The sequence below is a fragment of the Sminthopsis crassicaudata genome, chromosome 4 (genome assembly GCF_048593235.1).
Source record: "Sminthopsis crassicaudata isolate SCR6 chromosome 4, ASM4859323v1, whole genome shotgun sequence".
In the NCBI taxonomy this organism is placed as follows: Eukaryota; Metazoa; Chordata; class Mammalia; order Dasyuromorphia; family Dasyuridae; genus Sminthopsis; species Sminthopsis crassicaudata.
Window position 1 is genome coordinate 346,430,876 of NC_133620.1, and position 72,089 is coordinate 346,502,964.

Sequence of the window (72,089 nt, forward strand, 5' to 3'; positions counted from 1 at the left end):
TCAAATGTGTCCTTAAACATGTACTAAATGGGTGACCCTGGGAAAGTCACTTAATACTGAATGCCTCAAAAATATATATATTGTGACAGAGAAGTGGGGCTGAAAGCAGTATCCTGCTTTCAATAGAAATGCCAGAGAAAAATGGAATATGGAGTAAGAAAAGTGCCAGTGGAGATCATCTCTAGTAGAAGTCCTCTCCAAGGAAGGCAAAGGTGGGGATCAGGTTGTAGTACAGAAAAGTAGGAGATACCTTGGAGGGAAAAGCAGGAGAAAATTGAAAGGGGAGGTCTGGAAACATTGGGAAAGTATAGTCTCCATCTCTGTTAAATTCACCATATGCTAAAATGACTTTTTAAAAGAAATACTGAGGTTACACTCTGTGTGATCTGAGGGTGGGAATAACAATGTAGTTATTATTTATGTAGCTCATTGTAAATATTTCTGTGCCATGTGATAGCAATTATTTGGGGAGAATAGGCAGAGTTACATTAATTTGGGAAAGGAAAACCACCAGAAGTTAGTAGATGGAGCCTGAATATCCCAGGAGGTCTTGGAATGTGCATTGGTGGAGGGGAGGGCAGATATTCTGGAGCTCAGAATTCATCTGGGATGGCCTGGAAGAAGGAAGACTCGTCTCCACTGGGGACAGTGACTACTTCCCTTCTTCCTTTCCTCTCAGGTCCTAGGTAGATCCAGAACCCATCTAGGACAATCAGGAGCTGGGAAGACTCCCCATTACGAGACACTCATCAGCCCTCCTTTATTCTCTTTTGCTAAGACTATTTGAGTATTATTCACAGGGCTTGAATGAAATAGGAGTCAACAATTGAATTCCTTCTGACGAAACGGAGGACCCTAAAGCATTTCCATTTGCTCAGTCTCTGAACACTGCAGGCTCCCAGCACTGATTCTGATCTACTGACATCTATGAAATCCTAGATCTCTGGACATTTTAAAGTATAAGTATACTAGATTATCATGTATATCATGATAGTTCCCAAATTCAACATTTCTATAATTACACATAAGATCATATGCTTATATTTTTATCTTTTTTCCCTGAAAAAGAAGAAAATCCCTTTTAGCCGTTGGGGTCCCTTCTCTGATATGTGGATCCCCTAATAAAGTTATGCAATATTGAGGATACTCCATGGCTCAAACTTTGGCTCACAAACTCCATCAGTGCATTTTTATTTACCTGTTTGCCAGAGAGTGCATTAGTTTAAGCAAGACACTTAAACAAAGAACATGGCAAATAAAGAGATAAAACTCCTAGATGCACATGGGATATACTCTCCCACAGATTATCACACTTCCAGTGGGGAAGAAAATATATATAGGCAACACAAATGCCTGAGGACCACACATGAAGGAAACATAGAGAGCAGATATGGTCAGGGAACATGTGAAAAAGGACACATGTTGTAGGTCCATGTATTCAGGAAGTATATGTGGAAGGAATTTACCCAGAGAATGCATGTGGTCTGGATATCCATGTCCCGATTCATTCACATCTCTGACCCTGCAGAGTAGCTAAGTCTACTGTTGCTATCTCTTCTCCCTACTTTGTAAATTGCCTCCATTTGATATTTCCCTCTGGTCATTGCTGGGCTGCTCCACTTGGTGGAGTTTCTACTTTTGTCTTTTTTCAGGGCTGGTCTGGTCATGTCATTATCATCTTTTATGGTGAAATGAGTTTTCATTTTTAGGAATGAAATTTTTTTTTTTTAATTTTAGGAATTTAAATTAATTTAAATTTAGGAAGAAATGAGAAAGTTTCTTCCTAATAAGAATAGGTTGGTATCTCTTTAGTCATGGCCAGAAGCCATGAGCAGCCAAAAATAGCCAGGCAGAAGGTACCTAGACTAAGTTTGTCTCTTCTTTCCCCCTATCCTGATAGATGCTACACTTTGAGGCTGTTGTATAGAGAGATATAGAGACCTAGATTCAAGTTCTGCTTCTGACACTGGTTGGTTGATTTTTTAAAAATTAATTTTATAATTATAATTTTTTGACAGTATATATGCATGAGTTATTTTTTTTTACAACATTATCCCTTGTATTCATTTTTCCAAATTATCCCCTCCCTCCCTCTACTCCCTCCCCTAGATGACAGGCAATCCCATACATATTAAATGTGTTACAGTATATTGATTGGTTGATTTTGAGCAAAGCACTAAACCTCTCATAGCCCTTGGCAATTGTCTGTGACCATAAGTTGAAAAGAAGATGCTGACCTGCATTAATGTCCACAAGTTTCCTATACAAATGAAATCAGGATGATTTCAAGTCAGTACTTCCTCTTCAATTTATGGTCATATGTGTGTGAGTACATATGGAAAAATGCACATACAAACATATGTTAACAAGAAAAAAAAAACAAAAAACAAATAGATCCAAGAAGAGCATCTGATTTAGGAATGGATTTCACCCAGCCAAATGCCTCACTGTCTCTGACTCCATTTTGAAAAGTCACTTCAAATGAGATGAGCTGGTTGCAATAAAAGAGAGGGAAAGCAGGAATGAAACACCCTCAAGAACTTTTCTAGGAAACAGACATGCAGTGCTAAGGTCAGAGCAAACTAGAGAGAATGGTACAGTGTGTTGTAATTGGGAGCTGCCTTTTGATTTGTTCTTTTTTCCAGGAAAAGCTAGTAAGCATTCTCTCACAGCAAGTTTTTTAATGGAGACATTTGTGCCATCGAAAAGCTCCACCCCTACCAGTCACCATTGTGTATGGGTAGGAGTGGGATTGAAAGGAAGTAAAGAGGAAGCATTCCTGGGGTCATTCCATAGGGAGTAGATCAGGACCAGGGAGGCGTCTCAACCCTAGATATCAAAAGGATTCCATAGGGAATATTTTGGGAAAGAGCTGAAGGAAAGATTGCAGGGAAAGGGAATCTGGGATTAAGATGTGCTGGAAGACAGCAGAACAGGGCTGGACTGGGTACACTTTGAGTGGGTGGGGGGTGGGACCTGGAATGTTCCTATATGTAATTCTCTAATGGAATCATTTGGACATTCTTTTGGCCTCAGCTCCAGATGGGATTATGTAGGGAGGCTGCAGGGGGAAGAGGTTAGGGTTTAGGAATGGAGATCATTAGAGGAAACCACATATTGGGGCTGTGGAAGAGCCTTGACAGGACAGAAGAATAATTCCCCTTTTTGGAGGAATAGAAAGGTCTGCAGAAGGAGAAAGAAGAATCAAGAAGTTTCACAGATGTTTTGCCTTCAGTTTTCACCTTGAATAAAGATACTAAACAGTAATGCTGATAATAATAGTGTCTGAAACTTTCATAGCACTTTAAGGGTTAGAAGATGCTTTACACATATTATCTCATTTAAGTCTCATAGCAGCTCTATGAGACAGTTATACAGGTATTATTATTCCCATTTTATAGATGAGATAATGAAGGCTCAGAAAGGTTAAATAACTTTCCCATAATCACATAAATAGTAGTTATAGGAAGATTCAAACCTAGAACTCTTGCTATAAATTCAGAGTTCTTTTTAGTACACTAGTATAACACCCCTTCCAAAACCCCTTTCCCTACTCCCACTCACATTGGTTGGTTCCCCAGAGGATTGTTACTTTTCCTCCTTCTCAGAGTTCTAGGGGTGACACTGAAGAGTTCATTTTAAAGAATATATTCACCCATAAGCCCCCACTGCTGTGCTTCCCATTGGTTATGGCCAGTGCTAATTAGCCATAATAAAGGTGTATTTGCTAAGAGTTACAAAATATAATAAAAATTACTGAGGTATAGCAAGGACAGTTATTATAGAAATATTTCCCCAAACTGAGGGTATACTCTTCCCTTCCACACACAAGATCCTTAGGGACAGCAGGCTCCAACTTAAGGAGCACACGTATGTGACTGAAGGGTAAATTCAGACTCTCTGAAAGTCTTCCTTTGTCCCTTTCATCAAGTACTCATGACATTCACCTTAGGGATTAGCTGGACTCTGGAGTAGGTTGCTTTTTAGAATATTAAGTTGCCTTTCCTCAGGGCACCTAGTTTGTCCTGGATGTTCTTATCAGTTATTGACACAGATGCTACTATCAGTCACTGGTGCTTCTGGGAGACTGACTGATAGCCAATGAGAACATTTTCAAAGTGAAGATCATCATCTAGTGAATGGGGAGAGAAGGGAAGAGTAAATTAACTACATCTCAAGATTAAGCCTTTTTCATGAATCCTTTACCTCTGACCATCACTCAACTCACATACTGTTATGTTTTAATCCAACTATCTGTAAGCCCAGGGGTATGTATAATTCTTTCAGCCAATCACAAGACATTTTCTCTCTGTCATCATCTGTCTTCATCCAATGATGAAAGTATTTCACTCTACCCAAAATGATGAATTAACTAGTTTGAACTAAATTTATATCCTTAAATGTTCAGCTATCTAAACATTCTGTGATTACATTAATTGGGGGGAGGATAGAGGGATGGGGAAAGTATTTACATCAGTCAGCCTCTGTAGTAAACAATCTATTTGATAATTTAATGTCCAACATGAAATCTCCTTGAGGGCAAAGCCTTAGTTGGGTTGCAGCAAGAGGTTGAGAAGAAGGAGACAGATGGTCCATGCCTTCCAGTAGTCCCCAAGTTTTATGTCAGCAGCAGATACAAAGCTTTATATTAAAGATTCTATCTAACTGTGCAGAGCATCCTGGGAAGATAGAAAAAAAAATGAGAGGAATAGGAGGATTTGTCTAAGAGAGTCCCAAGAAACAAGGAGGAAAATATGATGGAAGATCAAGACTAGTCTTACACCAAGCAGAAGAATAAGATGGCTACTTGAGTCACAAAAATTGAATGGTAAACCTGCAAAGCCCCTTCTTAAGTGGAAATAGCTCCCTAGGCGGGTCTGCCCTACAGTGGCTACAATTCTTACATAAGCATACCCTTATAGAGCCCTAGAAGGGCAGACGTAGAAGAGACCTGAGAGAATATCTAACATGCCATATTTTAGACAGAATAGAAGCAAGAACACTGAATGGGGAAACATGGGTTTGAATTCAAGGTGGGCAACTTGCCTCTTGTGTCCCTTTAGTTCCTTCATCTTAAAATGAGAGAATTGAATTCAATGAAGCTCTAATCTGTGAACTCTACTGCCAATGGGAAATACGACACAGGAAGTCATTATTAGCTCTTCATACCTCATGGATTTAGACAGACTAGGAGTAAGAGCTTTAATGGAAACAGGAAAACTTTAAGGCCTGGGACACTTCAGGAAAGGGGGTAGTCTCAGGAGAGGTGAAAAAATATAGGAACTCTTAGGAGGGATACTGAGAGTATGAGGGGGAACAGCAGGAAAGTACTGGAATCCTGAGAAGAGAAGAAAGAACTGCAGGAAGAGCAGGGGAAAGAGCAATGGGAGTAATTCTTGGCTATTATCTTCTAAGACCCAATTTCTGGGTCTCAAACATTGCTGTACCCAGACAGCTTGGGGCCCAAACCCCTTGGCAATCAGCCCACCAGCTGAGAGAGAGAGAGAGAGAGAGAGAGAGAGAGAGAGAGAGAGAGAGAGAGAGAGGAATCTGCTTTGTATTACTAAGAAGCTGCCTCCCCACCGACATATGGTCAGCAGACCCTACCCCCACCTCCACCCCAGGGCATTTTGGGAAATGTCTTTTCCTGAGTCCAATCCTAACCCTGGTTTCTCCTCTCCAAAGAAGAGCCCCTAAAAGTGACCAAGTCCCTGAATTCAAATGATTTGTCTCTCTTCCCATCTCCATCCCAAATTGAGGAGCCAGATTACTGAAGAAGGATTAAAAGTCTAAGTTTCTCTTTTTTCCACTTCCCAAACTCTAAGGGTAAGAAAGAGGGACTGTGATTCAGGAATGTGATCAATGGAAGAGTTGGAGTGACAAAATCACGTATTTTAGATCTTTCAAAAGTGTATGACTTGGAGGAGAGGCAGGAGGATGTCCCCTATAATCTGATCATACTGAGGTCATAATGAGAGTAGATGGGCCAAGGCCACATTGAGAACTAGGATCAGAAGGATTCCCTAGTTGTGTCAAACATGAATTCCCAGAGCTTGTCATTGAGGTAAAGCCAAATGGAAGGAGCTACAATAGGAGTTAAGATTAGATATGAGGAAAGGAGAAACGTCTTCTTTCTTTCCAATCCCCTCATCCCCCAGCCCTGAAGAGGTTTCCCAGAATGAAAATTAAATTACAAAACCCACAAGCTATATATTAGTGTATGGGTAATTACTCCCTGTCTGTCTCTTTTTGTCTCTATCTCTCTGTCTCTTTCTATCTCTGTCTCTCTCTGACTCTCTTGTCATCTCTCTGTCTGTCTCTGCTTCTCTCTGTCTCTGTCTCTCTTTCAGTCCTTATCTCTCTGTTTCTCACTCTGTCTCTCACTGTCATCTCTCTGTTTCTTTTTGTCTCTGTCTTCTCTCTGTCTCTCCATCTCTCTGTCTCTCTCTGTCTCTCTCTGTCTCTCCATCTCTCTGTCTCTCTCTGAAAACTCTTTGAGGACAAGAATGATGTCCCTTTCTTCTGAATCTCCTCCTAATACCCAGATCAGGACTCAGCCCACAGGTTGCACTTGTCTTGGTGGATTGACTGGCCAGAGACTGACTAAGAGGGTGTCTTCCCAGACGGGAATTGAGAATTCTTTCCCAAGAAGTAGAACCCTCTGATTCTGGTCCCTAGCTGGGATTCTGAATTGGTTCCATCAATATGATAGCATTTTTTCCTCTGACAGGCACAGCCCTCTGAAATATGTCTCTAGCCCCTGCCTCTCAGGAAAGAGTGTACACCAGGAGGAAAGCAGAGGGGTAGGGCTTGAGACATCTAGGTTTCAGGGGTCTGAGTGACAGAGTATTTTTTTTTAATTTTAATTTTATTTTATAATTATAACATTTTTGACAGTACATATTCATGGGCAATTTTTTACAACATTATCCCTTGCACTTACTTCTATTCAGATTTTTCCCTTCCTCCCCCAACCCCCTCCCCCAGATGGCAAGCAGTCTTATATATGTTAAATATATTACAGTATATTCTAGATACAATATATGTGTGTAGAAGCGAATTTTTTGTTGCACAGGAAGAATTGGATTGAGAAGGTAAAAATAACAGTTTACATTCATTTCCCAGTGTTCCTTTTCTGGATGTAGCTGGTTCTGTCCATCATTAATCAATTGGAATTGGATTAGCTCTTCTCTATGTTGAAGAAATCCACTTCCATCAGCATACATCCTCGTACAGTATCATTGTTGAAGTGTATAATGATCTTCTGGTTCTGCTCGTTTCACTCAGCATCAGTTGATGTAAGTCTCTCCAAGCCTCTCTGTATTTCTCCTGTTAGTCATTTCTTATAGAACAATAATATTCCATAACATTCATATACCATAGTTTACCCAACCATTCTCCAATTGATGGACATCCATTCATCTTCCAGCTTCTAGCCACTATGAAAAGGGCTGCCACAAACATTTTGGCACATACAGGTCCCTTTCCCTTCTTTAGTAGTTCCTTGGGGTATAAGCCCAGTAGTAGTATGGCTGGGTCAAAGGGTATGCACATTTTGATAACTTTTTGGGCATAATTCCAGATTGCTCTCCAGAATGGTTGGATTCTTTCACAACTCCACCAACAATGCATCAGTGTCCCAGTTTTCCCACAGCCCCTCCAACATTCACCATTATTTGTTCCTGTCATCTTAGCCAATCTGACAGGTGTGTAATGATACCTCAGAGTTGTCTTAATTTGCATTTCTCTGATCAATAGTGATTTGGAACACTCTTTCATATGAGTGGAAATAGTTTTAATTTCATCATCTGAAAATTGTCTGTTCATATCCTTTGACCATTTATCAATTGGAGAATGGCTTGATTTCTTATAAATTAAAGTCAATTCTCTGTATATTTTGGAGATGAGGCCTTTATCAGAACCTTTAACTGTAAAAATGTTTTCCCAATTTGTTACTTCCCTTCTAATCTTGTTTGCATTAGTTTTGTTTGTGCAGAAACTTTTTAATTTGGTGTAATCAAAATGTTCTATTTTGTGATCAATAATGGTCTCTAGTTCTCCCTTGGACACAAACTCCTTCCTCCTCCACAAGTCTGAGAGGTAAATCATCCCCTGTTCCTCCAATTTATTTATGATCTCATTCTTTATGCCTAAATCTTGGACCCATTTTGATCTAATCTTAGTATGTGGTGTTAATTGTGGGTCCATGCCTAGTTTCTGCCATACTAATTTCCAGTTTTCCCAGCAGTTTTTGTCAAATAATGAATTCTTATCCCAAAATTTGGGATCTTTGGGTTTGTCAAAGATTAGATTGCTATTTTTATTCACTATCTTGCCCTGTGAACCTAACCTATGCCACTGATCAACTAGTCTATTTCTTAGCCAATACCAAATGGTTTTGGTGACTGTTGCTTTATAATATAGCTTTAAATCAGGTACACTTAGACCACCTTCCTCTGACTTTTTTTTCATTAGTTCCCTTGCAATTCTCGACCTTTTATTCTTCCATATGAATTTTGTTGTTATTTTTTCTAGGTCATTAAAATAGTTTCTTGGGAGTCTGATTGGTATAGCACTAAATAAATAGATTAGTTTGGGGAGTATTGTCATCTTTATTATATTCGCTCGGCCTATCCAAGAACACTGAATGTCTTTCCAATTATTTAAATCTGACTTTATTTTTGTGGCAAGTATTTTGTAATTTTGCTCATATAATTCCTGACTCTCCTTTGGTAGATATATTCCCAAATATTTTATACTATCGACTGTTATTTTGAATGGAATTTCTCTTTGTATCTCTTGCTGTTGGATTGTGTTGGTAATGTATAAAAATCCTGAGGATTTATGTGGATTTATTTTGTATCCTGCAACTTTGCTAAAATTCTGAATTATTTCTAATAGCTTTTTAGCAGAGTCTTTGGGGTTCTCTAAGTATACCATCATGTCATCTGCGAAAAGTGACAATTTGATTTCTTCATTTCCTACTCTAATTCCTTGAATCTCTTTCTCGGCTCTTATTGCCGAGGCTAGCGTTTCTAGTACTATATTGAAAAGTAATGGTGATAGTGGGCAACCTTGTTTCACTCCTGATCTTACAGGGAAAGGTTCTAGTCTATCACCATTACATATGATGTTTACTGAAGGTTTTAAATATATGCTCCTTATTATTTTAAGGAATAGTCTATTTATTCCTATACTCTCAAGCGTTTTTAGTAGGAATGGATGTTGGATTTTATCAAATGCTTTTTCTGCATAGAGTATCTTTAACTCTTCAGTTTTCTTTTTCTTCTCCCCTTGCTAGATTCTTCCCAAAACAATGGCATTATCTAAATTCTGGTCCCTCTCTTCCACATACCTTGATAACATTATAGGGACGATCAACTTCTCAGGAGGCTGAGTGGGAAGTCTTTGAAACTAGAAATCTGGGTTTGAATTGCAGTTCCAGGAGCATTGATTTAGAGCTAGAGGAGACCCCAGAGACCTCCTAGTTCAACTATCCAACTTTACAGATGAGGAAACTGAGGCTGAAAGGTTAAATTACTTGCCTAAAGTCACATAGATGGTGAGAGTGCCAACTCAGGTCCTCTGACTCCAGACACTCTACTTTGAATTGCTATTTACTTACTACCTGTGTGATCTTATGCTCTCTGGCCCTCAGTTTCTGCATCTGTGAAAGGAGCAGCTGGTCTTGGAGATCTCCAAGTTCCAGCTAGGTGGCGCAGTGGATAGAATACCCTTCTTTAGTTCAAATCTGACTTCAGACACTAGCTTTGTAAGCCTGGGCAAGTCACTTAACTCTGCTTGTCTCAGTTTCCTCATCTGTAAAATGAGCCAGAGGAGGAAATGGCAGATCGCTTCAGGATCTCTACTAAGAGAATCCTAAATGAGGTCATGAAGAGTCAGGCATGACTGAAAAATAGCCAAGCAAACACAAGTTCCATTTCTGGAAGTCCCTTCAACGTGCAATGCAATATTTCCTTGATTATCTTCTCTGGATCCTCACTGCTCCTTTCCCTCTCCCTTCTTGGGATTCATTTTTATGTTAATCCTTTTACTGGCTTACATATTGCTCTGTTCGGAATGTGTGCCCTCCCTTCCTCCAGAGAGACCAGGGGCTCTCCTCTCTGAGGTGGCCACAAATACTTTGTTTTATGTATAAGACCTTTCCTTTGGCCTTTGGTCCTTCTCATGGCAAATATTAACACCGAAGATAGGTTAGTGCCTTTTCCTGCCACATCCCAAATACTTTTCAGAATAACTGGATCAATTCATGGTTAGTTTCGCAGGCAAACTCTTCCCCTCTTGTATTGGAAACTCTTCCTAGGACATTTAGGCTATTGGCAGAATATATTCAGTGTGTGAGACTAAAGGGTAAGGAAAGAGTGGGGAGCCTAGAGACCCCTCCTCCTCCTCGTTCTCTCAATGATCTCCAATCCCCCAAGCTGTCCAGGCTTCTGGCTGAAGCAATTTTGGCATCTCTCCTTGGGCTCCAGAGACCGATGTTTGTTTTTCCTTTGGAGGATAGAGTCTGATGCTCATCCCTCAATCTTCCCAGCCTACCACAGAGCCAGAACCTCCAGTGGATAGAGCCAGGTGGCTGTAGAGGGCTGAAGAACTCTGTGAAGACTCCCAGACCCAGCAGGAGGAGGAGGAAGAGGAGGAGGGGAAGAGGAGAAGAAGAGGAGGAAGAAAAAGGGGAGGAAGAGGAGCAGCAAGAGAAAGAGGAAGAGGAGGAAGAGAAGGAGGAGGAGAAAGAAAAGGAAGAGGAAGAGGAGGAAGAGGAAGAAAAGGGGAAGGAAGAGGAGGAGGAGAAAGAAGAGGAGGAAAAAGAGAAGGAGGAGGAAAAGAAGGAGGAGGAAGAGAAGGAGGAGGAGGAAAGAAAGGAGGAGGAGGAGGAGTAAGAGAAGGGGGAGGACTGACTATGGGAGAGGAGGGCCGGGAACAAGAGTGCAGCAGAGAACAGCGTTGGATGAACTGTGAGAGCCTTGCCAAGAGCGGGCACCAGCTGGGTCAGGATCAAAGCTGGCCCAGGCTGGCAGAAGCCAAGGAAGGATTCAGGGGATTTGGGAATTTTGGCCCGGGCTTTTCCCTGGAGACCTGGGAGAGGTCGCCTCCTGCTTGGCTTCGGGCTGAGGTCCTGACGGACATCTGGAATCGGACTCCTTAGGAGGGGGGCTGGTCCCCGGCCAGAGCATCTGAGCGGCTGTAGGTGTTGGGGAGTGAGTGAGCTCCTTTCATCAGATCCATTGTTCCCCCGCGATCAGTTTCACTTATGACATACGGGTCAAGTTCACTGCTGGTCATTTTCATGCCTAGTCAATTCCACTTTCCCTCTCTAGCCCCAAAGGTGGGGGTGGAAGCGAGAACGGTTCCCTCCTGCCCTCCAACTTTCCTCGTGAGCTTGAAAATTTAACCTCTTCGTGACTGCAAAATTTTACTTGATTTTGCCTAAAATTTTCCCCTATTGAGGGGTGAGGGAAAACGATCTTGAAGTCAGGATTAGTTGCCTGGTTCCCCTTCCTTTTCATTTTTACTTCTTCCCCAATATTTATTCCCCCCAAAAAAAATTGTACTTTTTTTTTTTGCTATTTAATTATCATCCTTTATGTTTTATGTGTTGGTTTCAAGAAGGTTCGAGAGACAATTACACGGGATGCAAGGGGACGGGGAATTGGGGACTGGAGGAGGGGCAAACAGAAGGGCAGATTTGGAGACAGAGGACAAGGGCCCCCTCCCCTTCCCATGGGAAAAAGGGGGAATGTCACCTCCAGTCTAACGAGGGTGGGGTAAACAAGGCGATTCTGGGGTCAGAGGGGCCAAGCACCCATACACATGCTAAAACATACTTGCAAAATCTTCTCCCAAGTGGAGCAGCTCCCACCCCCACCCCCATGCCGACTCCCTCCTTCTCAAAGGAAGGGAGAAATAAATAAAACTCTACTTCTTCAGGGAGTGACCACAAGGACAAGCCTCTCATTCCCTCAAACAGAACCAAGTCAAAGAGACGGCTTTATGTACAGTTAGTTTCCGGGTCTCCGCAGTTTCCTTCATGATCCCGCCCTGCCTCTGTGCCAAAAAAAAAAAAAAAAAAAAAAAAAAAAAAAAAAAAAAAATGTTCTTGCTTTTTTACGCAGAGCCTGGAGAGCCCCTCCCAAGCCAAGAGAAAGGGGCTCCTGGCAGCCCTGCCCCGGGCCTGGGTCTCTTCTTCCCTCCAGGACAAGCAGAAAGGGGATCCCAGTTATTGCAACATCACTTTTCCAGGCCTGAGGAAAGCAGAATGGGAGTAGAGGGTGGGAGAAATTCCTTTGATAAAAATGAGTCATTCCCCTCTGTCCTTCATCTGCCTGATTCATGATTAAGAGGGAGAAGGGGCTCCTATCAGGTCCCCAAACCCTGTCAGGGAGCCTCCTATGTCCGCCTCTCTGATCCAGAAGTTTAGTTCTCAAACTGGTCCTCCTCTGCCCCGCCCCCAGCCTAGATCTGATCAGCCTTCATCCTTCATCCCAGACCTAACTGGGCTCGCAACCACAGTGAGAGTAATTGTTACCCCTCCCCCGTGCCAGGAGTGGGGGGGAGGGGCATGGGGAGAAAAAGGCTTCTTGGGTGGGGTGATGGGAGGGAGGGACCTCTGGCTTGGTCCAGGGCCGGAGGCGCCAAATCCAGGGTGAAGAAACTAAAGAGGGAGGATAAATTCCAAATTCCCTCAGAATCTTCTCTGGCAGCTTCCCGAGACAGGATCCTGTCCCAGCCCAAGAAACAAAAAGTGGTTGTGGAAGAGAGGAAAGTATATGTGAAAGACAGAGACAGAGAGAGACAGACAGAGCAATAGAGAGACAGAGAGACAGAAACAGAGACAGAGACAGAGCAATAGAGAGACAGAGAAAGAGACAGAGACAGAGAAAAGCGGGGGGACCTTGCAAAAGTAATAGCCACCAGAAAGATTACCTAGTCATACATTGATCAAAATAGCCTTGTCTCACAGCCCTGGTCCCTTTGGTAAAGGAAGAGAGATATCTAGAAGTCTAGGGTAGGGGTGAGCCTGTATCTTCCCCCCTTTCCTACTTTCCTTATAGGGAGAAATCTATCATCCCCAATGGGTGTTTGTGAGATCTCGGGCAAGTAATTCCCCCTTCTTGGGCCCTCAATGTCCTTATCTGTAAAAGGAGGAGACTAGATGGTTGCTTAGGTCCCTGCCAAGTCTGATCAGGTAAGTCTACAATATTTTACTGTCTGGAGTTCTGACCAGAGGGTAGGGTTGAAATAATAGAATAGTTGAGAATAAAAGTTCACCAGAGAACAGTATGTCACTCCCAGGGTTCACAGTGTCAGTCCATGTGGCTCCATCTTCCTGCCTCTCACTGCGTCCCCATTCTATCATGGAGCTTGTGGTCATGGGGGGAAGAGGTTGTCTTCTCCCCTTACCCTCCACCGCAAGCTCCTTCTCCATAACCAGATACCCAGTGCACCATTAGGCAGGAAGGGAGAAGGTGGAAGGAGAGAGCGGGGAGCCACACAGAGAGGAAGGTGGATATGAGGGTGGAGTGGACGCTATCATAGGAGAAAATCAGGATGATCAGGAGAGGGAAAGTAGGGAAAAGACCTGGAAGCCCACTCCCTGACTTTGGCCTCCACTCTCTGGAGAGAAGGGGGGCTTGCTCTCCAGTGGAGCTCCTGGGGATTTGGCTCGAGTGTCAGATAGTCTGAAAGGGGGCCTGAGGACCTGCTGAGGGAGTGAGGGAGAAGACACCCCAGTGGGTAACCATTAGCCAAGAGGTGAACGTCCACTTGGGTAGAAGGACTTTTCTCCTCCCTCTCCAGTTTCCTTCACATCTGAAGGGCTCCACCCCGTGGGATGCTGAGGGGAAGGGGTGGAGGGGAGGGAGGGGAGCCCCGGTGGCTGCTCAGACTGGGGAGGTGGCAGTGGACTCGCTGTAGAGGTTCTCCACAATGTCTCCCCTCTGGATCCGGCGCAAGGCAGCATAGAGGGCATCCAGGGTGGCGCTGTCCTGGGCGGCCCAGCTGTCGAGCAGAGCCCGGACAGGGCAGTCCTCTCCGTTGAGGGAGTCTATATGCTCAGGCAAGTAGCCCAGCTCCCCAGCCAGGTGTCGCCAGGTGTCTCCCGATGAGCTGTTAAGCAACTTTTCCACTTCTTCCCGTTTGGCTGCTGGAGGCTGCTGTAGAGACCTCCATCCCCCTTGAGAGCTGCAAGAGAAAAGGAGGCTAGTCAGGGAGGAGAGAGATGCACCCCTTACAAGGGGAGAGCAGGAGACTTCCCCTTTTGAGGAACAAAGTGACCTTGAAACAGCAGAATTTGAAGATTAGAGACTCATAGGAGGAAGAGCCTAGAGAAAGGGCTCAATCGGTTGTGTCAAGACAGCTAGATAGATAGCTAGATAGACTTGGAGTCAGGAAGGTCTGAGTTCAAATGTGACCTCTGGCCCTTACTAGCTATATGACCAAGTCACTTAATCTCTGTTTGCCTTAATCCACTGGAGAAGGAAATTACAAACTATTCCAATATCTTTGCCAGGAAAACCATGGACGTGTGCTCCATAAAGTATTGAACACAGCTGAATCTACTGAACAACGACAATGGTTGTGTCATCTTTCCAAAAGTGGTTCGTAGACTTAGAGCTAAAAGTATTAAGACTACTGAGGCATTCATTTTTGGCCTCTAAAAATGACTTTTCTCATCTAGATCAAGTGAGGGATTTGATTAGATCAGCAGTTCTTGAACTTGAATTCATGGATTCAAGGGGTCCAAGAATATATTGCTGAGGTTCTGGGAATTTAAGAAAATAATTACATATTTATTTCAATATAATTGGTTTCCCTTGGAAACATATATTTTCTATTATCCATTTAAAAAACATTATTGTGAGAAGGCGTTCATAGGTTTCCCTATGATCTGGAACACACACAAAAGGTTCATAATCACTGGTCGGGATGATCCCAAAGGCCCCTTCAGTTTCAAATCCTGTGAACTGAGAAAAAAGCTCAGGGAGAGAATGTGACCCCTCCTAGTTGGGGGGATGGCCAAGACAAGTTCTGCAGTTTTTGTTCCCAGGTCTGCTCCTTCCCTCTCTAGCCAAGCAATGATGGGAGGAAGGGAAATGGGGAAATGGCATGTGAGACAGAACTTCTCAGTCTGATAGTCTATAGGAAGGTACAAGTGCCTAGTGGGTGAACTGAAACCAGGCTATGGGTGGTTAATTAGGGACATAATTAACCACTTGTCCATGGGAAGTCTGGAGCAGGAGGCTAATTGCAGCCATTTTCTGGGGTAATTAGCTCTAGGGGGGCAATTAGCTTGATAAATCTGGAAGTTCTGGTTTAGAAAAGACCTCCCAGCTCTGTCTGGAAAGGGCTTCCAAGGTCATCCCATCCATTTATCAGAGTCCAGGCTGACCACTCTCCTCCCTGGCTCTAGATGCTTGACTTAAAGTCTGGAATATTTGAGTTCAAATCCCTATTTCAGACATTTACTAGAACCTTCTGTACCTCAGTTTCCTCATCTGTAAAATTGGGACAATAACACCGTCTACTTTACAAGATTATTATAAAGATCAAATGTAATGTGGTTTGTAAACCTTAAGATGTTACACAAATGTTAGCTACTTTGTTATTATTGTTGTTGCTGTATTACAGAAGTTTCTCCCATTCTTTCAGATCATTCGTTGGAAGAAGATAATACCATCTGCTTGCCTGGGTTACTTGCCTCCTCTTGAAGAATAATTTCTATTCCGACTGTAACAGCCTGTTTTACCAGGACCCAGGGGAGGGAGCTCCAGCCACAGTCCCAGGCTGTCTGGGGAGCTCTTCCCTGACTCCTTCCCACAGGAGAACCAGCCCCATACCTTGGACTTGAGCTGTCTGAGTCTGAGGCTGCTGGTCATGGAGACTCTGGCTGTCCACAGAGATGCCACTGTCGCTATGCAACTTCTCCCCTTCTGGTGATGGAGTCTGGTTCACAGGCCGATTGTTGGCGCCCTGCTTATTTTGCTTACAGCTGTTCCACCTGTGATCAGAGAGGGACCAGATCAGCACCTAAGGTGCTGCCAGGCCCCATTTGTCTAGTCTTTAGATAATTGTTGGGGGTGGAGGAATGAGGGAAGGAGAGAGAGACAGAGATAGATACAGAAACAGAGGGAGAGAGAGGGGAGACAGACAGACCAAGACAGACAGAGGGAGAGAGAGACAGGCAGACCAAGACAGACAGAGGGAGAGAGAAACAGATAGACCAAGACAGACAGAGACAGACAGATAGACAGAGATACAGAAACAGAGGAGGGAAAGAGAGGGGAGACAGAAAGACAGAGGGAGAGAGACACAGACAGACCAAGACAGACAGAGACTGAGATATAGAAACAGGAGGGAGAGAGATACACACATACACAGATAGAGAAGGGAGACAGACAGGACAGAGGAGAGAGACAGACAGACAGAGATAGAGAAACAAAGGAGGGAGAGAGAGATACAGAGATAGAGAGAGGGGAGGACAGATAGACAGAGGGAGAGAGAGAAACAGACAGACCAAGACAGACAAGAGACAGAGACAGAGATTAAAAAATATCAAGAGATCCTTCCTTCCTCCTTCCTATATTCCCTTTCTCCCTCTTTTCCTCCCTTTCTACCTCTCTCCACATAAATTCACTTTCTTCTACCAGCAAGTGATTGGGAAGCTGATGGGAAAATTGACTTTAATTCTCAACTAAAGTGGAAAAATTATGTGTATTGTAGAGTTCAGGCCATGAGTCAAAGACTCAATGTTCAGAATCAAAAGCCAAATACCCAAAACCGCACAATTATGATTTTCCAAAACTGGAGATTACCACAGGAGAAATACTTGTGGGACATGTTAAATAGTAGATCCCTGCTCAGGTATAGACTGGACAAATGTTTTTGAGACATTTCTAACTCAAGAGATTTAACACTCCAACCTCCTAAATGGTTAGAAAAAGGAATTTAGTTGCAATTAAGAAGAAAGAAATCGCAGTTTCCTCCTCTGAAAATGGACCCTATAATTTTTAAGATCCCTCCAAACTCTGCTTCTTTACAATTCTCTCATTCTGTATTCTAAGGTTCCATCTAGTTCCAACATCTTTTGTTCTAAGGTTCCATTGTGATTAAATATCTTGTGATTTTGTGATTCTGGGTCAAAGGTCAAGAGAACAAATTACATTGATCCAGAGGCATTCCATTTCCCTCACTGCAGAAAAATCTAGACCCAAAGGTAAAAGTCAGATATCTGAGCTGAAAGGCTTCAAGCCCTTTTGCTTACCTCTTGAAGACAATGTAGGCCAGCAGACCCACAACCACTGCAGCCAGGATAGAGCAGTAGACAGGGATGAGATTGTCAGTGGTACCCCGGGTCACTACAGGTTGGGAGCTGCCCATCACAGTGGTCACCACATCAGCCACTGTGCTGGCCTCGGCTTCAGGCTCTGGGGGCTCAGGAGGGTCCTGGGTGATTGGGGGTGGGCTGTCAGAGCCCAGTAAAGGTGTGGTCCGAGTTGTCCATCGGGCTGGGATCTCTGCCCAAGAATCAGAAGACAAAGGAGGTAGGTAAGTCCTCCCCATCCTGAACTTTGCATTCTCTCCTTCCACTACCTCAGACTTCTTATCTTACACTTTCCCTTTGCAAAGGTCCTGGCCCAACTTAAAAGCCTCTCTCACCTTGAGACTTCCCCATTGCATAATTCAGAGGCATAGGGTAACAGGAATGGAAAGGATATGTGAAGAAAGATGTCCTGGCTAGTGGAAGAGCCCAAAGTTGCCATCTGACCTGGGAGAACAGACTGTGGTATTTACTAGCTGTGTGACCTTGAGAAAATCATCAAACCTCTCTGAAAGTATTTCTTCATCTGTAAAAGGAAGGTTTCAGAGCCTCGTAAAAGTTTGTTCTGGAGAGCAAATAAGATAATGTATGTGAAAGGCTTTGCAAAATGGAAAACTCTATAGGACTGTCACCAATTATTGTTTTCTCTATTTGAATAGGTGTGTTATAGATGTGTTCAAATGCCAGGAGTGAAGGGCCAAGGCCAAGAACATAGGAAATGGACAACAGCAATGGCTGTGAATCAACCCTCAATCCCAGCAGTAAACCTCAGTGCCATTTGATTCTGAAAAACAAGCTCTCTTCCCTAGGTTTTGCTCAGCCCATTCAGCCCCCAGCAAGCCTTAGCCTGAAGGATAGGAGACACTTTCTCAAGTTTAGACAGGAGACAGAACTTCAACAAGGAGCTGGCTTCTATCCCTGTCCCTCAGTTCAGTCTCCTCTCCCCTCCTCACGCCACCAAGACTTCTTGGGAATTGAAAGACTTGGCTGGGTCTCTCTCCTTGGCCAGTGACTAGGCAAAGCCCAACATCTGTTTCTGAACTGGCAAGGGTCCTGCCTGGCACAAGCCCTACAATGTGTCTGGTCTTGCCACCCAAAGAAAAGCCGTAGGGCAGACTTAACCCTTTATAGGGAGGAAGCAACACCCCACACCCTGGGAACCAAAGGAAGGTTGTAGCGAGCTGAGCCAAGAAAGCAAACAATGCCCACTGGTGCGAGAAGGGAAGGGATGGATCCCTGCTTTGTGTGGCTGAGCTAGATCGGGCATCTCCTGGCAAGAGCAGGTGGGATTTTCCATTTCACCACCCAGCTATTGTAGCCTCTAGATGCCCTGGAGAATCTGTCTGGGCATGGAATCCCTACCCTTACCCAAGTCAGCGCTGAGGGGAGCGAAGAGACAGGATGTTTTACAGGCAGGCACCTCTCCTTTCCCACCCCCGCTACTCCAACGCATCCCCTGGTTCACCCACCCAAGCAGGAGCTACCTATTTGCCTTCCTGAATTTTCTTGACTTGAGGATAAAGGCACTTCAAAGCATCTATATTTCAGTTCCCGCTGAGAGATGTGTCTTCCAGATGTGTATCTGGAGTCCATCTGGTTGGGAGGGATGGTGGGGAGGGGTATACCATCTGCCACAACCCAATCATCCCACCCCTGGGGTGAGACACCAGCCGAGTCATCTGGCAGCATCAGAGAAGGCATCAGGGCTTCCTGAACTTTTGCCATGACCATGCTGTATGACTTTTGGGTAAACTTTTTTCCTTGTGGGCCCCCAGAACCACCATTTACATTCTGAAGGATGTCCCCATAGCCTCTGCCTCTTCCCTCCCAAATACTGTCCTTCAGACTTGGTCATGCCCTCTTCTCAGATGTAGCAAACATCCCTAATTAGGCTGAAGGGACTGAATACCAACAGACTAGATCAATTTGCAAGGAAGCAGTGGCTAGTCAGGTCATTATGGTAATTACCAGAGAGGTCCAGAGTATAGGAGGAAGGGAACAGGAGAGGGACTTTCTAAGGCCAGAATCTGGATGGAATTTGGGTCAAGACCAACAATGAGTTTTATCCCCACCCCCAACTCCCTTTTCCTCTCCATCTTCCCAATTCCCTCTAATTTGGGGGGGGGGGTAGGGAGGTGGGAAATGAGATCCAGATGTGGCCACGTCCCCTAGCATCCCAACCTGCCAAACCCTTGGCCTGTCTGGATAACTGTTTCCTGCTAGAAGTTGGCTCTGGGTGGCAAAGAAGGAGGGAAAAGCTTGGGGTGGTAGACAAACAAATCTAATTTTACATCTCCCCCTACCCTGCTTTTCATTTTAAATCTAAACTGATGGTTATCTCAGGTGGAAAGGTGTCATTTCACTCTAGAGGCAAGTCACCCTATTAGCATCTTATACATCCAGGAAACTTATGTTATCATAGGGATGCAGGACAATCAAATTAAGGTTCCATTTCCCAGAACCCTATGAGTCTATGAAAGTTGTTGTTCACCCTTTGACATTCTTGGAGGAAGAGGTTCAGAAGGAGCCAGACTGTGGGAACTAGCAAGATGTTTACAAATGTCCCCCAATGGCAAACCATCCACCCCTCCTCCAAACATCTCCTTCCTCTGTTTCTAAACTCTCACCTGGCCTTTGCCCAAACCTGGGCTGTTCCAGCTTGCCTAAGGAGAGACGCTCAGGTAGGGAAGCCCTTCCCTTCCTTGCTTTGCCCAGAAGCAATGAGTTTCCATGCTTTTATTTTTTTCTCCTTCTCCCCACCAATCACCTACTCTAATATCTTCTACCAGGGCACAGCAACCCTACTCTGGACACACACACACACACACACACACACACATACACACACATATGCAAATATACAAGTAACACACACACACCCTAGTTTGATCCTAGATGAAGGAAAAAAATAAAACTTCCCCACCCACTTCTTTGTGGTTGCCTTGCTTCAGAGAGATCTTAGGTCGGGTGAGGAGCTATCTTAGAGCATCCAGAGGCCAGGAACTATATATAGGTCAGACTGGAAATCACCTGAGGGTGGGCTTAAGTTTTGACTTCCCACCATCCACTTTCAGCAAGAGAACTAAAGATATTGAATGTGGATCAAAGCACAGTATTTTCATTTGTTTTTGTTTGTTTTTCTCACAATTTTTTCCCCTTTTGGTCTGATTTTTCTTTCACAACATGATAAACATGGATGTATGTTTAAAAAGATTTGTACATATTTAACCTATATCAGATTTCTTGCTATCTTGGGGAGGGGAATGGGAAGGAAGGGAAGGAAAAAAATTTGTAACATAAAGTCATACAAAAATGAACATTGAAAACTATCTTTACATGTATTTGGAAAAAATAAAATACTATTGAAAAAAATTTTTAATTGCAACTAAGTTTCCTCTTTCCCACTGCCTACAACAAAAGCTCTGTTCACAGTGAGTGCTTAGCACTAAGGGTCAACTAAGAATAATAGGTTGTCTAATTCTTTGTAACACTACCACTAGAAACCCTTGAAACTCCCAGCCAAGTTACTACCTTGAGGTTAGGATTGTCCCTAAGAGAGCACAGCTCTCATTTGCCCACTTCCCTCTTCCCCTTTCCATGGTGTGGGACTTCTTCACTGATTTCAGGTTGGAACTGACCCCTTTCTCTCAGGCAACCATCATATTCCTGGAAACAGAAATAATAAAAGCAAGGACCAAAAATAACTTTGAATTTCCTTTTGAGCTTTACTCCTTTTTTTCCTTCCTGGTCTTCATGTCTCTAACATTCTTACATCGGATTACCACTACCATTTCCCTAGTTTCATCCGTGTAGGAACTCTTGTTGCCTAGTGGGCAACTCCTACTCCATGTTTTCTGCCTCTATTCATGACTGAGATACCTGGAGAGTTCTATTCACAGTTTTATTTCTGAGTTCCATGAGCAAAGGCTCCTTTTCAAGTTCTAAGTCCGCTCAAACTCTATGACCCCTGTTGTCCACAGCTATACTTGCCCCTTCCTTTTCTTTTAAGGATTTGTGAGGAAAGCACAGTTCTCAGAGTCTAGATACATGTGTTAGGACTAACTGTAATATTCCAAAAACCATTTCCCTTCCCTAGAGCCCAATTTCTTCTCTGTAAAGCATTCATTTTAGAAGGACTCCTTGCTCAGTTATTCTGATTTTTTATTTATCTTTAATTCTGATGATTTATGATTCTGATTCTAGGATTCAAACCTCTATTCACATCTTGTTCTCCATTCCTTGTCCTTAAGCCTTGCCTTATGGAAAGAGTTCAAATCCATATTTAATGGATTTAGATACTTACTAGCTGTGTGCTCCTGAACAAGTCATTTTACTTCAGTTTCCTCAAAAACAGGGTAATCATAGCACCTATCGTGAGAATCACATAAGATAATATCTATAATGCTAATCATAGTTCCTGCTGTACAGTAGATGTATATGGGAGAATCTTTTCCCCTTCCCTTTCAATAAGAAGAAACTTATTTTACTATTATTCTCAGTGTACATTCCATTCTTAGACTTAGTCTTTACTTTACTATTCTCTTGCCTAACCCTTTCATTTTACTGAGGGGGGAAAAACTGTCACACAGAATTTACTATTATTCTCAGGGTACACTGCATTTCTAGGTTTAGTCTTTACTTCAATATTCTCTTGCCTAACCCCTTTTTGGGGAAGGGAAAAAACTATCACATAGAAAAGTGATTTGACTAAGGTCACACAGTGGATTAATGGTCCCCAGTCCGGGGTTCTTCTACACCATACCCCAGCACCAGAAAGGGATTCAGAAACCATGTCTAATTTATAACTGCACAAGAATTATCTTTACAGAATAAATTCCTGCCTTTACTTGTGTAAATCTTAGGTGATTTTTAAGGGGGATTCCACTAGTTCTTAAAACAACTTCTTCCACTTTGGCACCATTCTTATAGATGGAATGATTTTGTGGTTAACAAGCCTAGCTTTTCCTCTTTGGATCTTCCATTCAATGCTTCTAATTCTGAGGAGAAACTCTCTGGGATCATGATGAACAAGTCTATTCCCCTTTCCACGTGGCAACCTTCCAATACTTGAAAATGGCCCTTGTTTCTTTTTAAGTTTTCTTATCTCCCGGCTAAGCTACCGCATTTACTGAAAATAATCATGAGCCAAAAACCCTTTGAGATCCTGCTTGCCCTTCCTCTGCATGATCTCCAGTTTATCAGTAACCTTTTGAAAAAGTAGCACTTATAACAGAACACAATATTGCAGATATGGTCTGACCAGAGCAGAATTCTAAGAAACTTCCCTAATCTCAGATATTATGTTCCTTTTAGGCAACCCAAGATTATTAGATTTGTTGGTCACCATAGTATATTTAGTACTATGTTTTCAGTCTTCTGAGACCCTCAGATCTTTTTCACACAAACCATCTAGCCATGTTTCACTTATTTTGTACTTGTGAAGTTTATTTTTTGAATCCAAGTCTAAGACTTTACATTGGTTTGTATTAAATTTCATCTCTTTTGATTTCTCCCAACATCCCACTATCTACGTCTTTGGAACTGACTATTTTTTGTGCATTGGGCCTAGGGTCGAGAAGTCCTGAGTTGATACCCCTATTTCTTTAGTTGTGACCCTGGGCAAGCCATTTAATCTCTACCTATCTCAGTTTTTCTATCTGCAAAATGGAGATAATAACAACATTTACTTTCCAGGGTTTCGCAGTTCTTGATAACTCAGCACCTGGCATTGAGATAATGCAGCGTTAGAGTACCAGCCCCGAAAATTCATCTTTCTGAGTTCAAATCCAGCCTTAGACACTTATTAGCTATGTGTGACCCTGGGTACATCATTTAACCCTGTTTGGTTCAGTTTCCTCATCTGTAAAATGAGCTGGACAAGGAAATGGCAAATTATATCAGAATCTCTGCTAATAAAACCCAAATGGAATTTCAGAGTTAGATAAGACTGAACAATAATAAATATTTATTCATTCTCTTTCCTTTATTTATAACCTTCCCAAGGCTGTCATTTGGCAGGCAGGTCACTTATGCCTTCTTCCAAATCACTGACAAAAATATGAAGCAGCAAAGGGTCAAGGCCCAATCTCCTACAGTACTTCACCGAAGACTTCCTGCCACGTTGGCATGGGCACATTAGCAACTACTCTTTAGTTTAGCCATTCAACCAGTTATAAAACCACCTAAAAGCATTATCATCTAGATAGACTGACTCTCTTTTTTTAAAAGAATAGCAAGAGTGACTTTCTCAAGCACTTAGATAAAAATCTAGTCTCCTAACCTATCAGTTTAGCATCCCTCCCTATAAAAAGAATCAGGTTAAGAAAGAAATGACTTATGTTTTACATGACTGCACATATATAACCTATATCAAATTGCTTGCATTCTCAATGAGAAGGGAGAGAGAGTGAATTTGGAGCTCAAAATTTTTTTAATGTTAAAAATTGTTTTTAGGTGTAATTGAAAAAATTTTTAATATTTAAAAATAACTCAGCTCTCCTTTGTGATTATTACTTCCTTTTATAAATGTTCCCTCACTCCTATGTCTTCAATTATATGTTCTACAGAAATACTGTGAAATATTACTGCATCCTAAGAAGCGATGAACATGAAGAATTCAGAGAAACAGAAAAAATTATATGAGCGGGGGCAGCTTGGTGGTGAGGTGGATAGAGAACCAGCCCCGAAGTCAGGAGGACCTGAGTTCAAATCTGGTCTTAGACTTTCACACTTCCTAACTGTGTGGCCCTGGGCAAGTCATTTAACCCCAATTGCCTCAGCAAAAAAAAAAAAAAAAAAAAAAAAAAAAAAAAGACTTATATGAGCTGATGCAGGATCATGGAAACAGCATCCTCACTAACCACAACAATGGAAAGAACAATACAATGAAACTGAACACTATATAATTATAATGACTATGCACGGCAGTGGAGAGTAGAAAATGCTCTGAACACTAGGTATTGAATATGACATCTATCGGCAGCTAGGTGGCACAGTGTACCACCACCTGGAGTCAGGAAGACCGGAGTTCAAGACCCTTCTTTCATTCATACTGGCTGGATGTCTGGACAAGTCACTTAAGCTCTCAGTGCCCAAGGCATCTTCCTAAAACTCTACATTGCACAGAAGGTGCACCCTGGATTGGTGAAGGGATTTTTTTCCAAAGATCTATCATATCTAACTTTTCTAATATTCTATTTACCTCCTTAACTTCTTTCTTATTTATTTTGTGGTTCGATTTGTCTCGTTCTGAGAGAGCAAGGTTGAGATCTCCCACTAGTATAGTTTGCTGTCTTTTTCTTCTTGCAGCTCTCTTAACTTCTCTAGGAATTTGGATGCTGTCCCACTTGGTGCATACAGGTTTAGTATGGATATTTGAAGGGACTTCTCTCATGCAAGTGTGTCCTATAAATTTCAATCACAGTTAAGTTGCTAAGTACTGGAAAATGGAAATGCAAAGATTTCCCTCTCCCCATAAAAAAGTTTAAACAAAAATTAAATATGGGCTAGAATTTTGTGAAAAATTGAAATCACTTGTAAACTATTTTGTTTGCTTTTTCAGATCACCCTTCTCCAGGGAGTCCTATCTTGTTCCTCCCATTCTCTTCTCTGGAAGATTCTGCCGAGGAGGAGACCTTTTGGTCCTATGAGGCCTGCCCCCAATCCTCATGCCCATCTTTGCCTCTGCCCGCAGGCCTGCCAGGACCCATCCTGATCTCCATCCCTCTGGGCCGTTCTTTGCTCACCCTCACATTCCCTGTCTGACCATCGGGTACATTCCCGGGTCTCTCGCTCTGTCTCTTCACAGGCTGTGCAGGGCAGGCAGGGGTCCACGTGGTTCGCCTCATCTGAGTAGGTCCCCTCGGGACACACTTCGCAGACGGTATTCTGCTTATCTAGGCAGGAGAAGACAAGGCCCGAGCCCGGCTCGCACACACTGCAAGGTTTGCAGAGCCCCGACTCTTCGTCTTGGTAGTATCCGTAGGCACAGCGGCACACGGCGTCGTCAGCTTCCACGCAAGGTGCCGACATGCTCTGCAGCCCCACACACTCAGTGCATGGTTTGCAGGCTTCCGTGGCACTGATTGTGTCGGAGAAAGTCACACCTGTGGAATAGAAAGAGTGCAGCGTCAGATCCAGCCCTCCCCAACACCTGAGCTTTTTCATATTTCGGCCATGAAGCTTCTTTCAGTGATAGCAGACCTCCAGACCACGATGTCTCAGGTACTGTGCCCTCAACCAAGGTCAGGCAGAGTTTTAAAGTATTAATAAAATTAATTATTATCAATAAAATAAATAAAATTAATTATTATTGATAAAAATAAATTTATGTATTAACAAAATAATAAAATCCTCAATTCAAAGTCCTCTAACACTAACATTTAGTGCATTGATCTATTATCCCCTTCACACAGAAACAACAGTCACCAGACATTGATTAAGTTCTCCCTCTCAAATCCCAGACACTGAGCTGCCCCCTTCCCTCTATTCCCAGGCACTAAATGATCTTCCTAATTATTCTCCAGACCCTGGATCTTTCCTCCAATCCCCAAAATTAATCTCTCTCTCATTTCCCCAAACAACTGACCAGCCATAATCCACTATCTTCCTACCTCATAAACTCCCAACATTATACAGGTGCACATGCACACACACACACAGACACACACACACACACACACACACACACACACACACACACTAATGCATTGTTGGTGGAGTTGAGAACTGATCCAACCATTCTGAAGAGCAATTTAAAACTATGCCCAAAGGACTATAAAACTGCAACAATACCATTACTAGGTTTGTATCCCAAAGAAATTATTTTTTTAAGGGAAAGGAAAGATCCACATGTACAAAAAATATTTATAGTAGCTCTTTTTGTAGTAGCAAAGAACTGGAAATTGAAGAGCTGCCCATCAGTTGGGAAATGGCTAAAGCAAGTTGTAATATACAAAGGTAATGGAATACTATTGTTTTGCAAGAAAAGATGAGCAGATGGATTTCAGAAAAACTTGGAAAGATTTTCATGAACAAATGCTGAGTGAAGGGCACAGAACCAAGAGAACATTGTATATAGTAACAGCAACATTGTGTCATGATCAACTATGATAGACTTAGCTCTTCTCAGCAACACAATCCAAGGCAATTCCCAAAGACTTGTGATAGAAAATGACATTTGGCTTTGGATTTGTTCTTTCTTGTGATTTTTCCCTTTTGTTCTGATTTTTCTTTCACACCGTGACTAATATGGAAATATGTTTAACATGATTGTACATGTATAGACTATATCGGATTTCTTGCTTTTTGGGGGAGGGAGGGAGGAAAGTGGGGGAAAGAAAAAATTTGGAAGTCAAAATCTTACAAAAATGAATGTTGAAAACTATCTTTACATGTAATTCAAGGGAAAATTAAATATTTTTAAGGGCAAACAAACCAAAACATATCCAGTCCCCACAATTCTAAAACATTGAAACTTTAGACATTCCCTTCCTCTTTCTCCATTCCCAGTCCTTGAGCTGCTCCCAAAGCAGGACACGATTTATGAACTTACTTCCCGTGAATCCAAAAAGGCTGAAATCCTTACTCTTACACGAAAAGCCTGCAGCCACCAAAGTGGAGGGGCAAAGTACCTAGTTAGGATGCGGAAATGATTGTTGCACTCAGGCTCTGAAATCACCTTGCCTGGATTGGTATTTCTGCTTTAGGTAAGATTATAAATTAATCTCTTTGGGATTCCCACCCTGCTTTCTCCAAGACCTGGTCCAGATCCCATGGGAACCACTTGGGCTACAAATCCTTCCATCCTCCTTCTACTTCCTTTTCTTTTCTTCTTCAGGAACTTGGAGAAGCAGGAGGGCTAGGATTGCACAAGGTTTAAAGAGCAAAATATTTCAGTTAGTACAAAAAGAGGGCCTAAGAAACAAAGAGGGGACTTGATCTATAGAAGGAGGAACTAGGATTAGTTAGACCACAGATAGGACTTCTCAACCATGCCCCTCACCCAAACTTCTGTTGCTCTCCATTCTGATACTCATTCTACTGATTCTTATAGAACTCCATCTAACCTTGTAGTTTAAATTGGGAAGGAAGATGCTGGATCAGGGACAGCAGAGAATTTAAAGTAAGGAGACTGGAGCACAAAGAAAAGGGATTCATTTGGAGTAGAAATCAGATTATTTAAAACTAAGTCCAAGGTTCCAGTCTTTTGGTTCTCTCTGAAAATGGACCCAAAAATAAAAGGAGGAGGGGTAGTTAGATGTATAGTGGGTAGAGCACTGGCCCTGAAATCAAAAGAACCTAAATTCAAATCTGGCTCAGATACTTATTAGCTGAATGACTCTGGGCAACTCTTTCGACCTATTTGCTTCCCAAGACAAACAAACAAACAAACAAATAAATAAATAAAGGGAGAAAGAACAGCTTTACAAGTTTACTTTGCATGTTTTGGTGGGAGTAAGTTACTGAACATGTAGATGAAGAAGGAAGAAGAGAAAGGTGTAGGTTATACAACAAAATAATAATAATAATGGTTTAACATGTGTAATGAATCCTATAATGTCTTTTATTTCTATTTAGTAGATGAGAAATTGAGGTCAAAGGAAAGAAAGTGATTTGTCAGAATAATATAACCAACACCGGTACCATGCTATCCTCCATCAGATGAGAAATCATGCTCTGAAGGGTTAAGAATGCCAAATGAGAAGTGGTCAATGTTTAAATGCCAGGAATGGGGGAGAATTCTGAGATTAAAAAGCTGAAACTTCTTTCCACTGCAGAAAAATAGAGGCAAAGCTAGGATTTGGAATTCAGGGCTATGCAATTATAGGATGGCATGAAAAATAGTCTAAAGGTCATAAAATAGAAAGTGGGAGGTGGGAAGGCAGAGATCAGAGAAAAAGAAGAACATGGTGTAAAGACAGAAGGGGGTAGAAAAAGAAAAATTGACTGTGTCAGAAAGATTAAAAGAACTTCAAGTACATCAAAAAAGAAATGTTACAAAATACAACCACTGAGGTTCCTTTTAGAGAAAGAGTCAGTGTGGATGGTGAAAAGACCACCAGGCTCATTTAAGAGTCAGAGGAGTTTAGTACAAAAATCCTGGCTCTGCTTCTTATTACTTATATGATTTTGCTTATATTGAACCAGTCCTGCACTCCTGGTATAAATTCCACTTGGTCATAGTGTATTATCTTACTAATAAGTTGTAATCTCTATGCTAATATTTTATTTATTTATTTTGCATCAATATTAATTAGGGAGATTGGTCTGTAATTTTCTTTCTCTGATTCGGCTCTTTCTGGTTTAGGTATTGGCACCATATTTATGCCATAGAAGAAATCTGGCAGGACTTCTTGTTTGCCTATTTTTCCAAATAGTTTACATAGTATTGGAATTAAATGTTCTTTAAAGCTTTGGATGGAATTCATTTGTAAATCCATCTGGCCCTGGAGATTTTTTTCTTAGGGAGTTCATTGATGGCTTATTCAATTTATTTTTTTAAAGGGGTTATTAAGTAATTTATTTTCTCTATTTATATGATTTTGGATAAACTACTTCTTTTTGGGACTCTGTTTCCCCAATTGGAAATCAAGGGAATGGATTAGATGATCTTTTAGGTTCCTTATAATCTAAATTTATGATCCTTGAATGGGTCAAGCAAAAAGAATTAAGATTAACTTGCGGGGGGGGGGGGGGGTGGCAAAATTTGTTAGGCAGCAGCAATTCATTCCAGCAGTAGCTAAAGCAGGCAATGAGGTCTCCAAGAAGAGAGCTAAATGGGATGCAAAAGTGTAAAGATAGGGGGATTGAAGTTTGTTATGTGTTTGTGTGTGGAAGGAACGGTATTCTCTTCTGCCTCAGGGGGGTGAAATTTGGCAGGTAATCTCCTGGGAACATGTTTTAGGGGTGTAAAGTATGTGGTGGTTTGTTTTGTTTTGTTTTTTAATTATTGGGGAAAATGAGAACAAAATTTATTTCTGGGTGAAAAATGTTTTAGAAATAAGGGAAATTCTTCTGGGGACTCTTCCTCTGAATAAAATAACTCATTAAGCCCAGGTCAATGATGGAGCTCAGGGACTAAGGTGAATTCTTGGTATATATGGAAAAACTTTAGCTCCAAATGAGAGACAGACATTTCTTTATTCCAACTCTTTCCCGGGGTGGGGGAGAGAGGGGTCTTTTCTTCCTAGTTTACTCTGGACTCTGTAGCAGGAGGCAAGAAGTCTATATTAAAGGAAGAAATCCTCTGCCTAGATTCCAGGAAAACCCTTCGTAAAAAGGCAGGTTCAAATAGACCCAGGGATAGGGATGTCAGTTTTGAGCATGGAGACTTCAAAAATTGCTTCAAGCCTAGGAATTCCTTTGGAAACTATAATTGATCTTATGTTACCAAAAGCCTTCCTTTTCTCCCAAGGTCAAAAGACCATATATTTAGACTGAAAGAGATTTTAGCGGTATTTAGGGCCAATAGCTGAGGAAACTATAGCTATGAAATGTTAACTTTACTAGGTTCACACAGCTAGTAAATATCTGAAGCAGAATTTGAATTCGGGTCCTCCTAATCCCAAGCCCAGTATTCTAAATACTGTGCTATTTGTAAGACCCTTCATATAAATACTTCTCTCTTCCTCTCAGGATCTCTTGCTTTCTCTACCCAGCTTAGAGAATATCCCCCACCTCCTAAGCCCCATGAGATGTCTCATGAATAAATAACAGGCCCCCATTAGTTCTGGTCTGGAAGAAGAGGCTGAGTGGGCATATTTCAAAGCTGCGAGAGGGAGAAGTCGAGCTAGGAGACTGACTTGCCCTCTATGGATACACCTGAACAACCCCACCCCCAGCATTTCAAGATGATCAGGTCTCAGAGGACAAAGAACACAGTAGTGAGGCAAGGGGCATTGTGGAGGAGGGAACTGATGATGGAGTTTCCTAAGGTATACGGAATGGGGGAGGAAGGAAAGTAGGGAGGAGAGATAGAGACAGACAGACATAGACACAGAGAGAAATAGAGACAGAGACAGACAAAAAGAAACAGAGACAGACAGACAGACAGACAGAGAGACAAACATATATAGACAGAGTGACAATAAGAGACACACTCAGAGAGATAAAGGGAGACAGGGAGACAGATAAAGAGATAGAGACACGGAGATAAACAGAGACAGAGAGACAGAAAGACAGAGACAGAACAGAAAGAGACACAGAGGCAGAGACATAGAGAGACACACACAGAGATAGAGATAGAGACACAGAGGCAGACAGACAGAGACAGAGAGAGGCAGAAAGATAGAAACATAGAGACACAGAGAGAGATAGGGAGAGACACAGCGACAAACAGAAACACAAAGACAAAGAGAGACAGAAAGAAAAGAGAAGAAAGAAAGAAAGAAAGAAGAGACAGAGAGAGAAGAAAAGGAGGATGAGAAGAAGAGAAGAAGAAAGAGAAAAAGGAAGAGAAGGAAGAGGAGGAGGAGGAGGAGTGATTTCTGAAGCAATTAGCTCTAAAACTGTGACTCTTCAATCCCTATCCCTGATACTGAACTCCATCCCATCCCCCAAAGCAGACTTTGCTGAGCCCATATCCACAAGACCCCCAGCTTCTAAGTTTTGTGCTTCTTTCTGCTTCCAATCCCCACCTGCCCCTTCATGAGAAAGACTAGTCTTTTGAGTAGAATAGGGAAAGGGGGAGAGATGCATTTCCTTTTGCTTTAGAATTTTGACAAGTCCTGGGACTGGGGCCAATTGAAAAGCTGTTCTAAAAGGGGTCCTGGGGGGGGGCTTAAAGTACCCACCTTCCGTCAAGGGCAGATTAAAGGTCTGCTCACCTCCTGGGGACAAACCGGAGGTACAGAAAGGCGGGTCTGTGCTCTGGAAAGTCAAGGTGGGGGAGGGGAGGAACAGTATCCCACAGTCATATGGAAAGGAAATGACTTCCAGTGGACCAGGAGAGGTGCTAGGTTGTTGGACCTGAGCAGACTTTTTTGAATTGGAAGTCACAGGAATGAGTTAGAGCTCCAATCTGTTTTGGAAAGCAAAGAGGAATGGGACTAAGTCCAAGGACCTGCCTTCCAGTGACTTGGAGGAAATCCCTTTCCCTCACTGGGCTTCAGTTTTTTTTTGTCTGTAAAATGAAACAGTTCCCCAAGATGACCTCTAAGGTCTTTCCCAGTTCTAACCCCAAAAGTACAGCTCTTGCTATTTATTGCAATTAGACAGTGGATAAAGTGCTTTTTGGAGTAAGAAGATCCAAGTTCAAATCCAACCTCAGACACTTACTAGCTCTGTGACTTAACTTCAATTTGACTCAGTTTCCTCAACTGTAAAATGAGGATTATAATAGCACCGATCTCCCAGGGTTGTAAAGATCATTATCATTTCTATTACTGCCACAATGTATCTGAGCCTGTTTTCTAGTATCCAAAATGGACATCATAATATGTTCATAAACTTTAAAGGGCTATGGGAATGTAATTATCATTATCATCCTAACAATACACAGGGATCCAAAGATGCAGACCCAGGATAGGATCTGTATCCACTAGACAGATGTGGTGGGATTATGCTGGGCACAGCAAGAGAGGGCATTCATTCCCTGCCTGGTCCAGACTAAGGTCCTGCCATGGTTTTGGCTTTTTCCCAGAAAGTATTTTCCGTTCAAGACATAGCCTCTTTCATTTCTGCCTCTCTCCCCCCATTTTCCTATTTCTGTACTGAGAAGGACATCACCAGCAAGAGAGATTGGCCATGTCCTCGATGGGATCCCCCAAGGTCAGACTCCCCAGCTTGGAGGGATTCGATCTTTCATCCCCCAGCCCCACTCACCAAAGTGAAAGAACAGCCATTGATTTTGCTGCTTAGCTGATATTTTTAGCCCAGATCTTCATCAGCCCCTCCTCCCTTTGCCTGACCCAGACACAACAGGGGACATTTCTCTCAAGAGATTCCTTTGCATTCCTTCAAGACAGGGTTATTTTTTGGGGGGAGATTGTTTTCTAATTATACTACATTCTTTTTCAAAATCCAATTCAATTCAGTTCAACTAGGATTTATTCAGTATCTGCTATGTGCCAGACCCTGGACTAAGTACAAGAAAAATTCAGAGATTAAAAATGAAACAACAGCCTTCAAGGAGATTTTTTTTCTATTGGATTATCCTTCATTCTCACCAACCCTGGAGGCTACCCACAGACACAGTGGAAGGAATGGTAGAGTTGGAGGCAGGAAGATCCAAGTTCAAATCTTCCTCTAATACATGATAACCATGCAATCCCAGACAACTCATTTAACCTTTCTCAGCCTTAATTTCTTATTTATAAAATGGGGATAGTAATGCTACTTGTAGCCTTAATCTCTCAAGGTTGTTGTAAGGTTCAACAATTTAGGAGGTCTGGAAAATCTATTAAGTAATTAGAACTGTGCTAAGACTTTTGGGACCCCATCTATATAAAACATTTTATAAACACTAAAGCACTATATAAATATCAGTTATCAATTCATTATTATCACCACTCCTATGCTTGAAAAGACCCACTGAACTTTTTCTGCTAGATGGGGTTAATAATGAAAGGTTTTCTTTTCTCACATCTACCTCTTGGAATCCTTGCATACTTTCAAGCGTACAGCCTTAATGCCACTCCTTATAGATGGCCTTTCTCAATCATCTATCTGGTCATTAGGATCTTTCCCTTCACTTGTGTTTATTTTGTATATAATTTAGATTTCATTAGTGGTGAATATGTACTATTCTCCTAGTATAATGTAATCTCCATGAGGGCAGAAACTAACACATTCCAGCATTGATAGGATCAGCTGTAGGCATAGTATTTGCTTTCCAATAGACATTAATGCTCATTGATTGTATGGTTGATTGCCGACTCCAGGCCTAGCACCCCATCCAGATAAGCCATGATGCTTCAAAAATAAAATATTTAAAGCTGTAAAGAACCTCAAAAGTTTATCTAGTTGTGTTGTTGTGGCCCCATTTTGAAGTTTTCTTGACAAAGATGCTCTAGTAGTTGGCCATTTCCTTCTCCAAATCATTTTCCAAAGAAGGAAACTGAGGCAAACAGAGCCAAGTGACTTCCCCAGGGTCATGTAGCTAGTAAGTGTCTGAAGTTGAATTGAACACAGGAAGGTGAGTCTTCCTGACTCTGTCGAATGGCTAGCACAAGATCATACAAGTAGTGCAGAGTTGGAAAAATGACAAATCTATTTATCAGACATAGTGTTTTAGGAAAATAAGAAGAGGGAGAAAATAATTTTATGGAAAGAAAGGATCATGAGAGGCTTCTTTGATGTCATAGCACTCGATCTAGGTCTTAAAGGAGAAGATTTGAAGAAGTTTCAGTTATTTGAGATGGTCAGGAAAGGATCATATGATCATGGGATCATAAATTTAGAGCCTGGAAGGACTTAAAAGTCTATCAAAGTCCAACCCTCTCATTTTAAAAATGAAAAAACTGAAGCATGGAGAGATTAAATTATTTGCCACACATCTAATAGATTCCAAGGCAGAATTTGAACCAAGATTCTTCTAATTATACATCCAGTAGTCTATCCACTATGCTATCCTGCTTCTCCATGACATCAGGGAATAGCTGGTAGTCTAGATTGGTTGAAATATATAAAATGGAGTAGTGTGTAGTAAGCCTAGAACCATTCCCTCCATTGCGCAGCTACATGTCACAGTGGGTAGAGGGTCTGAAGTCAGCGACACTCATCTTTCTGAGTTCAAATCTGACCTCAGATGCTACCTCAGTTTCCTCTTCTGTAAAAAGAACTAGAGGAGGAAATGGCAAACTACTCTAGTGTCTTTGCTATGGAAATCCCAAATGGGGTCAGGAAGAGTCAGACACGACTGAACAACAAAAACCATTTCCTCCTCTGTAATAAGGAGAAAAGAAATAAAAAGTTGTCCCTCATCTCAATATCATCAATATTCTCCCTCCTCATCTCACCTCCTGGTTCCCCTGGTTTTCTTAAAGTTCTAGCAAAAATCCCATGTACTACAGGAAGTCTTTCCCAATGTCTCTTAGAAGTAACTTCCCTCTGCTAATTATTTCCAGTTTATCCTGTTATATACATAGCTGTTTGCATGTTGACTTCTCCATTAAAGTTTGAGTTCCCTTAGAGCATCTTTTTGTCTGTCTTTGTCTCCCCTGAGCTCAGAACAGTGTCTAACACATAATAAATGTTTGTCGACTTATTGACACCAGGGAAAATGCACAAGAATATTTTTGGCAGTCAAAATCTGGAAACAAAATGGCTACCTATCAATTGGAGAATGGCTGAATAAGTTGTGATAAATGAATTAATGGAATATTATTGAGTTGTTAAAAAAAAAAAAAAAAAAAAAAAAAAAAGATTGACTACAAAGAATCCAGAAAAACCTGGGACAGTTTATATGAACTGATGCATAGTGAGACCAATCAGTTAAAAAGATCTTTATAATAACCCTTCAAGAGAGTGAGGCTGAAGACTTTGAGCAACTCCACTTCCTTTCAATACAATTTAAGCTCAAGTCAAGACATCACTCTATGATGTCATTAGTTCTCTTCTAAAGAAAGAACAAACAACATTAAGCACTGAGCCAGGCATTGTGCTAAATCTAGTGATAACAAAAGAGTGATTTGCATCATAACTAAAATAATGGAAAGAAAAATAACATTGAAAGACTTAAGAACTCTGATCAATTAAACAACCAATCCCAACTCCACAAGACTGACATTGGAAAGCTTTCTCTCAGCAAAAAGCGAGCTAAGTGGTGCAATGTACAAAATGTTTGGCGTTAAGTTAGAATACATCTGAGTTTGAATATGATTTCGGACTCTTACTAACTGTGTGACCTATGTAAGTCCCTGTTTGCCTCAGTTTCCCTATCTGTAAAATGAGCTGGAAAAGGAAATAACCAACCACACTGGAAAACCAACCAAGTAGTTGGCTTGTTTTGCTCAACTCTAAGGGAGCATTCTGTTGTGGACAGAGATTTGAGAAATAACGATATAAAAAATCATTAAAATATTTTATTATAAAAAATAAAATGAAGGAGAAATAATGCTCCGCTTGGGAAGAAAGGTACCATTGGTTGCGTGTCAGTTTAAAAAATGTTTTGGGGGCAGCTAGATAGCACAGTGGATAGATAGCACAGTGAATAGAGCAGTGGATAGATTGAACTCAGGAGGACCTGAGTTCAAATTTGATCTCAGACACTTAACACTTCCTAACTGTGTAACCCTGAGCAAGTCACTTAACCCCAATTGCCTCAGGGGGAAAAAAGTGGTTTTGATTAATTATAACTCTAAGTGGTGATTCCCAAAATAGATAAAACAATACTTTTGTAAAACCTAATAAAATAAAACTGTTGAACTGGTTTATCTCTACTATTCCTCCCAGCACTGCCATTCTGGGATTCTATGTTCCTATAACAGACCACCGCAACAAGGGATCAGAGGCCCCTGTTGAGTATTCTGATTTTTTTTTTTTTTTTTTTTGCTTCTGCTCCAAGTCTCTACCTCCCAAAGCACCAGCCCTATCCCACCACTCCCAATCTCCATTTCTCAAGGTACTCACTGTCTAGGCAAGGCTCACAGACAGTCTGGTTGACTCCACAGGGCTGGGCCACACCTTCGCCCAGGTTGCAAGCTCGACAGCACTCGCCACTCTCGGTGTAAAGATTAGTAGCACAATCTTCCTTCACTTCCCCCATGGACACCTGTGTAGGGAAAGGGGAAAAGGTCAGGCTGGGAAGATCCTCAGGAAGTCCAGGGAGAAAAAATTGGGGAGATGGGGAACAGAGTGAATCTTCTGATAGATCAAATGCCCTTTTCTAATTCACTCGATTAGAAACACCTGGCCCGGGGATGAGCTCACTTGGGAGGCATTAGGAACATCAAAGCCTGAGGAAGAGAGGGACACTGATTCCCTCCCTCCACTGATTCCCCCAAGTGTGAGGGAGTGAGGTCAGAGCACTTATAACTAACCAGCTGCTGAGTTCACTCTTAGGTTAGGTCTCCTTTGGATCAGGGGAACTTTCCCTTACTACTAACCCTCCTCTCCAATTCCTAGTCTCTATCCTGGAAATATTAGGGAGTAGAGGTGGGATCATGGAGGACCAGCCTCCCAGCTCTCACAGTCCTCCCCTTTCCCCTGCCACAGAGAGAAAATAGGCACATGCATGTGGAATACAGATCTGGGTTCCAATTCTCTCTCTGTTGTCCATGTCTTTTCAAATCCTTCTGGGGTTCAGTTTCCTTCATCTGTCAAAAGACATAGACAATAGCTAAATAACAATGAGCTGAAGGGAAAGAGTCTGGTATACATAAAGAGAGTACTTGTTATAGATGATGGCAAAATAGCCTATAACCATCAGCCTATCCTGCCTCACAAGGTTTTGATTTCCAAAGAACAGAGGACTCCCCGCCTCACCACACACATACATATAGAGAGACACTTGGAACAGCTCAGTAACCAGGGGAAAGGGGAGTCAGATTCCTGCCACCGAAGCATCTTTGGCCAGGGATAGGAACAATTTAGCACTAGATTCCCTTGGGGGTGGGGGTGGGGGTGGGAGGGCTGCTGAAGACTTGTTTTATTTTCTGTCTCTTAAAAAAAAAAGGAAAGAAAATTTAAAGTATCATAAGGCTTATGGAAATTCTAAAATCTACCTCCTCAGCTATAGACCACTTAACTCTCTTTAGATCCTAGTGTTGTGAGACCAAAAGAGAAGTCACAAGGTCATTTCATCCATTCCACTGTTTCTGCATCAGCTGGCTTTCATTTTACCTCAATGTCTCAAAATAGACAAAAAATCTGGACCCTTTGGAAAGGGATGGAAGAGTGAGGGGGATTGACAAATTAGAACCTCATGGGAGGCAGCTGCTCTTTAGATGGACCTGTGTGGCCCAAGGAGGGGATAGCAGATGTCCCTTCTTCCCAACATTGCACCCTTCCCAGAAGGCAAGGATCTATCCTAGTTCTGGGAGGAAAACATCTGCAACCCAGGAGGCTTCCTGTCCCAGGTCTACAGCTGCAGGTGGCTTCTGAAATCTTTCCCCCCACACAAGACAATAATCTTTCCTTGACATGATGCAATCACAGACTAGTAAAAAGAGCTTTGGAGATGGAATCAGAGCAATCTGCATTTGTATCTCAGCTGTGCTGTGCACTTGTAACCACTGTGACCCAGGGTAAATCACTTCCTCTTGAAATCCTGAGCCAGAACTTTGGTTTGCTTTGCAAAGATGTAAAAAAAAAAAATTTAATTGAAATGAAAAAGACTGGCCAATCCTACCAAGGAAAGGTATGGGAAGATTGCCATCTCTCTGGGATAATGTTGGAGGCATAGATCTATCTCTAACAATAACAAGACTTAGCATTTATATAGCTTAGGTTTTGCAAAACACTTTATTTGTGTTATCTCTGTTTATCGTCCTAACAACCCAGCAAGGTAGATATTAGTTTTAACATCATCTTATGGATGAGAAAATTGAATCAGACAGCAGTTATATGACTTGCTCAGGTTCACACAGTGTCTGAAGTCATATTTGACCTCTGGTCAGATTCTGCACTCTACATCCAGTGTCACCTAACTGCTCTACAAATCCCTAATGTGTCTAATGTGATATTTCACAAACCTTTTGGTCTCAGGATCACTGACACTCAAAAATTACAGAAGACTCCTCAAAAGACCTTTAGTTTACATAATTATTTACTATGCTAGAAATTGAAATATATTGTTATTATAAAATTAATTTTATCCTCAAGGACCCCTCAAAAGGGTTTTGGGGTCCCCAGGGATCCCCAGACCATGCTCTAAGAATCTGGTTTAATACCTTAGCAAGCTTCAGGAGGAGGATTGTGGGGCAAAAAGAACAAATCTTTAAGAGGAGAATAAGGTCCAGGTAAGGGGAACTGCTAGTGTCTTGGATTTAGAGAAAGAATGTCAGTGGAAAAAGCACTGAATGTGGGAACAAAGACCTGTGTTCAGATTCTTCTTTTAAAAAAAATGTGTTCGAATTTTTGGCTTGGCAACTTATTACTTCAGTGATTTTGAGACTTTCTGAGCCTCAGTTTCTCCTCTGTAAAATGGGGATTAGACTGGTTAATCCCTTCAGGCTCTAACTTCTAAGAGCCTTTTGAAATGACTTCTGAGACCTTCATGAGTCTATGGAATTCACTTTCAAATGTATGTATGAATGTGAGATTTGGGACTAAGGATCCAATTTGAAAGATGGGGAGCCAGGGATATGGTGTTTGTTTGACTGGGATTTTGCTAGAGAAGGGAACCAAATGTTAGTCGTACCATACTTTAGCTCAGTAGAATGGAAAAGCTCAATGGCTGGGAAGGAGATGGTTGGAAGGGCTGTGTCTCAGGTCTTTTTTTCAACCACCTCAAGGGACAGGGGGCTAACCCCAAAATCTTGCCAAAGCCACTTATTCTGTCCCCCTCTCCTTGCTGGGCCCCCTGCCAGTTCCCTTCCTCCTCTGATTGTCCTGCTCATTTTCTGCCTTTAGCTTCATCCCTATTAGAGGCTGCATTAGCTTCCTAGGCAGCTCCGATTACAGACATCTGAATGACAAAGTGCCTCCATTACCCAGCTCCCTCCCCCTCCTGCTTGGCCCGGGATGCTCTGGTTTCAGCACTTTCTTGCCAGGACTCAGGAAGAAACCACGACAGCATGAGAGCGCTGCCAGGCAGCATCCCCAGCAGAGTTAGGGGGATGGAGATTCCTGAGCCCCTAATACTAACCTCCTCCCCAGTTATCCTCCCTGGCACTGAATATCATCCCTGATGCTTACCTGTTTAAACCAGCGCTCTATCCTTACATATGCCCAGCATAATACACACCTTATTCTCAGAGCTACCTCTTTGCCGTGGCCTTTTTCTTCTAGCCTCTGGTTCATATTTCCCCTCTAGTTTCAAGAATTTGAAAAATAGCTCATCCTTTCTGACACAAAATTCTCCTCCTGGGCTCTTCTCAGCCCACCCAGTTCTCTCAGACTTCTGTCACAGAGAGGCCCAGATAAACTCCCAGGAGAGGAAAGAGAAGTGGGCCCCTGCCAACAAGGTGATGTGTTAATCTTCTAGACTAGAAGTTCTTAACCTGAGGTCTATGGACCCCCAAAGATAGATTTCAGCATGAGAAAAAAAATACATATTTATTTCCAACACCCTCCGATTGAAATTTAGCATTTCCTTCAGTTTCTTAAAATCATTCCGAGAAGGGGTCTGTAGGTTTCACTCGGGGAAAGCGTTCATAGCACACACAACAAGCTTAGAACTCCAGATCCGGTCAAATCCTACAGCTAGGTAGCCAAGGAAGGAGCGGTTATTGGAGTGCGGGGGGGGGGGGGGGGGGGGGGGGGAGGGAGGGAAGTTCAGCCCCACACCTGGGCCAGAACTGGATATTCTCCAGGGTGTCATTCCTCAGTCTCCCAGATGACATTTACCACCACCCCTCAAACTACGTCAGCCGCCCCCATTCCAGGCACTTCAGCCTCAAAATCAATGCCATCCGAGCGAACAAAACAAAGTGCTCTGGGAGGCCCCGGGGAAAGTGTGGTCTCAGCCACCACCTCGCGCATTCAAAGCCTTCCTCGATTGGCCACACCCACTTCAGAGGGCCAGTTTTGCGAGAAGGTGGCCCCGAGAGTGCAGTTTCGGGGACCAAGCTATTGGACAGTGTTTTCTTATAAGGACTGAGAAGAAATCCTCACCTCCCTTCCTCTTCGTCCCCGCGCCTGATTTAGAACTATCAGAGCCTGATTAAAGGGTGACCCCTAGGAATAGAAGCTGATCTGACACCCCGCTTCGTGGAGTTGTCTCGATATTTTGTGGGCTCTCCGCGGGGGGCATCCTGCCCTTCTCCTGAGATAACTCCCCTCATGACTCAGCAAGAGAAGGATTCTGAGATCCTGCCACCTTCTCTCTGCCCCCCGCCCCAGTCCCTCCAGCCGTCCCTCGTTCCCGGAGAGAATGCCTTGGACACAACAAACTCAGCCCGTCAGTCTCCCTCCCGGCTTCTCTTTTCTATCCCTCGGGGACCGGTGCTTCTCCAAGCCTCCCCTCCTCACAACTCCCAAGCCTGGAGAGTAGACGCCGGACACCGCTAACTCCGCACCAGGCGGCGGACCCGATTAGGGGAAGGCGGAGTGTATTCTAGGGAGTGTGCGGGACTGGGGTGAGGATTTGTAGACTGGATGAGCAGCGCAGCGCAGTCCTCATTTTTTAAGGAAATGGACGGGACGGGCGGGATGGATTAGACCGGACTGCAGCTGCTGTGATTGCCCCATTTTCCCCTTCCCAGAGCGCCCTCTCTTGGCCACTGACCTCCCAGGTTCTGCACTTTATTCATTATTACCGCCCCCCCCGCCCTCAGCCAGATTTAGCGGGTATCCCCCCTGGGCAAGTCACCTTATTTGGTGCGTGGGCCAATCCAATCTCTGTCCCATCCTGGAGCCCGGACAACCGGCCAAGAGATCCTCCTTCTTTGCCTCCCTTTCTGCTTAAAGCAGCTCGTGGGGGCCACCCCCTACTCTGGCTGGGAAAAGGATGATGGGTGGAGTGCGAAAGGGTTCTGGGAAGCACTCGCAGGATGGGAGTGGGAAAAAGAGTTAGGAGGATTTCGAGAAAGGGACCGAAGGTGCAGTAAAAGAATGGAGAAGCCTGGCGAGTGGCCGCTATAACGATTAGGGCTCTACCCCAAGTCCCTCCCCATATGCAATCTCCGGACTAGGTAAGTCATGGAAAAAAAGGCATCCTGAATAGCTCCCACGGTCTCTTCTTCAGCCCTCTGGTTCGTTCATCTCATCTCTCCTTCAACCCCTTCCCCGGCCTCCGCCCCCACTTTTCGGCTTTCCTTTCCCCCTTGTCTTCCCTCTACTCCATCACTCGTTCCATGAACCCTCTTCCTGCTTATCTGCTCCTCGAACGCCCCTTCTTTGCTGCCATAGGGCTTCATGCACTAGCGCATCCCCTCCCTCCACTCATTGTCCTGCCCTGTCCCTATTGTCCAAAGTCCCACCCTTGATACTTTCTGCCTGCCCCCTACCCCCAATTCCCGAGTCCCGTTCTCCATTCCCCTCTGCCTCTTTTGCATGGTATCGCTGCTCTCCTCATTCCGTCTGTCCCGACGCCCAGTTACCCCACCCACCCTATTCCCTTTGCCTCCTTGGTCCAACTGAAGCTTCTCTCGGTCATCCAGGCATCGGAATACTCTTACCCTAGCCAACGCACTACTTCCAGGGACCAAAGAGTCGGAGCACTTCTCCTATCTCCCTCCCTTCGTGACCCCACTCCGGGGACCAAAGAGCCCGAATCCCCTCCTTGACTAGCTGCACCTCCACACCTCCTTCCGCTTCCAGAGGGACCCATGCATCTGAGTTGCCATCTCCCCCAAACGCGCTTCTCTCAGAGATCCGCATCCCTGTTCCCTTCCGGGACTCCCCCTCTTCCAAGATTCCTTGATTCGGTGACCCAGGATTCTGTCCGAGTCTCTCCCACTCTATTTCAGCGCACAGAGGACCCCAGGAGCGTCGCCTGCATTAGTCTCGAGGGCTCTGCTTGCCCTTCCAGTCCCAGTGCGTGCGAAGAGAGGACAACCTTCCATTTGAACTCACCCCTAAGAGCAGCAGCAGCAGCAGCAGCAAGCGGCAAGGCCCTTCCATGGCTGGGTAGGTGGACAAGACCACCTTTGGGTGCCCAGTGGCACCTTCCTCCCGCCCCCACCCAGCTTCCTTAGCTCAGTCCTTCTGGTCTTGCTTCTGCACTCGACAGGAGCCAGCCGAGGCTCCGCTCCCTCTGGCTGCTGGCAGGAGCTACTCGAGAGAGCCAGGACTACGGCCCCGCCCCCTCCCCGCCCATACCGCCCACCCGCCCGGAACCACCGCTGCCCCGCCCCGCCACCCCTGAGCCCTGCTGCCTGGAATGGGGAGGGGAGGGTACGAGGGGACCGGGCTATGAAGCTGAGTCGCTCCTCCATCGCTTTGCCCACCTCCCATCTCCACCCCAGGACTCTACAACCCATCCCCTGTCCTGAGCTTCCTCTTTCTCTCTCTCTCGGCCGTGCTTTCAGGGCCTCCCTATCTCTCTCTCCTACCCTGCATCCCTTGGCCTCAGTTGTCTCCTCATCGCCTCCTGTTTTGTTTTTTCCCCTTGTTCTGTATCTCTTCTTCCCTACAACCCCTTTCCTCTCTTTACCTATCCTCCACCTGACGCTTGTCACCTCTTTTTCTGTTTGTGGTCGACTCCAATGATCAACTGGATTCTTTGCTTACAGCTGGGTCAGGGAGGTGCTGGATCACACACACACACACACACACACACACACACACACACACACACACACACACACACTCAGACCTTGCCTTTGCTCCTCCCTCAAACCATACACGTTCAGTGAAACACCAGTGAGAATCAAAATTAAGCAAGCAGGCTAACACCCTGAGCTACACCAGCCTAGCCTTGGGACATTAACAGGTATTGAGGCTCTTCTCCTTTTGCCTATCCCAGCCATTTTTAAATCCTTATGATAAAGGTGGGGGGCCAAGCTAGGGAACTAGTAGGACAACATGAGGAACAACTCACCAATGACTCACAGAGTCTAGAATCTAAGAGCTAGATGGGACCTAATCTATTTTACAAAAGAAGCTGAGAAGTCTTGATTCCTTTGTGCCTTTGGCACTTGTTATCTTACTAACTTATTACTCATTACTCATGGGACTAGTAATAATTTCTTAAAGAGATGAATCAAGCCCTTTTTCTTATCTTCCTCCTATGCTTTCATTTTAGTTTCTCCCTATGCAAAATAACATCAGTAATCTTACCCACTCTTTGTTTGCGGAAAGTATTATTTTTATATTTCAGATAAAACTGAGACATAGGTTAAGCAACCTGCCTATGGTCACAGAACTTGTGTCAAAAGCAGAGTTTGAACCCATCTTTCTGACTCCGAGCCCATTGTCACATGGTGAAAGGAACTCAGAATCACTGGGGAAAGATCAGTGGAAACAAGAATTAGTTTAATTGGTTATTCCAAGGATCAGATTTACTGATGGAAGGATTAAGCTTTTTCTATTTATGGTTGTTCCCTCAAAATAAATATGCCACTTATCACTGGACTTGATTCTCTGAGACAAAAGTTGAGGGGTAGCTAGGGGGCGCAGTAGATAGAGCACCAGCCTTGAATTCAGGAGGACCTTAGTTCAAATGTGATCTCAAACACTTGACACTTCCTAGCTGTGTGACCTGGACAAGTCACTTAACCCCAGCCTCAGAAAAAAAAAAAAAAGAAAAAAAAAAGTTGGAGGAAAGAACTGTGTAAATCTTCTTAAGGAAGCCCTTTATGGGTTTACAAAAGTGTAGGAGAGTTCTAGTCCTTCCTCTTTACTTCCAACAGAAGCAGCAAATAAACATAGTTCCCCATTATATTACTTTTATGGATATGTTCCTCTCAGTGAATGGAGCATATAAGGAGTTATGGAGTGTAGGGAATGCTATTGTTGTTTGGTTGATTAGTCATGTTTGACTCTTGGTAGCCCCATTTGGAAGTGGTTTGCCATTTTCTTCTCCAGCTCATTTTACTGATGAGGAAACAGGCCAACAGGGTTAAATACCTTGCCCAGGGTCATAGATCTAGTTCCTGTTGGTTGGATTTGAACTCAGGTTCCTTGCTCTAAGGCTGACACTATATCCATTGTGTCACTTAGTAGTATAGTAGTACCACATTTATACTGGCCCAACAGCTACTCTCTACGGTGGTATCAATGGTATTGATAGTATAATATTAATTTAAATACTGATTATCATAATCAGCAAGTATTTATTAAATACCTGCTGAGTATCAGGAACTTTACACAACACTGGAGAAACAAAGACAAGAATGAAAGAATTCCTGCTTTCAAAGAGTTTATCTGCTAAGGGGAAGATACTGTGAATATATATATTTTTAAAAATAACAAAATAAATACAATTTATTTTGGAGAGAGAGGATCTTAGCAGCTATGGACAGGGTTAAGAAAGTCTTTATGTAGAAAGTGGCATCTGAACTAAATCTTGAAGATGACTAGGGATTCCAAGAGGTGAAAGTGAGGAAGTGCATTCCAGACATGAAATGCAAAGGCATGGGGAGGAGAAATGAAATGTCCTCTGTGTGGAAAAGCAAGTAGGTGAATATAGATTGACTACAGATTTCATGGAAAGAAATAATATGGGGGCAGCTAGGTGATGCAGTGGATAGAGCACCAGCCCTGAAGTCAAGAGGACCAGAGTTCAAATCTGGTCTCAGACACTTAACACTTCCTAGCTGTGTGACCCTGCAAGTCACTTAAGCCCCAATTGCCTTGGCAAAAAAGAAAAAAGAAATAACGTGTACTAATTAAGAATAACACATCTTACTATTGTTCATAAAAGCCCAGAATCATGGATTTAAAGCTAGGAGAGACCTTGATGGTCAGATAGTCCAATACCTTAATTTTACAAAGGAGGGCCTTCAGCTTTCATTTTCTTTCTTTTTTTTTTAAGTTTCTTTTTCTTTCTTTTTTTAATTGAAGCTTTTTATTTTCAAAATTATGTACATGGTTAATTTTCAACATTCACCCCTACAAAACCCTGCGTTCTAATTTTTTCCCTCTTTTTTCCCAATCCCTCCCCAAGTTGGCAAGTGAGTCAACATATACTAAACATGTACAATTCCTCTCTACATATTTCCACAAATGTCATTCAACTTTCATTTTCAAAGAGGACCAATGACACTATGGGGTAATGTCTTGACTTTCAAGTGAATTGGATTTAAGTGAAGCAGAACTGCACAAAGTTATCAATTTCACCCTTTCTTCTAGGTCACCAAAGGGCTGCGATAGAGTTTCTGATGTCTGACCAAACTCTAAGTGTTCCACAATGCCAGCTTCAGCCATCTTCATAGTTGTTGGAATAAATTGTTCTTATCACCCCATTCTGCCAGGGGAATAAAAACGGAACCCAAGGACCTAAGGTTAGAGGCAGTCTAGCAAACTTCCATTCCTCAGCAGCATTTACATTGGCGTCATGGAGAGACCATACATAACTGAATATAATCTTAATGTTAATAACAGTTGTGTGGATGGTAATATATTATTAATGATTTTGATAAGACTGGTCACTTAAACAGTAATTTAATTTTTACAGACAAGGATTATTAAGAGTATAATATAGAAGAGACAACTTGCCATTGTAACTAGAGTGCTGGACTCAATGAAGATGTGAGTTCAAATCCTGACTTTGAAAATTATTATCTGTGTGGCCATGGGCAAATCACTTAAGCACTAAGAATTCAGACAACTAATACTCTATCTGTAATCCGTTTTAAAGATCATAGGCATTATTTAATCCAAGGATCTATGATTTCATGAGAGTGGGATCTTCTTCCACTGATTCAGATCACACTTTATCCATACCTTGGAAGATGATTTCAAGACTGACTCACATACATACAAAAATTTATCCCATGGTAACCAACTTTTGGTGATGAGAGTCTCCATATTTAGTTAGGCTGGTCCATGGATAGCAGTCAGTCAACAGATTGGTCTTATGCCAGTCTTTTGGACTTATTATCAGTTTATAGTCCACAGCCTTAAAAGATCCAGAATCATGTCTACCAATGCTAAAACATCAGAGCAGAAATTATGGGATGGGAAAATATTCAGTGACACAGATAGATTTATCCAGAGACTGTATGTTATAGTAGAAAAAGGAAACCTGGTTTTAATATTTTCATGGTTTTATCATTTCTAGACTTAGTTCAGATGCTCCTTTTTTCCTGCTTTAGGCAACCTTCCCGGACTATTCCAATCCTGTTATAATCACTTCTTTCCTTCCAAACACGTCCAGTATCATTGTCTCTGGTTTGCATTCTTTCTGCTTCCTGTATCCTAGGCATAGCTTCTATTTCCCCCAAAATATGGAATATATTTGCTAGCATCTAACAAATGTTGATTATTATCAATAGGTGTTGAACTATTGAATTCAGATTCTAAGAACTGAGAACTGGACTGGGAGTTTCAAAACTTGAAATGACACTGTCACTTATGAGATGTGTAGCTTTGTTTCACTGGACTTCACTTTATTCTTTCATAAAATGGGGGCATTATACAATTGATGCTCAAGCTATCTCCTCTATCCTCCAAAGTCTATTAAACAAAATATATTATTAATTGGCTTTAAGTATACCATAGGAGGAAGCAGAAATGTCACTTATGGTGATGGGAAGAACAGCTGGGCCAGATCATATTTATACAGAAGAAATATATGTTGAGGGACACAATTTTTAAAGCACTAAGGGGTCAGTTTTCAAGATATAAGAGAAAGAAACTGAATGATTAGAGGAAAAGATGCATATCATACTAATACCAAAAAAAAGAGAGGAGATAATTTAGAAAGCATCAAGAAATAAATTGGAATCCATAGAATTTTAAAGTCATGGAATCCAATTAGGAGAATATTGTAGTAGTCCAGGAAAGAGGTAGTGAGTGCTTTCACAGGGGAAATAGGAGAAGGGAATGGATTCAAGAGATTTTGTGAAGATGAAATGGATAAATGATTAAATATGAGAAGTGAGAAAGTAGAAAGTTGAGTGTAAATGTAAGGTTTCAAACTTGAGAGAATACAAAAACAGGGAATTTGAAAGAGGGGAGGCTTGGGGCTAAAAGCAATGAATGCTGTTTTGAACATTCTGTTATGCCCAGTTTGCAATGTCCAATAGGAAGTAGGTGAGGTGGAAGTGGGACACAGAAAAAAGGCTAAGGCTGAATGAATGAAGCTGCATAGAGATATAATAATAATTGAGCCCATATGAGCTGAATCCAACTGAGAGTATAGAGAGAAGAAAGAAGTGCAACCCAGAGCTTTAGGGTTAACAGACATGACATTGATGATGAGCCAGCAAAGGAGCCTGAGGCTGAAGAGCCAGATTTGTTGGAGAACCATGAATAAATACTATCAGAAAAACCCAGAAAGGAGAGAATAACCAGGAGGAAAATGATCAATAATTTCTTTTTTAAAAATTTTTTAAAATTAATTTTATAATTATAACATTTTTTGACAGTACATATGCATAAGTAATTTTTTACATTATCCCTTGTACTCCATTCTTTTCTGAATTTTTCCCCTCCTTCCCTCCACCCCCTCCCCTAGATGGCAGGCATTCCCATACATATTAAATATGTTATAGTATATCCTAGATACAATATATATGTGCAGAACCGAATCTTGTTGTTGTTGTTGCAAAGGAAGGATTGTATTCGGAAGGTAAAAAATAACCTGGGGAGAAAAACAAAAAATGCTAACAGTTTACATTCATTTCCCAGTGTTCCTTCTCTGGGTGTAGCTGATTCTGTCCATCATTGATCAAGTGGAATTGGATTAGCTCTTCTCTATGTTGAAGATATCCACTTCCATCAGAATATATCCTCATATAGTATTGTTGTTGAAGTGTACAGTGATCTCCTGGTTCTGCCCATTTCACTCAGCATCAGTTGATGTAAGTCTCTCTAAGCCTCTCTGTATTCCTCTTGTTGGTCATTTCTTACAGAACAATAATATTGCATAACATTCATATACTATAATTTACCCAACCATTCTCCAATTGATGGACATCCATTTTCCAGTTTTTAGCCACTACAAAAAGGGCTGCCACAAACATTTTGGCACATACAGGTCCCTTTCCCTTCTTTGGGATTTCCTTGGGATATAAGCCCAGTAGTAGTACCACTGCTGGATCAAAGGATATGCACAGTTTGATAACTTTTTGGGCATAATTCCAGATTGCTCTCCAGAATGGTTGGATTCTTTCACAGCTCCACCAACAATGTATTAGTGTCCCAATTTTCCCACATCCCCTCCAATATTCATCATTATTTGTTACTGTCATCTTAACCAATCTGACAGGTGTGTAGTGGTATCTCAGATGATCAATAATTTCAAATATCACAAAGAGGTCAAAGAAGGATGAGAAAGAAAAAGAAAAGGGCTGAAAGATTGGGTAATCAAAAGATCCTTGTTACTTTTGGGAAATAGTTTCTATTGAGTGAACAGGTTTTGCAAGGGTTAATGTTGGAAAAATTACCCATGCATATGCTTTGTAAATAAAAAGCTTTAATAAAAAAGAGAGAGAGAGAAGGGTTTATAATCCTTGCTGAGAGGGAGTGGACAGGAGGAAGTAAAAAGGTTTCTTTGCTGCAATGAGAATCAAACTGAGGTTAGATAACATAAATGTGTCTAGTCTGCATAGTCTTATGACTTCAACTAGCTCTATTGGATAGTATATGAATAGGTGTGAACGAGATGGATGATTGTAAGTATCCCAGTTTTGTGGTTTGTCAAGGTATAAATGGTGATAGGGTAAGGGGTAGTATAATAAAATCTCCAGCTATTCCTTAACATTAGAACCCTTTAAAAAAAATCAACATTCTTTTGCCAATACTGCATGGCCACAAATGGTCAAATACCATGATCTCAGGAGAATCAAAACATGGGCAACTGAAAAGACAATAGAGAGACACATGATGTATGTAAGCAGGGAATTGCAGATAACCAATGATGACTCATTTGTGAAAAATGTCATAAAAATATCATCTAGGAAATATATGCTCAGAAAAAGAAATGAGCTGGTTATAGACAGAGAGAGAGAGAGAGTACCTAGCAACTGGACAGTCTGAGCATTGCAGTGGTACCCATGGAATGCTAAGACCTAGAGGTGTGGTTCTCAAAAGTATACTTTGGCTTTGCTGTGAAACATTATTGCAGACAGAGCTACTGTTTTTGCATCCAAAACAAAAAGAAGGGTACTAAGCACAGCGGTGTTGAAATACTCTTCCTCAGCACTAAGGGACCCCTCTCAGTTCTGGACCATGATCAGTCATAAGGAAGCCTGGCCCCTAAAAAGAATCCAAGCCCTTTTACTCCATTGTGGTCCTTTATGGTCTCATTCTAAAGCTCTGGGGAAGATTACCTAAAGTCCTAGGCGTAGAAAGGTACTCAATGTCTAATGAAAATTGAGAATAACACAGCCATTTATTTTCTCCACACTAAAGAAAGACTTACCACAACAGACAAGTGCTCATGGATAAAGACCTAATCAGCACTGATAACTGACTATTAACTGACAAAGATTTGAAACCATCAAAAAATAAAGCAGTTTACATGGCTGTCAAATTGGCATTTCACGGTTCAACTCCACTTTGCACTATCCAAACAATTCCTTCTAGTTTCGTTCCTTCTGGCAAGCGTTCTGGCAAGAGGTTACCGTAGGATTCACCATCCTACTACCAAGAAGTCCTAGAGTGATATCTAGAGGGTTCTCCAAAAGTGTAACTAAGGACTCAGGATCTTCAGATCTCTCAAACTCATGAGGCTGTCTCTAAGACTGGGAATATTCATATTGTAACATTACTTTTCAGGCACCTGCACTGCTATTGTTGTTCTTGAGCTGTTAAGTGACTTGCCCAGGATCACGAAGCTACCAACTATCTGAGGCTACATTTGAACTCAGATCTTCTTGACTGCAGATTAGAAATTCTATACACTATACCTAAGTGCTCTATTATTCATCTATTCTAAGGAATTATCAAACTAGAAGAGACAACCCAAAACTCAGGCTTAGATTCATAATAATGATAATATTTATTTATCATTTTTAGATATGCAAAGAACATTATAAATGCTACTTCATTTGTTCTTCACAATATTCCCACTAGGTATCCCCATTTTACAAATGAGAAGACTGAGGCTAGAAGATGCTAACTAATTTACAGGTAATAAGCAGATGAGGTGAATGAACCTATAGTTTCCAGTCTGCAAGTCCAGCATTCTATCTACTAGAGAGGATAGGTATTTTAGTCTCATTGTGCAGGAGAAAGGATACCCAGGTAGCATCCTCCACCAACTCTTCATGGAAAAGCTGATTAGAAGAGAGACAGTGTGGAGTCATTCCTTTTTGGAAGTCTGTTAAATCACAGGTCCTTCCAATTTAGTTGCCAATAAGGACATAGCTTGAAAATTTCAAAGTCTCTTAATATTGTGCCAAATGTGTCCCTGAAAGTTGCCCAGGGAACTGAGTATTTGCTCCATTGGATAACCCCTCCAGGTCCATCCCCATGCATGGTTCATGCAGAGTAACCCTTTTGTGTCTCTGTTCCTCAGGTAAAAGAATGCTCAAAAAAACTGCGAGCCATTCACCAGTGAAGTGCCCTCTGCATTGGGTAGATCCTGCCTAGTGTATCTATAGAATGACATGGATAACAAAAGCCCATGTGAAGGTGTGTGGATGGCCTGTGATCTGCATCACTAGAGAGTTTTTTCCACAGAAGTTATAGAATAATCTATCAATGTTTAAATTTTTGATGATTTGAATGGTAATATTCATAATATTAATAATAAAGATGAAGACCTTTGCTGATTCAGATCACCATCATTATTGATTGGGAAAAATCATTGATGGGATCACTTACATGGCTCAGTCAATAATAATGGCACTAATGTTAACAATTATCCTGCATTCTCTCTTGGATGTGTTTTATTCCATTTCCTCACCTAGGATACTCTTTCTTTTAGGCCCCAAGGGAAGGTCTGAAAAGAGGTTTTCCTTCTCTTTTCATCCTTGCCTTTCCTTCCTTTCATCTGAAAGATATTATGGGCCCAGGTGTTCAGACTGTTCAATACTACTCAGGAGAGGGCTCCTGAGACCCCTTCATTGTAGATTCTGTACCTAGCCTTATGGTCCATTCCTCTTCTGGTTCTGTACCCTACCCTGTTCTTTCCCCAGATTGATCAGACAGAAGTAAAATAATAAAGAATTTGGAATCAGGCTTGGAAGGTCTAAATTTGAACCCTGTCTTTATATACCATGCTAGCAAATTGTGTAATTGTAGCAAAGTCGTTTAATTGTCTGGGGCTTTAATTTTTATGTCTGTAAAATGAAGTTAATAGATTGTTGTTTTCATCGTTTCAGTCATGTCCCACTCTTTTTCTCATGACTCCATTTGGAGTTTCCTTGCAAAGATCCTAAAGTAATTTGCCATTTCCTTCTCCAGCTCACTTTACAGATGAGGAAACTGAGGTAAATAGGGTTAAATGACTTGGTCGGGGTCAAGTGTCTGAGGCTGGATTCTATAAGCCTACTTGACATCAGGCCTGGCACTCTATCCACTGAGACACCTAGCTACCCTTATTAAACTAGATTAGATTATCTTTAAAACTCCTTCCAGATTTAATATTTTGCAGTTCTAAGGGCCAGAGCAGTAGAAGGAGAAAAAGTTTTTAAGGGCTGATGCAAGTGGATGCTAGAAGAGGGAGCCTCTCTAGATCAGAAAGTCTATCATTCTTTCCTTAGACTCAAAAGCCCATACTTTTAAGCCTGGCATCCCTACCTCACTGGTTAGTTAAAGGGCAAGAAGGGTGAAACACAGTCTTCATGAATATTGGGTCAAAATGCATCATTCCTTTTAAAATAAAACCTGAACTGATGCTGAGTGAAGTGAGCAGAACCAGGAGTGCATTGTACACAGCAACATTAACATTATATGATGATCAAGTTTAGCTTGCCTCAACAATACAATGATCTAAAACAATTCCAAAAAAACTCATGAGGAGAAAATGCAATTTATATCCATAGAAAGAACTATGGAGTCTGAATTCAGATCTAAGCATATTAACTCATTTTTTTGTTTTTGTTTTTTCTCATGCTTTTCCTCTGTCGATCTAATTCTTCTTTTGCAACATGACTAATGTGGAAATGTTTTATATGTATTGTACATGTACAACCTATATCAGATTACTTGCTATCTTGAAAATGGGTGGGATGGAGGAAAAAATTAGAACTCAAAATATGATCAAATGATGTTGAAAATTATCTTTACATGTGATTGGAAAAAATAAAATACTACTAAATGGAAGCCAGGCAGAAGGGAATTTTTTGGCATTAAAATAGGAGTACAATGTGTAACCTATATCAGATTGCTTGTCAAGGGAGAAAAATTGGAAATCAAAATCTTATACATGTTGAAAAACAAAACAAAAATTTAAAGATATCTATAATATTTATTTAAAAAAATCCAAAAAGCATCTTTCCTTGTGTCTTTCTGTGTTACACTCAAAGGATCATCAATCATGCCCATTTCTGTTCTAGTTTTGGCTTCAGTCTGCAGATGGACCTCTGAACTGGAAGGAAATCTGGCATCATTTTCATTCTCATTGAACCCTCTACTTTCTCTTTACCCTCAATCTCCCTAAATCCCAAATGTTTTCTTCTTGGCTCCCTCCAAGGAAAGGGGAGGGACCTCTAGGAACAGCAATTTCTGAGAGATTCCAATTTCCTTCCCCAGCTGTATCCCATCTGCCCCTAGACCAGGAGCCAGGCAAGGTAAGGAAAACTTACTGCCTCCATTAGGAACTGCCTCTGTTGACTTTGATAAGTGAAGTGGTGATTACCTTGTCAACAATCCCTTCTTCCTATTTCATTAGGAAACTTGGGAAGGCAGGAGAGAAGGAAAAGTTGGAGGGGAGGGAGGAAGGATATACTTCTAACTCCTCCTGTTCTGTGCAAAATGGTGAAGGAGACCAAATTAGCCTTTTGGACTTCTTTCCTTGCCTCCTCCCCACCCGCCCCACAGACTTCCAGGTTCACATACTTCCCCTATCCTTCCTTCAAAGTGGGAAGTCCAATAATTTTTACATCTACTATGAATGTAGCACTTGTCTTGTTTCCCCTCTCTGAAACACTGACATTTTAGTCAACAAACATTTACTTAGGGTTATATATCTGGGATCTAAAGGTGTTCAAAGAGGACTAGCAACTGTGGTGTGAGCACTTGCTGAGACCTTTTCAGTGTTTGCTTATCCTTCTTTGGCGTCTACCTTTACCCAGTTCTCACCCTCAGCTCCAAGAAGCTTTAGTATACACAATGACCACACCCAGGATAAACCATCCCAGCAGATGGACTAAACAAGGTTGAAGGTAATTGATGATCCTCAAATCTTTTGATGAATTAAGGGGCTGTCTTTCAAGCATATGAAGACTTTCCCTCAAGCACAATGGACAGGTGAGAACAATTTGTTCTAACAGCAATAAAGGCTACCAAGGCAGGTGCTGTGGAGCACTTAGAGCTTGGTCAGACATCAAAGACACAAAGTCAGCCACTGCATACTGGACCATTGCCCATTATCCTGACTTTTGTCCTGCCACTGGATTTTTATAATTCTGGAAGAAATAATGAGGCTGATGACTTCTCACTTACATCCAATTCACACACAAGTCAAAACTACCCTGGTTTATCATTGGTGCTCTTCAAAAATGTACAGAGCACTGTACATAGGAATTTGAAAAAGACAATGCTTTATCCAAAAAATAAAGTTCTAATGCCTAAAATCATAGCTTTAGGTACCATAACTAAAAGGAGAAAGATGTTTGGGGGGGCAGAGTAACCTCAGCATTAATTGTATATCCCATATTCATCCCTGCCTCCTCTTTATCCAGTTCTGTCTCATTTTTTTTTTTTAAGGCTGGGGTTAAGTGACTTGCCCAGGGTCACACAGCTAGGAACTGTTAAGTGTCTGAGATCAGATTTGAACTCCGGTCCTCCTGAGTTCAAGGCCGATGCTCTATCCACTGAGCCACCTAGCTGCCCCCAGTTCTGTCTCACTTTTTCTCATCTCTTTTCCAGGAAGTGTTCCTTGACATTTTTTGCTGAAACGAGCTAGAGTTTTGATGGGTCCAGTTTGGCTCCCTGTGTCGGCTTCCCATTTTTTTTTCTCCTTAGCTTCAAGAGAAACAATAAAGACTAAAGGGCTGAAGGCTAAAGACATTAAATGCAACAAAAAAGGCAGACTATAGTAGGCTTCATTTAATTCCGCTCCAACAGAAAGAAGGATAGACGGAAGAAATGCCCTACTAGATGAGAAGGCAATTCCAGGGCAGAGGCCCTACATCCGCCCTCACCATGATAAGAACCAGAGTTACAGGGAAGTTGTATCAGGCTGGAGTTCCCACGGGAATATTTGGGGGAGGAGAGGAGATGGAGGAGAGGAAATAATGGGCTTATCTCTTCTTGGACTCTTATGGAAAGTGGGGTCAAGTCTGTTCCCATTCTGAAGGAGTTAAGATCAGCCAACCAAACATTTAGATAAAGACCAAGTCCTCTTTTGCCTAATAGTCTGGAGGAGATATACATATCCAGGAAGGAGGAAACACAGTGCCTAATCCCAGAGAGTTCCCAATTTAATGGGGGAGACATTATGTAGGTACAAATAAAAAAACAGATTCCCCTGGACAGACCTCTAGACATCAGTCAGATGTGTCCTTGTGGTGGGGGGGAGAGGGGAAGATGTTAAGAAATGGAAAAAGTTGACCCAAACTGAAATATCTGGGAAGGACTTCCTAGAGGAGAGGATGGAGCAGAACTGGAAGGTGGAGACAAGTAGGACTATGGGTACCAGTTTGTCAGACAATGGAGGGGGTGGAGAGAAAGAAGAAAATCTTTTGTAAAGAGGAAGATTCTAATAGAAGATAAGTTTGCAAGGAGGTGGGGGAATCCTTACTCAGAGGCCCTGAAGACAAATGAATGAGATCTGTAGTGGAAAGAGGTAGGGCAGGGAGGGAAAATGGCCCTGGACACCCGGGGCAGAGGGCAGGTCCAGCAGACCCAAAAGGCAACAAGAGCCAATCATGAGTGACCTCGTGACCCAGGTTTGTCGGTTGAACTCCCTAAGGACGAGAGAAGGGGTTTGGACCCCGATTCTGCCCCGATCAGGGGGTGGCAGGTGGCTGGAGAGAGAAAGAGGGTCCTAGAGGAGGGGAGGGGAAAGCCGGGTCCCTCGAGGAGTAAGAGGGAGACAGCAAAAGCGCTGAGTTGGCGCAAGCAGCACTCGCCAGTTCCTCGGTTCCTGTTCCATTATTCATTCAAGACTGAGGCTACTGGCCCACACCGGAGGGAGGTGTAGATGCTGCTGCGCTGTCCCCCTCCCCCACCCTCGTCCCGACGACCCTCCCCCCACCCCTCAGCTGGAAACTCTTAAGCAAAAAGGTCGTCAAGATGATTAAATGCGAATATATTTTCAGCCCTTTTCCCACTTTAATTAAAAATCTGCTCTCCTTCTCGGGGAAGACAGCAGAGAGACGGTGAGGAGGAGGGGGAAGGAGGGCAGCCCGCGCTCCCGTGGGACCTTCGACGCCTATTTGAAAGGAGGCAGGGGCCTGGCGTCTGGAGGCACTGAATGGAGTCCCGCCTCTAACCCCCACTTCTGCCTCTCGGGCCTTGGATTCTGAGCCAAACTAGGGTGCCGGTCAGAGTTGGGCTGGTCCGGCCCGAGAAGGAACGTAGAGAGCAAAAGGCAAAATTATGAGGGAGATCTGTTTTCTCATTCAGCACCATGGACTGTACTCCGGCCAGAGGGGAAATGGGAATCCAGCAAACTGAAAAAGAGTGGCCAGAGTCCTAGCCCTCTGGGAGTCCCCAGCTAGCTTGGAAAGAGGTACTCCCTACCCTCCAGGAGGGAGGACACTGTTCTCATCAAACAGTCACGATCGGTATACCAGACACTGTACTAAGCACTGCTATACAAAGACAAAAGGGAGTCATTCCCTGCCCTCAGGAAGTTCATTATGTTGTACTGGCATCCTCTTCCAAAGGCCAGTCACCTCTATTCTGTGGAAGTATTCTTTATCCTATATTATAGATGAAGGAACTGAGGCTTAAAGAAATTAAGGGATTTATTTGTCCATTGTTACAACAGTAGTAGTAATACTAATAATACGAATAGTACTAGTAATCAAACATTTATTTAATCAATACTAACCATTCTACAGTGTAATATAGTGGACAGAGGGTGATATCTTGAAGTCAGAAAAACCTGGATTCAAGATAGATCTCTGATATCTAGTAACTGTCCAGCCCTTCAGTTCCCTGGGTATCTCCCTAAGATCATAAATTGAAAAATAGTTTCCAGTGTGCTTTAGTGGAGGAAGATTCCTCTGTGAGAGTTCCCTGTTTCATAGCATTCTACATCAGGTTTTCCTCTCTCCAGCCTTAGACTGTAAAGTGACAGAATATATATTTCCAATAGACAAGTATATGCATAGATTTATGTTCTCTCTCCGCCCCTTCTCCTCCTCCTCTTCTCTCTCTCTCTCTCTCTTTCTCTCTCCCTCTCTCTCTCTCTCTCTCTCTCTGTCTCTCTCTCTGTCTCTCTCTCTCTCTCTCTCTCTCTCTCTCTCTCTCTCTCTCTCTCTCTCTCTCTCTCTCTCTCTCTCTCTCTCCCCTTGCTCTCTCTCTCTCTCTCTCTCTCTCTCTCTCTCTCTCTCTCTCTCTCTCTCTCTCTCTCTCTCTCTCTCTCTCTCTCTCTCTCTCTCATACACACACTCTCTTTTAGCCAATTTTTCCATAGACAATTGAGTTCACTGAAGGTATTTGAACAAGGGTCATGATTAGACCTCAACTTTAGGAAAAATCATTTCATAGACCATACCCCTGGAAGGGATGTTAGAGGTTTCTGAATTTACTCCTCCCTATGTGGCAGAGGAGAGCAGATCAGGAAAGAGTAACTGAGGTAGTGAATAGCAGGAATGGAAATGATAGCCATGTTTTCTATTTCACCATTTCAGAAGTTTAATAGAGGATAAATTAGAGAGAGAATGGAGGAAAGGAGACCTGTTAGGAAACCATTACAGGAGTCCCGAGCTGGTCTGAAGAAGGGATAAGAATTTTGAATCAAGAATGATAGTGATTCCAGTCTAGAGGAGGTCAGGTGTGAGAGATGTTGCCACAGACCTTAGCTACAAGGGAAATATCATAATTCATTCTGTGATGGGAGTGGAGAAAACAATCCCCAGAGAAAGATTCTGAAACTTATTTGGCTTCTTGGACCTTCCTACTAAGGGAGGACAGTTCTTTTCAAAGAAGGTCTATGTCATTCAGTTTATGGGGTTGTATCAAAGTAGCAACAAGATATACATTGTATAGATTTAAGTGATTTTCCCCCTAAAAAGGCAATGAAATTGTCTTTGAGATTTAATTAATCTAACAGACTAAGGCTCCAGCCATTGAAATAGTTTTACCAGCTAAGGAAAAATCAGCCTGAGGAATCAGGGTTCCTTGGTCTTGATGGACTCCCACTTTCCATGCCAGTTAGGACAACTGATTCGGTGCAGATAAAAAAACCAAATCGGTACTCTATCTTTGTTGGACATCTTTCCCAGACTAGGCAGAGCAGTAGGTAAAGAGCCCATCTTAATATAGTTAAGAAGACCAGAGTTCAAATCCTGCCTTAGAGACTTACTGGTTGGGTGACCCCTGGTGAGTATTCCCTCTATGACTCAGTTTCCTCATCTGTAAAAGAATAATAATAGCATCAACCTCCTACACTTGTTGTGAGAGAACATGAGTTAATGTTTGTAAGGCATTTTGCAGACCTTAAAACACTAGCTATTATTAAATGCATTTCCTTTTTTGAAATGTTATGTGATGGATGAGTGTTTTATTTCTTTCCAAGCCTTGACCATTGGTCTAGTCTGAGTCAGGTCTGGCACAAAACAAATACTCACTTGTACCCCCGGTCTTATCCTGAGGGACAGCAGGGAAACTGAATGAAAACTTCCTATGTCATTTTAAATGTACCAGCTGCCCTGAAACTATTTTCTACTGGATTTCTTTGATGCTAGGTTTACTACCTATTGATCATGACTGCCTGGTCACGAAACCCAGAGGCACTTTGAGCTCTTCTATCCTGTGAGTTAAAACTGCCAAACTCTCTTCCCATTTCCCAGACTTCTCCAGGAATCTAGAATGTAATATAAATATCATTAACATTTTTTAATAATAAAAATAACAGGCATATGCATATGTAATAGCTATAACTACCTTGAACTTTGTATGCTATAAACATAACATTGAAATGTTATCACAACTTTATTTTTAGGGGAAAGATGCAGTCCTGCCTTTAGGAATTTCCTAATCTGATGGTAGAAAAGTGCCTGCCATGAAGGAGCTCACAGTCATAAGAGAGAGAGGACCCAGGAATAACTTTCAAGGCTTATCACTTATCAATGAAATCAGTCCTTGAAATAGAGCTAAGAGGTACAGAATGCAGGAGTAGCCAGAGAGGAAGATTTGAGTCCAAAAGAAGGAAAATCTGTGGCAGAGCTGAAAGGGAGGGAAGAAATAAGGGTAGACATCAAAAGGCAGAGGGAGGGCTTCTAGGCCTGATCTATGAGAATGCTTAGGATGGGAGAAATTGGGATACAAAAATGGCACAAAGCATTGCTAGCTGAGAACTGATCAGGGAGTCAAAAGCAATGATGTGCACCAGGGTGGGCAATTAGTGGAAGAAAAAAGTGATGGGAAAAGAAAATCCCTCCTCTTCTACATTATTCCTCCTCCACTTCCTCTGAAACATCAGAGTACATTGAAGTCAGAGCTCTAGAGAAAAGAGAGAGGGCAGGAGGGAGACTAGAAGGCCAGGCTGGAGAGACATCTGAGAATGTATGACGGGGAGAGGAGATAGGAGAGTAACAGGAAATTAGGTACAAGCTGTCAGAACACAAGAAGCTAAGCTTCTCTCCGGCCAGATTTACTCTTCCTGTCCAGCATCTATACCTTGGCAGGCCCTGGAGCCAGAGGCCACCAGGGAATCCCTTTTGCATCTGAACTTCCTGTAGTCTGTTCCCAGCCATTCTACAGAGCTCTCTCTCACTGGAGATGAAAGTGGAGACCCAATACCTGAGGGATAAACAAAAACCAGCATTGCCCCACCCTTTCTTTTGTATCTCCCTGTGAAGGGGAGGTCAGAGCCCAAGAGAGCAATTCTGACACCTGTAACTAGTACAATATGAGCCTCAGGAAAGGCTCTCTCAAATCAACATTTAGGTCATTTAGTTGAGGAGAGTAGGACTACAGAGAGAGCCCTTGGACTTCACAGTATAAGGCTCCATCAGTAGGAGAGACCTTGAAACACCACCCTGTATGTAGGAAACTGAAATCCCAGCACATGGGGGCTGCTGCATGGAAGCCATGGAAGAGAAAGGGGATAGAGGAAGGGACCAAGAAGGGAACCAGGCTGAGGAGAAACTCACCTTTGGTGGAGGAGCAACCAAGAGGAAAAGGCTCCATCTGGTAGATTTCTATTTTAGCTAATTACTCCTGTTAACGAGGTGCTAAGCTCAGATGTCTCTATCTGCCAAGGAAGTACAAATACTGACAATGTCCTCTAAATTCTGCAGTCCTTAGGGAGAACCCTGATCACCCTACACTAGTAATGACTCTGCCACCAGCTCCTGGTAGTCAGGGTTCAGGCTCTTTTTGCTGTCTGGGTGAAAAGATTCAAGGTACAGACCCATGCCATGAAAGTTAATACTGAGCTCTTAAAAACAGACACAGAAGAAAAGAGTGCTGGGTTCAGAGACATGAATTCAAGCTGAAAAGTTTGAGAATTTCTAGATGAATAAAGCCAAAGCCTGTGCTTTCAAATACCTCTAACTTTCATTCCTTCAAATCAACTGTTCATTCAATTGCCCCCCCCCCTCTTTTAAATGTTCTTCTTTTGCCCTACTTATAGAAAACCCTAGAAATTCACTATGGTAGGGAGCAGCCTGTCTTGATGGAGTCCAAGCAGAGCAATAGGGGAGAAGGGGAGGTGTTGGGGGAGAAGCATATCTCTCTAGGCAAGCACTAGATTCCTAGGAACTTGCTTTTCTGCCCCCAATGTTAATTATCAAAATTAACAGAACACTATAAATAACCCAACGTGGAGACTTAAAAAGCCTCACTCCTAATTAATTCACTTCCAATCAAGGAAAGCTCTTCTCAGGGCCCCCTACCCTTAGTAGTTGAAAGACCAGCATGTCATTGTGCTCTTGTTTTGTCATGTCTCAATCCTTTCAGAGTTCGGAAAACATCCAGGGCCAGAGAAGGAGGGAGGCATCATTGGTTGTTCTTGGAGAGGGGGAGTCTATGAATAAGACCAAATAGGAAATTTTGATGGATGGATGGATGACATTTATATCCGAGGCTGCTTCTATCAGGATGAGGTGGGGGAAGGGAAACCTGGGAGAGGGATACTTCCATCTGCCTTCTCTAGTTGGCAATAAATTCTTAAATGTGATGCTGTGCCAGGTTTCAGACTGTTACTTGGCTGAGGGGTCCTAAAGCTAGGGATGGCTGAATGGAGAGTGAGGAGGAAGGACAAAGGGAAGACCTGCTGATAATGCACTGAGGGGAGTGAAAGGAGAGAATGAGAATGATAACATTTCCAGATTCTTTCATCTCCCACTTGTTCCAATTTTCTAGCCAAGAGGCAGTGTGGGGCTAGGATGTGACTCTTCTCTGCTTCCAGCAGCTTTTTCCCACTTATTCTCTTGTCTCCACTTCTCAGCTGGTTCTCTTTGTTGTAATCATGTGAGATTTAGCTTCTTCCTCCCCCACACTCTCTACTCCCCAATATCCATGGTCTCCAACCCTTGCCTGCTCCTCAAGGGGTTTAGACCCAAACACCTGGAACAGTCTTCCCTTCCACATCTGCTCTAATGGACTTCCCAATCTGACATCTCAGGGAAGTCCTCCAGAATGGAGGGGTCAGGGGATTGGAGGGAGAAAAAAGAAGTGAATGAATAATGAAAAAAAGAGCAAGTAGGAGAGAAGAAAGGAAAAGAAATTTTAAAAGAAGAGAAGGAATGAGAGAAGAAAGAGAGGGAGAAACAAAAAGTGAAGGAAGGATAGAAAAAGAAGGAACAAAAATAAAGACATGAAACAGAAAAAAGAAAGAAGAAAGGAAGGAAGGAAAAGAAGAAGGAAAGGGGAAAAGGAGAGGGGAAAAGAAAAAACAGAAAATAAAAAGAGGGGGAAGAAATAAATTAGGAATAGAAAAAAAGGGAAAGAGGAAGGGAGGGAAGGAAGGAAGGAAGGAAGGAAGGAAGGAAGGAAGGAAGGAAGGAAGGAAGGAAGGAAGGAAGGAAGGAAGGAAGGAAGGAAGGGAAGGAGGGAAAGGGGAAGGAAGGAAGGAAAAGAAGAAGGAAAGGGGGAAAGGAGAGGGGAAAAGAAAAAACAGAAAATAAAAAGAGGGGGAAGAAATAAATTAGGAATAGAAAAAAGGGAAAGAGGAAGGGAGGGAAGGAAGGAAGGAAGGAAGGAAGGAAGGAAGGAAGGAAGGAAGGAAGGAAGGAAGGAAGAAAGGAAGGAAGGGAAAGGAAGGAAGGAAGAAAGGAAGGAGGAAAGGAGGGAAAGGGGAAGGAGGGAAAGGGGAAGGAAGGAAGGAAGGAAGGAAGGAAGGAAGGAAGGAAGGAAGGAAGGAAGGAAGGAAGGAAGGAAGGAAGGAAGGAAGGAAGGAAGGAAGGAAGGAAGGAAGGAAGGAAAAAAATCACGAAAACCATGGATATTTGCCTGCTTAGTTTTCAGGAGACAGGGTTTGTATATTTAAGGAATTACATGATTATATGTTGGTTTTAGTTCAGTTCCTTTTGGTTCACTTCATGTCCAGATGACGAAAAACTATATGGAGCTGAGGACTTTGTGGCTGATCTCATTAGCCCCTTTCTCTGGGTATGGCTTCCAGGATGACAGCCCTACAACATGCTTGTTTCTCTAGTTGTTTGCCCTTCTCCTTTGCTCCATCTTCCAGAGGGCCTATCCCAGGGAAATTGTTTGGAATACTTAGAAATAAAGGGAAAACCCTAATTCCTCTGAGGGATTTCAGGATATCTGAGCAGAATTGCAAAGGGAACAGTGAAATGACATGAGTTAGATTAAGGATATAAAATTCTTCCTGCCTATATCATTGGTACATTGATATATCATCATAACTTTTCCCCATCAGGCTAAGTATATTATCCAAAGAAAAGGCCACAGGATAGGTCTTTTCCCTTTATTGTCTAATTCATTAGGAGGATAGAAGTGACTCAGCTATATTGCTCCTATTTCTCTCTTTCTGACACATAAATGGGTCTCTAACATCTTCCTTCCTTCTGTCTTACACATGGCTATCATCTTCTTCAAATATTACTTTCCTCCTCCTATTCCCCTACTTTTGTACTTGTCAGGGATCTATTTTTTTTCACTAAATTCAGATGCCCACCTGAAAGCCGGCCTCTCTCTTCATTCCACCTCCCTTTCTTCTTCATCTCATTCCCTTGCTTCCCAAGACTAACCAAATCAGATTCTACAGGTAGTTTTCTTCTTTACTTTATACTGCTCTAGTCAAATTTTCTAACAGACCATGTCCTTAACTCCAGAATTGATTGATCCTAATGCTCAGGCTTAATGCTTTTCTAGTCTAGGAAGTATATTCCAATTTTTCCCATTTAGCTCCATTTCCCCCATTCCTTCCCCATCCTCCCATGTACCAAAATTCTTCTGTCTTTTCACCAGATTTGTTTTTAGGTCTCCATTTTATGTCTCTATATCCAAGATGTCTCCCCTATCAGAGTAGAAGTTCTATGGGGTTAGGTACAGTATCTCTCCTATCAGACTGGGAACGCCTTAAAGATAGGCACTTTGACTTCCTCATCACACTCCCCAAGAACAGGCATCTTATGCCTTCTTGTTTCTAGGATACCCTACCTCCAATTCTCTATTTAGCCCTGAGTTCTGCTAAGACAGGATGTTGAATTCATGATGCTGAGTGTTTGATTAGCTCTCCTGACATGCCAACTGATGGATAGGCTGACTTACCTCCTACATTTGTAGGGAGTTGATTACACAGATTTCTATCTGAATACCTTCTACTCTGGTCCAATCCACCTTGTTCTTCTCTCCACCCCCCAATCCCTCACTCCTGCTGAGATTAAGGGAATTGACCAGGTGGGCAGAGACAGCCATTCCCTATATACATTCTGTTCCTAAGACTCTTTTCAGCAGGTTTGAGAGAAGGGCTTCTCAGAGCCCCCTGACAATCTGATTTTCATTACCAATGGGTCCCTCTCTGCTTCTCATTATACAGATCTGGCTTTGGGAACATATAATTTCCCGGTTGGGTTTTCTCTCCTTTCTCTGTTGTTTGAGGTTTCTCTCACATCCCAGCCCCCCACCTAACTCCTTCCCCCAGAAGGCCAGCCAGAGAGCAGGAAGCAATAATGGAATCACATCCTCAGCACATCCCTGGTCGTGTGACCAATGGTCCTAAGGCAGTCAGTGATGAGACACCCTCCCCCATGAAAGATAATCCTATGACAGGAGCTAGGGGATGCTTTTTTACTCAACTTCTAGTTTTCCCTCTTCAATCCCCTGAACTAAAATAGGATGGCATTGGAATAACCTTTATCCTCCTTGGCAGTTTTATGCTGTGCCCACCCCCCAATAACTTTGTATTTGCTTTGAATATCTTTGTACTGATCTTTCTATAAATAATGTCACTTAGTGGATAGGAGCCGGTATTGAGACCAAGAACTTGTTTAAGTGTTTTCTATGACTCTCACTGGTCACTTGACCTTAGACAGGTAAATCACAACCTCTCATTGCTCTAGACATCTCTCTAACCATATGCACATATGTCCTTATACAGATAAGTGTTGACTTGCTTTCATAAAGGAAGTTTCTTCATTTGGAAATTCCCTATAACAATAAAATCAAAAGTTCAGCACCTATCCCTAATTTATTTATTTATATATAACTGTTTCCCTCCAGCAGAATATAAGGAAAGTGACTTTTATTTTTTTAAATTGTATCCCCATCATCAAATGTGACTGACTAAGCTCTTGCAATTCCAATAGATGTGGGATGGAAAATACCAATCACATCCAGAGAGACAACTGTGGAAACTGAATGTGGATTGAAGTATATTATTTTTACCTTGTTTGTTTGCTTGTTTCTTTCTTTCTCATGGTTTTTTTGCCTTTTAGTCTGATTTTTCTTGCACAACATGAAAATATGGACATATATTTAAAAGAATTGCACATATTTAACCTATATCAGATTACTTGTTTTTATAAAGGAGAAGGCAAGGGAGGGAGGGAGAAAAATTTAAAACAATAAGTCTTACAAAAAAGAATGTTGAAAACTCTCTATATGTATTTAGAAAAATAAAATACCGGTGAAGGAAAAAAAAGAAATGTATCCCTGGAATCTAGAAGAGTGCCTAACACATACATGGTAGTCTTGTGTAATTTAATTGATTTGAGATGAGGAGCAAAAAAAGAAGAGCATAAGCATTTATATAGTACCTTTTATGTGTTAGGCATTGTAATAGGTGTACTTTTTCTCCCATAAATATTATCTGAGTTATCTAGGGCCAAGGATACCTAGATTTCATTGCAGAATTATTTTCTACTTCTAGGTTACAACAGGAGGCAGGTGAAATATAAATTTAGGCCAAAGTTAAATTAATTTAGAGGAGCCATCCTAGGGAATGTGCACTCACCATGAAACTTCTGGAGGCTTCAGGGACAGTGTATAGATCCTTTGGGGATGACTTCTTGATTGCTGCTACCCACATGGTGGCCTGATATTGAGGTCATAGTATGTTAGATTTAGAGTTGGAAAAGAACAGATCATGGAAGCCAGAAAGTCTAATTCTCTCATTTTACAAGTGAAGAAATTGAAGTTAAGTAAAACACAGCTATTGAATATCAGATTTGTGTCTAATCTCTGATGGGGAGAGTAGGAAAGGGAAGGAAAAAAAGAAATTTTACATAAAACTATATTATATATTTAAAAGGACTAACATGTTGTACATAATAGATTTGCAGTTTTGTTGCAATAATCTTTTTATTATATTATGTTATGAAAAAACTTGTTTTATTCCATAAATTAAAAATAAAATAAATAAATATGGGGGAAAAAAGAATTCCTGACTCCTTCCAAGTTGAGCACCCCATCCTATCCACACACTGTCATCAATTTGATATACAGAATAAAACTCTATTGGTTGACATCATGGGAAAGGGGATGGTGCTGATTTAATTAAAATTTTAAAACTTCTGTTTCTTTATTTCTAGCCATATGAAAAGATGCTCCAAGTCATTATTAATCAGAGAAATGCAAATTAAGACAACTCTGAGATACCATTACACACCTGCCAGATTGGCTAGAATAATAGGGAAAGATAATGCAGAATGTTGGAGGGGATGTGGAAAAACTGGGACACTGATACATTGTTGGTGGAGTTGTGAACATATCCAGCCATTCTGGAGAGTGATTTGGAATTATGCTCAAAAAGTTATCAAACTGTTGAACCAGTAGTGTTACTACTGGGCTTATATCCCAAAGAGATCTTAAAGAAGGGAAAGGGCCCCGGATGTGCAAAAATGTTTGTGGCAGACCTCTTTATAGTGGCCAGAAACTGGAAACTGAGTGGATGCCCTCAATTGGAGAATGGCTGAATGAATTATGGTGTATGAATGTTATTGGATATTATTGTTCTGTAAGAAATGACCAACAGGATGATCTCAGAAAGGCCTGGACAGACTTACATGAACTGATGCTGAGTGAAATGAGCAGGACCAGGAGATCATTATATACTTCAACAACAATACTGTATGAGGATGTATTCTGATGGACGAGGCCCTCTTCAACAATGACATGAACCAAATCAATTCCATTTGTTCAATAATGAATAGAATCAGCTACACCCAGTGAAAGAACTCTGGGAAATGAGTGTGAACCACTACATAGAATTCCCAATCCCTCTATTTTTGTCCACCTGCATTTTTTATTTCCTTCATGGGCTAATTGTATACTATTTTAAAGTCCGATTCTTTTTGTACAGCAAAACCACTGGTTGGACATGTATATATATATATATATATATATATATATATATATATATATATATATGTGGTCTACCTGCCATCTGGGGGAGGGGGTGGGGGGAAGGAGGGGAAAAATTGGAACAAAAGGTTTTACAACTGTCAATGCTGGAAAATTATCCATGTATGCATGGATATATGTATTTTGTAAAGATATATGTATCTTGTAAAAAAAGCTATAATAAAAAATAAAAATTGTTTTGCATGTAAGTGGGGAAAATAAAACTATGTATAAAAATGAAAAAAAAGTCTCTGTTTCTTTGAATATCCTAGTGGCTTTATTATATAACAAAGAACCCTCCAATGAAGGGTGGAGCATGGGCTAGCATCTCCCCACTTAGGACCATTACAGCCACTCTCAAATAGCTTCTAAAACAAGGAGACCCCAGTAAGTAATTTTTAAAAAGATTATTTATTTATTTATTTATTGCTGAGGCGAATTGTTGTTAAGTGACTTGCCCAGGGTCACACAGCCAGGAAGTATCAAGTCTCTAAGGCCAAATTTGTTGTTGTTGTTGTTTTTTATTTTATTTATAATTTTTTGACAGTACATATGCATGAATAATTTTTTATAACATTATCCCTTGTAATCATTTTTCCACATTATCCCCTCCTCCCGATGACAGGCAATCCCATACATTTTACATGTGTTACAGTATAACCTAGATACAATATATGTGTGTAAATACCATTTTCTTATTGCACATTAAGTATTAGCTTCCGAAGGTATAAGTAACCTGGGTAGATAGACAGTAGTGCTAACAATTTTACATTCACTTCCCAGTGTTCCTTCTCTGGGTATAGTTATTTCTGCCCATCATTGATCAACTGGAAGTGAGTTGGATCTTCTTTATGTTGAAGATATCCACTTCCATCAGAATACATCTCCATACAACATTGAAGTGTACAGCGATCTTCTGGTTCTATTCATTTCACTCAGCATCAGTTGATGTAAGTCTTTCCAAGCCTCTCTGTATTCATCCTGCTGGTCATTTCTTACAGAGCAATAATATTCCATAACCTTCATATAACATAATTTACCCAACCATTCTCCAATTGATGGACATCCATTCATCTTCCAGTTTCTAGCTACAACAAAAAGAGCTGCCACAAACATTTTGGCACATACAGGTCCCTTTCCCTTCTTTAGTATTTCTTTGGGATATAAGCCCAATAGCAGCACTGCTGGATCAAAGGGTATGCACAGTTTGATAACTTTTTGGGCATAGTTCCAGATTGCTCTCCAGAATGGCCGGATTCTTTCACAACTCCACCAACAATGTATCAGTGTCCCAGTTTTCCCACAGCCCCTCCAACATTCATCGTTATTTGTTCCTGTCATCTTAGCCAATCTGACAGGTGTGTAGTGGTATCTCAGAGTTGTCTTAATTTGCATTTCTCTGATCAGTAGTGATTTGGAACACTCTTTCATATGAATGGAAATAGTTTTAATTTCATCATCTGAGAATTGTCTGTTCATATCCTTTGACCATTTAGCAATTGGAGAATGGTTTGATTTCTTATAAATTAGGGTCAGTTCTCTATATATTTTGGAAATGAGACCTTTATCAGAACCTTTAACTTTAAAAATATTTTCCCAATTTGTTATTCCCCTTCTAATCTTGTTTGCATTAGTATTGTTTGTACAGAAACTTTTTAGTTTGATGTAATCAAAATCTTCTATTTTGTGATCAATAATGATCTCTAGTTCTCCTCTAGTCATAAATTCCTTCCTCCTCCACAGGTCTGAGAGGTAGACTATTCTCTGTTCCTCTAATCTATTTATTATCTCCCTCTTTATGCCTAAATCATGGACCCATTTTGATCTTATTTTGGTATATGGTGTTAAGTGTGGATCCATATCTAATTTCTGCCATACTAATTTCCAGTTTTCCAACAGTTTTTTCCAAATAATGAATTTTTATCCCTAATGTTGGTATCTTTGGGTTTGTCAAACACTAGATTGCTATAGATGTACCCTTTTTTGTCCTTTGTATCTAATCTGTTCCACTGATCGACTGGTCTATTTCTTAGCCAATACCAAATGGTTTTGGTGACTGCTGCTATATAATATAGCTTTAGATCAGGTACACCTAGACCACCTTCATCTGACTTTTTTTTCATTAGTTCCCTTGCAATTCTCGACTCTAAGGCCAAATTTGAACTCAGGACCTCCTGACTTCAGGGCTGGTGCTCTATTCACTGCACCAATTAGCTGCCCCCATTAAGTAATTTTTTGCTGGGGCTTCTGGCTGCTCTTTATGGTTCCTTTCCTGAGCAGATGACTATGCAACCACCTCAAGGTTTGGAAGTGATCTTGTAAAGTAAAGTGATCCAAAAGTCTTACCAAGTTGAGAAATTGGCTGGGAGTTGTTTGGACAGTGCAAAACCAAGGTGGAATGTAAGAGGCTTAATCAGCAAACTCTGAAAACAGCTTAATCGTCCATTTCCTAAGAGAATAAGTAATAGCTATAAGTAGTTACCGATTCCTCTTTTAAGTTGTTCTGCCAATTTGAGCTGTGAATCTTTTGTGTCCATTAACATTCCTTTTATGTATAGGAAATAAATACCTGTCCTAATCTGAATTGCACACTGAGTGCCTTTTTATTCCCTCTTTTGGGAGATCTGGACATAAGCCAAAACCTAGCTTTAAATAATTTGCCCCTGGGGTACCTGGAAGGGGATTTAAGGAGCTAGAGAGTTTAAAAAGAGGACGTTTAAACACTTTCATTAGAGCCTCAGATTCAACTCAGTTAGATATTATGCATAGGTTCAGAGCAGATGGGCTCCGGAGGCAGGAGGAGTATAAAAATAAGAACTTTCTTATATTGGGGAGGGATGCATCCCTATGAAGAAGGTAATGTGGCACTGTAGAAATAGCTTTGGATTAAGCTAAACTCCTTAATATCTATGTTATCTGCAACAAGTCAGTCTTTCTAAACTTCCCCAGATTCCTCATCCATAGAATGAAGGCATTGTATATCTCCAAAGAAACTGTAAAATAAAGCACACTGCATACCTCCTATTAGGTGATGGACAAAAAGAAACACATTTTTGGATATAGATGATGTCCCTCCCCACCTTTTCTTTTTTGTTTTTAATTGAGGGAAAGGAAGGGAGGGAGAAAGAAAGTTAGCAATAGTGATATCTTCCTCCCAAAAGGACACTGGGGGAATAAAAAATAATAAAATTTTAAAAATAAAAGCATACAGCAGGAAACAAAAGAAAACTGAGAAGGAAGCACAGAAAAGCTGGATTGCTGTAGGATTTATTACATAGGTTTTCATGAAATGGAAATTTATTGTTTTATTATCGAATCTTCTCTTGTGTTCTGTTACGTACACAAAAGTGTCCTTTTTTTCTTTTCTCATTTTTCATTTAAGTTTATTTATTTGTTTGTTTATTTATCTATTTATTTTTGAGGCTGGGGTTAAGTGACTTGCCCAAGGTCAAACAGCTAGGAAGTGTCTGAGATCAAATTTGAACTCCGGTCCTCCTGAGTTCAAGGCTGGTGCTCTATCCACTGCGCCACCTAGCTGCCCCTTTCATTTAAGTTTAAAATGAATATATATTTTTTTTAATTTAGAGAAGAGAACAGAATGATGCTCAGAAGGAAGCAGACAAGCAGGACAGTTTTGAAAATATTGTGGGATTTGTTTATGTACTTTAAAAAAATCAAGTGGTTTAATAGAAATATGCGGTTTCATATGCCATCCTCTTTTTGCATTCTACCGTGTTTGTGGAAATGTTCTCTTTTTTTTGGCATTTATGTTCAGTATACAACTAAAATTAATTTAAAAAATAAAATAAAATGAGGGAGTTATACTAAGATCCCCTCTAGTTTAAATCTTATGCTTTGACATTGTTCTAATTTTGTTGTTTTTCTTTAATTTCTTAAACAGGTGATAGCAAGTGAAAGTGAACTATGAAAAGCTACCAGCCTCACATTCTCCTCCAGAACCATTTGGGTCCAGTGACCAGATATAGACTAGGACAACTGGAGATGGCCTGAATGCAGTGGGAGACTTTTGCCTTTTTAAGCTAAGATCTTTACCAGGTCTCAATTTGACTGAGACAACTACCCATTCAGTGATGAAGGCTAGGTAAGAGCTGAGGCAAAGAATGACCTCTTTTACCTGGTTTAAAAAGAAAAGAAAAAAGAAAAAAATAATCCAATCTGGGAGGGGAAGACTGTCAGGATTTTTCCCTCCTACATTAAGAGTCGGTGGAAGCAAAAATAAGATTGTTGATGCAATTAATGCTGATGGGTCATAAAGGGCAGCAAGCTTTCATTCCTACACATCCCTGACTTTTCCTTGTCCCGTTTTTCCCTTACTCTCCAAAAAATGATATTGTAGATATACAGGAGGTACCAATTTGATAGAGTATGATATTATTTAGGCTAATGCCCCTCAAGGACTTCCCAGTCATACTGGCGTGACTCCTGGACTTAGGCTATCCCTCATGCCCTAGGGGGACCCTCTCCTCTGACTTCTACCTCTTGGAAGAATCAGTATCTTGCTTTATGGTGCAAATGATACCTCCTACAGGACATTAATAATGCCTCCACTTGTTGGTGCCTTCCTCCTTAATCCTACCCCAGTAATATTTTATATTTATTTTGTGCTCACTTTTCTATCTGATAGAAGGTAAGCTCTTCAAGGGCAGTGCTAATGTATTGTCATGTCTTTGTATTTTTAGCATACAGCAGTTACTTAATACAAAGCTTCTTGAATGAGTGAATGAATAAATGTATAAACAGATGATGAAAAGAAATACTTCTTATCTTTTAGGGGAAAAGGAATAGCAGAATTTGGATGAAATATTAAAAAGTCATGGTATTTTCAAACCATTCTCCAATTGATAAATGGTCAAAGGATAGGAACAGACAATTCTCAGATGATGAAATTGAAACTATTTCCACTCATATGAAAGAGTGTTCCAAATCACTACTGATCAGAGAAATGCAAATTAAGACAACTCTGAGATACCACTACACACCTGTCAGATTGGCTAAGATGACAGGAACAAATAATGATGAATGTTGGAGGGGATGTGGGAAAACTGGGACACTGATACATTGTTGGTGGAGTTGTGAAAGAATCCAGCCATTCTGGAGAGCAATTTGGAACTATGCCCAAAAAGTTATCAAACTGTGCATACCCTTTGATCCAGCAGTGCTGCTATTGGGCTTATATCCCAAAGAAATACTAAAGAAGGGAAAGGGACCTGTATGTGCCAAAATGTTTGTGGCAGCTCTTTTTGTAGTGGCTAGAAACTGGAAGATGAATGGATGTCCATCAATTGGAGAATAGTTGGGTAAATTGTGGTATATGAAGGTTATGGAATATTATTGCTCTGTAAGAAATGACCAGCAGGAGGAATTCAGAAAGGTTTGGAGAGACTTACATCAACTGATGCTGAGTGAAATGAACAGAACCAGAAGATCGCCGTACACTTCAATGTTGTATGGAGATGTATTCTGATGGAAGTGGATGTCTTCAACATAAAGAAGATCCAACTCACTTCCAGTTGATCAATGATGGACAGAAACAACTACACCCAGAGAAGGAACACTGGGAAGTGAATGTAAATTGTTAGCACTACTGTCTATCTACCCAGGTTACTTATACCTTTGGAAGCTAATACTTAATGTGCAACAAGAAAATGGTATTTACACACATATATTGTATCTAGGTTATACTGTAACACATGTAAAATGTATGAGATTACCTGCCATCGGGGGGAGGGAGTGGAGGGAGGGAGGGGATAATTTGGAAAAATGAATACAAGGGATATTATAAAAAAAATAAAAAAAAAAAAAGAAAATTAAATGGCAATTGGAAAAAAAAAAAGTCATGGGATTTTAAACAATATCCCTGTTCTCAGAGGAACGTCGAGGTCCATGATTAGACAAATAAACAAGAACATTCTTGGAGAGTACAGACAGAAGTCAGGGGTAGGGTTTGGGGAGAACATAACAAAATGTCAAATAGTTT

General features: G+C 41.7%; 1 protein-coding gene across 1 annotated transcript; it reads right to left on the minus strand.

Moving 5' to 3' along the window:
• Positions 1–11,588: 11,588 nt before the first annotated feature.
• NGFR (nerve growth factor receptor) lies at positions 11,589–42,136 on the minus strand. The gene is given in 7 exon segments (XM_074261200.1): positions 11,589–14,170; positions 14,173–14,202; positions 15,858–16,018; positions 17,282–17,534; positions 25,084–25,443; positions 35,909–36,050; positions 41,957–42,136. Coding segments are annotated over 7 exon segments (1,263 nt in total). The 5' UTR covers positions 42,005–42,136; the 3' UTR covers positions 11,589–13,901.
• Between the last annotated feature and the right edge of the window lie 29,953 nt (positions 42,137–72,089).